General features: G+C 43.8%; 8 protein-coding genes across 11 annotated transcripts in view; 3 read left to right on the top strand and 5 right to left on the bottom strand.

The window, feature by feature from the left end:
• The window catches only part of adka (adenosine kinase a), a 125,683-nt gene extending 115,613 nt beyond the window's left edge, over window positions 1-10,070 (top strand). For 3 of the 4 annotated variants that reach the window (XM_030771606.1, XM_030771603.1, XM_030771605.1), the window contains 2 exons: window positions 7,680-7,766; window positions 9,255-10,070. In XM_030771606.1, the coding sequence (XP_030627466.1) occupies window positions 7,680-7,766; window positions 9,255-9,379 (212 nt within the window). In that variant the 3' untranslated portion in view covers window positions 9,380-10,070. Of the gene's footprint in view, window positions 1-2,914; window positions 2,922-7,679; window positions 7,767-9,254 lie in introns of all 4 variants that reach the window. The other variant, XM_030771604.1, reaches the window with a different exon arrangement.
• Window positions 10,071-14,671: 4,601 nt separating this feature from the next.
• kat6b (K(lysine) acetyltransferase 6B) lies at window positions 14,672-36,111 on the top strand. The gene is made up of 16 exons (XM_030771311.1): window positions 14,672-15,436; window positions 22,504-22,612; window positions 24,062-24,177; window positions 24,456-24,537; window positions 24,880-25,073; window positions 25,363-26,221; window positions 27,099-27,217; window positions 27,441-27,553; window positions 27,761-27,902; window positions 28,457-28,618; window positions 28,821-28,914; window positions 29,591-29,822; window positions 30,170-30,314; window positions 31,161-31,388; window positions 32,816-33,083; window positions 33,230-36,111. Exons 1-16 carry the CDS (start codon window positions 14,816-14,818, stop codon window positions 35,797-35,799), a joined length of 6,054 nt encoding a protein of 2,017 aa, XP_030627171.1. The 5' UTR covers window positions 14,672-14,815; the 3' UTR covers window positions 35,800-36,111.
• Window positions 36,112-37,347: 1,236 nt separating this feature from the next.
• On the bottom strand, window positions 37,348-38,610 carry LOC115810520 (dual specificity phosphatase DUPD1-like). The gene is made up of 3 exons (XM_030772452.1): window positions 38,438-38,610; window positions 38,008-38,231; window positions 37,348-37,595 (listed from the first exon to the last, which is right to left on the bottom strand). Exons 1-3 carry the CDS (start codon window positions 38,608-38,610, stop codon window positions 37,348-37,350), a joined length of 645 nt encoding a protein of 214 aa, XP_030628312.1.
• A 4,175-nt stretch (window positions 38,611-42,785) lies between these two features.
• LOC115810519 (dual specificity protein phosphatase 13-like) lies at window positions 42,786-44,017 on the bottom strand. Its single transcript, XM_030772451.1, has 3 exons — window positions 43,869-44,017; window positions 43,238-43,455; window positions 42,786-43,009 (listed from the first exon to the last, which is right to left on the bottom strand). Exons 1-3 carry the CDS (start codon window positions 44,015-44,017, stop codon window positions 42,786-42,788), a joined length of 591 nt encoding a protein of 196 aa, XP_030628311.1.
• Window positions 44,018-44,920: 903 nt separating this feature from the next.
• On the bottom strand, window positions 44,921-46,137 carry LOC115810743 (dual specificity protein phosphatase 13-like). Its single transcript, XM_030772745.1, has 3 exons — window positions 46,010-46,137; window positions 45,319-45,536; window positions 44,921-45,141 (listed from the first exon to the last, which is right to left on the bottom strand). Exons 1-3 carry the CDS (start codon window positions 46,135-46,137, stop codon window positions 44,921-44,923), a joined length of 567 nt encoding a protein of 188 aa, XP_030628605.1.
• A 7,621-nt stretch (window positions 46,138-53,758) lies between these two features.
• On the bottom strand, window positions 53,759-55,679 carry LOC115810699 (dual specificity protein phosphatase 13). Its single transcript, XM_030772693.1, has 3 exons — window positions 55,555-55,679; window positions 55,060-55,277; window positions 53,759-53,970 (listed from the first exon to the last, which is right to left on the bottom strand). The coding sequence occupies exons 1-3, from the start codon at window positions 55,677-55,679 to the stop codon at window positions 53,759-53,761; spliced, it is 555 nt and encodes a 184-aa protein (XP_030628553.1).
• A 1,329-nt stretch (window positions 55,680-57,008) lies between these two features.
• Window positions 57,009-58,610, bottom strand: LOC115810518 (dual specificity protein phosphatase 13). Its single transcript, XM_030772450.1, has 3 exons — window positions 58,441-58,610; window positions 57,534-57,751; window positions 57,009-57,211 (listed from the first exon to the last, which is right to left on the bottom strand). Exons 1-3 carry the CDS (start codon window positions 58,608-58,610, stop codon window positions 57,009-57,011), a joined length of 591 nt encoding a protein of 196 aa, XP_030628310.1.
• Window positions 58,611-61,325: 2,715 nt separating this feature from the next.
• slka (STE20-like kinase a) overlaps window positions 61,326-68,907 on the top strand; it is a 32,750-nt gene continuing 25,168 nt past the window's right edge. Inside the window, exon 1 of the mRNA XM_030772449.1 lies at window positions 61,326-62,223. Within this exon, the coding sequence (XP_030628309.1) occupies window positions 62,074-62,223 (150 nt within the window). The 5' untranslated portion in view covers window positions 61,326-62,073. The remainder of the gene's footprint in view (window positions 62,224-68,907) is intronic.

Genomic DNA, 68,907 nt, shown 5'->3' with positions numbered 1-68,907 from the left:
TCTGTTTCCCCGTGTCTCTGTTTCCCTGTGTCTCTGTTTCCCTGTGTCCTTGGACATCCTCAGCAAAGGATATTATGCCCTCCTCTCTCTCTCTCTCTCTCTCTCTCTCTCTCTCTCACACACACACACACACTCACACAGAAAGAGAGAGAGGGAGGGAGAGAGCTATTGTGTGTCAGCTTAGTTTATTTTAGTAAGATTTTAAGTGGTGTTTTTCGTGCCATTAGCTTAGCTAAAGCAGAGATGGTAAAACAGTCAAAACAGTCACCGTTAGACATTTAAGATAAGTATGAAATAAAATGTGTCTCATGTCTGAACCATGTAGGATTTATAGCGAAATAGAGCTCTAATAATGAGCAGAGCTTTTCTCTGCCTGTGAGCAGTGACAGGAGCAGTGAGGGAGATTGTGTCTGTGAGCAGTGACAGGGGCAGTGAGGGAGATCGTGTCTGTGAGCAGTGACAGGGGCAGTGAGGGAGATCGTGTCTGTGAGCAGTGACAGGGGCAGTGAGGGAGATCGTGTCTGTGAGCAGTGACAGGGGCAGTGAGGGAGATCGTGTCTGTGAGCAGTGACAGGGGCAGTGAGGGAGATCATGTCTGTGAGCAGTGACAGGGGCAGTGAGGGAGATCGTGTCTGTGAGCAGTGACAGGGGCAGTGAGGGAGATCATGTCTGTGAGCAGTGACAGGGGCAGTGAGGGAGATCGTGTCTGTGAGCAGTGACAGGGGCAGTGAGGGAGATCGTGTCTGTGAGCAGTGACAGGGGCAGTGAGGGAGATCATGTCTGTGAGCAGTGACAGGGGCAGTGAGGGAGATCGTGTCTGTGAGCCGTGACAGGGGCAGTGAGGGAGATCGTGTCTGTGAGCAGTGACAGGGGCAGTGAGGGAGATCGTGTCTGTGAGCAGTGACAGGGGCAGTGAGGGAGATCGTGTCTGTGAGCAGTGACAGGGGCAGTGAGGGAGATCGTGTCTGTATGTGTCCAGTTGGTTTTGAGACAAATGGAGACGTCCATATTCCTGTATTGACTGTGACATCACCACCTCTCCCCCTGGACTAATTAGCATGGCAGTGAGGCAGGAGGCTCTAATCAATGGACACACTTTCAGAAGGCCAGGACTACTTCTGAGAGCGTGCTCAGTGGTGGCGGTGGTCGGTGGATTCTTTGTGCGCGTGGTATGTGGTCTCTCCTCCCGTCTGCGTCATGCGGCTGTTTATTGAATGCTAAATGCGTTTGTTATGGTGAAGATCCTGTGAGTCACTGGAGCGTTGAGATAGTGGATCAGAGAGACGGAAGTGGAGCAGGCTGAGTCTCCTCCGTTTGTTTGCCAAGAGGAGCAATGCTTCTGTTTACCCCTCAGAGCCTTTCTTTGGCTGGAGAGCAGATGAGGAGTGGATTTGGGAAGAATAATTCTCTCTCTCTCTCCCTCTCTCTCTCTCTCTCTCTCTCTCTCTCTCTCTCTCTCTCTCTCTCTCTCTCGCTCCGCTGCACAGTCCTCTGAGATGCACCAGGCCTGGACTCTCTGTTGCTGATTGGGCATGAGTCATGGCTCATTGTGTGGGGATAACTTGTCATTTGGTGGTGCTGATTTTTTTTATATTGAAAGCATTAAACATCTCTGCTCAGCTGAATAACTGAATCATTTTTCATAAGCCTCATCTTAAAATCCCGAAGCTTTGTTCTGCAGTTGTTGGGGATACGTGATGGTAAAATTCATAAGAATATGAGTCATTTGACAGAGAGCTTGTATTGTGCTTACCCCAGAGCAGTGAATGTTTTATCACATTATATGGTACATAACGGTGGATAATAAGGAGCTTGATTGGTGTTGTAAAGGTTATGACGGCCATATCTGCTGTGCACAGTCTATTCTTGGAGGTGAATGGAGCTGGCTGTCCGTGTTTCGTCACTGGTTTATTTTTAGACGGTCCAGCCCGTCTTTTGTAGCACAGCGTCACGGGGAACTCTCGGTTCCTCCTCGTTACCGTGGAGCCACCTCTACCAGATACCGACCGCTGAGGGCCACACCGTGCTCCTAAGCCAAGCTCCAGGAACAAATGGCTTTTTGAGAGCTATTAATAACAACAGGACCGGCGAATAGGTGGGATTGTGTTGACTTTTTCCACTCCTGGATTAAACCACTGTAGGGAAAACATTTTCACTTTTGCATGGGCTTGTAAAGCGAGAAATGGTAAAACCACAGAAGCTGTGGAAGTCCCTCTGAAACGGCCTTAAATGATGTTTATAGGACAGGCCACAAGCCAGTAAAAACAAAGAAAGGTTTTGGCAGCAGCATGTTTAATGGTCGTGCCTTTTAAAAACGTCCTGCCAGTGCACCCTTTTTGTTCAGTATTAATGTGATGCCAGTCTCCAGTCTCTGACTAACCAGTGCCGCATGTGCACGGCCAAGCTCAACACTCTGTGAGTTTTCCTGTTTGAATGAATTAACGGACAGTGTGCAGGGATGTCCGCAGAGGCAGACAGGAGGATGAGACAGTGACTGATGTTTTTATTACAATGTTTTTTATTATAATGTTGTTGTTTTTTTTCAGGGTGGGGGGGGGTGTTGTCTTCATATTTAAGTTACTCTGCCATGAATTTAAGAAATTACTCACATTAACATGGAGCCATCCCAAATACTCTTAACTGAGAAACCATTTCATCTTTACAATATCATTTCCATAACTATTTCATCTTTACAGTATCATTTCCATAACCATTTCATCTTTACAGTACAAGTCAGTTCACCTCCCTCGTGGCAGTAAACTGTTCTTCCTCATCTTAAAAGGACCCAAACAGGAATCAGAATCAGCCTTATTCCCTATGTACATTACCGTACACCAAGAATGTATGGTGTTTTTTTACGTTGGCCATGAGAACATAAAAACAGTAAACGAATTGTGCTTCACAGATCTAGCAGTGAACATGTGACAGCCAGCCTCTGCTGTTGTGACCCACTCTCTGTTTTCACATGTTTGATGAAGATCTTCCTATCTGGTCATCTTCAGCTAGCACTTTCAGCTCTGTTGGCAGTCTGTGAGCACGTGGTCCAGCGGTCACAGAAAGATGCAGAGTAACCAGACGAACTGGAAGCACAAGGCCTTGTGTTAACTCGGGAAGTCAGCTCTCTCAACTGCCATGAGCTCCTTCTTCACACTCTCCTTAGTCTCTTTACCTCAGGGCCCATCTGTGGGTGGCAGAGAGTACCATCCTCCAGTGCATTTCCCTGGCTCCTCTTGTACTGTTGGAATGTGGTCATTTCTGATGTAGAAGTGGACCTCTGTAACAGTACCCTTGACCAGTGAACAGCTGCACCTTTGGTTAGGTGTTGCTCTCAAATGTGCTCAACTAGTTTGGCCTGACGGTTCAGTGTTGTTTAAGAAGCTGTGACTGGCTGCGTGGGGTTTGTGAGGTCATCCATGAAGGCTGTAGATGGAGGTAGGATAGTCCCTCCCTCCAATTCTTCACTGTCAGCACAGGCCATAGACACTCTCAGTATCAGCTCCATTATGAGAACGAACAACAGAGGAGAGATGACTCCGCCCATTACCGGGTCCACCTCCACTGGCTGCCGGGCTGTGACATATTCTTTTGTAGAGAACATGTAACCAGACTTGAAATGCTTCATTAGCAAAGACATCATCTTGCCCAGAACATAGAAGACGTCCAAGGCCGTGGTGACCAGTCTATGCGGCACCAGCACGTGGGCGTTTTTTTACAGAGCAATTCCCATAACACGGATGTTAGACTTCTGGCTTTTAGCAGACTGTATCACGCCCCAGATCATTTGGACATATTTGACGCATCCAGGAAGTCCAGAAATTCCTGTTTTTTGCACAAATGCATCAGTGTGCACATTAGCCATTGTAATACCAGTGTAGTGTTTCCATCTCTGGATCTTAATTGATAGACTACATAAACAGTTCTGTGGAGGAATAACACTCTCTTGAGGCAGTTAGTCATCTGAACACAGAGTCGTTTTTTGTTTCCATTCAAAAGCATTTGCCTCACGTTTCCTTTCCTTCCATCTCCTGCCCTTGTCTGACTGAGAGCTCAGCATGGCGCCCAACAGCCTGAGACACCCTGGCCCTCTCAGAGAGAGAGAGACAACACTGGGCCCTATCAGAGAGAGAGACAACACTGGGCCCTCTCAGAGAGAGAGAGACAACACTGGGCCCTATCAGAGAGAGAGACAACACTGGGCCCTATCAGAGAGAGAGAGACAACACTGGGCCCTATCAGAGAGAGAGAGACAACACTGGGCCCTATCAGAGAGAGAGAGACAACACTGGGCCTTATCAGAGAGAGAGACAACACTGGGCCCTATCAGAGAGAGAGACAACACTGGGCCCTATCAGAGAGAGAGACAACACTGGGCCCTATCAGAGAGAGAGAGACAACACTGGGCCCTCTCAAAGAGAGAGAGACAACACTGGGCCCTATCAGAGAGAGAGAGACAACACTGGGCCCTCTCAGAGAGAGAGAGACAACACTGGGCCCTATCAGAGAGAGAGAGACAACACTGGGCCCTATCAGAGAGAGAGACAACACTGGGCCCTATCAGAGAGAGAGAGACAACACTGGGCCCTATCAGAGAGAGAGAGACAACACTGGGCCCAATCAGAGAGAGAGAGACAACACTGGGCCCTATCAGAGAGAGAGAGACAACACTGGGCCCTATCAGAGAGAGAGAGACAACACTGGGCCCAATCAGAGAGAGAGAGACAACACTGGGCCCTATCAGAGAGAGAGAGACAACACTGGGCCCTCTCAGAGAGAGAGAGACAACACTGGGCCCAATCAGAGAGAGAGACAACACTGGGCCCTGTTGGAGAGAGAGACAACACTGGGCCCTGTTGGAGAGACAACACTGGGCCCTATCAGAGAGAAAGAGACAGTGCTTGTCTATTACAGAGAGAGATAAACAGTGCTTGTCTATATCAGAGAGAGAGAGAGACAGTGCTTGTCTACGTCAGAGAGAGAGAGAGAGAGAGAGACAGTGCTTGTCATTGTCAGAGAGAGATAGCAAGACAGTGCTTGTCTGTGCCTCTGAGAGGGAGACAGTTGTGGGCTATGACAGTGCAATGGTGGACAGTGCAGTGTGAGACAGTGCTTGTCTGTGCCTGTGAGAGGGAGACAGTTATGGGCTATGACAGTGCAGCGGTAGACAGTGCAGTGTTAGACAGTGCAAACTGCCCTTGCGTTTAGCCCCTCTCATTTCGCCTGCTTGACATTATCATATGAATTGATGCAGCTTGTTGGGGACATTGTGAGGTTATGGGAACCACCTAACACACCATGCACCATTAAACCTCTATACAGGCCACACAAACACACCACAGCCCTGTTTGCCTACCAAGAGTGAAGAGCATAGGTTGGTCACTCTTTCACTGTCTTTACCCTGGACCTGGAGGATTGTGGTTACGCTCAGACTCTTCTGGAATTTCGCGCTTTACGTTTAAATCTCAGTTTCAGTTCTTTTTTTTTCCTTCCATTAAGCAGAACAATACCACTCTGTCTACTTATATACATTTCATAGAGTTATAAAACACTGTGTGTGTCTGGTGTGAGAGAGTGTTTGTGTACTGGTGAAGAGGAGGGCTAGAGGCTGACCACTGGGAGGGACCTGATGTTTTGTTCAGATGAATTGGGAACATTTCACGTCTGAACTGGTGAGTCAGTCCTGCACGGCCATCTGGACCCGTCCTGGCATGTCTCCACAATCTGAATCCGGGCCAGCAGGCTCTCAGACGGCTCCAGTACCTGCCGCTAAAGGAGTCCTCCTCAGCCTGGCCAGCTGCATTCTCGGATTTTTAAAGCTTTGTCACAGAGAAGTGGCAGTACCTTACGTGAGACTGTGTGAACAGTCATAGCTTGATTTTCGTTTCTGGTGTCAGTTTCCTCCACACTCGCTATGACCAGGTTTTTTTCTGTCACGTACAGATTTGCTTCTGAGTCATAAGAGGATATAGAATCAGGTCAGACTGACAACTGGAGAAAAAAAGACCAATGATTCAAACACACACCAAAGGTTCAAACACACACCGAAGATTCAAACATAACACCAAAGGTTCAAACACACACCAACGATTCAAACAGAACACCAAAGGTTCAAACGTAACACCAAAGGTTCAAACACACACCAAAGGTTCAAACACACACCAAATGTTCACTTTAGACAGACCTGAGGTTCACTTTAGACAGACCTGTGTGTCTGGTCAGTCTTTTTTTCTCCCTGAAGACCTTATGGAAGTCAGCAGCAGAACACCCTCATCTCTCTCAGACTCTTAGTAATAAATGCCATCAGCCCCCCACCCCCAGACGGAATATGTAAAGAGTATATTACATCTGTAGTTCTGGTGAGGGAGGTTCACATATTATAATAGCAACCCAATTATTTTAATCTTTAATTGTAAAAATAATGAGTTATAATCATAAGTTAGCACTTAATTAATTCACATGTAAGATTCTCCAGTTAATCGTGTGAAGAGGAAGGCGGGTTAACATGCTCCGTCAGCTGCGTTAATGAAGCAAAGTCCTTCTGCTGCTAATTAGCTGATTCTAAAAGGATCTGCTTTTTGTGTAATTAATTATCAAAGACACAATCGACTGGCTCGTTTAGGGAGAAAGGGCTCTTAGAGACTCAGCGGTCGCCTTTCTGCCTTTTATCCTTCATGTGGGTGATGTCATTAGATTTGTTTACAGTCTTTGCCTGGTGGTTTCCTCTCACATTTTTACACATAAAGTGGTGATCTTTGACCCCAAACAGGAATAATTAGCAGGTGTGTCTTGAAAAAGTACAATCAGTTACCTTTTATGAGAAAGATGGCATGGATTTAATGTTGATTTTGACTTTAATGGTTTATTATCATCCATTTCCATCCAAAAGAGACTAGTCTGCTCATCACTAGTCTGCTGGTCCCTAGTCTGCTCGTAGCAATCATAGTTTTGTGTGTGCGTGCGTGCGCACTGTGTTGCTTTTAGAAAGTTGTTTTTGTCTAATGCTTCATACGGACAGGCATCTGAGGAGGAGTATGTGGAACTGAGGGTTGTTGAGGATGAAGGTTTTTTGGGGGGGGGGGGACAGATGCTCATGCCAGAATGACAGCATCTGTAAGAGCAGGGCAGACTTCACATTTTAAATACGGCCTTAGAGAAAACATCCATTTCAATATAAATCTACTGCTGAAAAGAAACCTCCGTCTCTTTCTGAGTACAAGGTCTTTTAGTGAAGTTCTAACTGACTGAGGCCTCGTCAGACGACCACTCTCTGCTTTGTCATGTGATCATTCTGTGATTTTTTCCTCTCTTTTGGTCGTGTCCCTCACACACACCCCTTTCATCTCCATTCTCTCCACTTCGTTTGTTGCAGCTGATGTTAGTCACTTACAGGGAGTCCAAGCTGAAATCTGATAGAGTTTGACAGACATGCGTATGTTTCTCATTTGTCTGGGTTTTTGGAAAATGAAAAATGCTGACGCCTTGAAATAATAGTAAAAATTTGGAAGGTTTTTTCCTGTCACCAGCTGGTGAACCCCCTCTGATAAGATATTGATTTAGAGAAGTTGAGGGAAAATGCATCAGAACCAAAAAACAAAAGATTCTCTGAATATTCGCCGGGAACGTGTCTAGTGTTGGGGGGTGTGTGTTGTTTCAGAACTTTGACTGTAAGCTTTGTGTTGTAGGTGGCAAGGTGGAGACATTCCCTGTGGTGAAGATTGACCAGAGTGAGATTGTGGACACTAATGGAGCCGGGGACGCCTTTGTTGGAGGTACAGTACTCTCTCAGAACATAGCACTGATGTTAACCGTTCACTGTTACGACTGACGAAAATCCCTCCCTACAGCGGACATTTAGTAAGTTACACGTGTGTTTAACTAACCTGAATCTAAAGGGAGAATCCTGTGGCCTCTGTGGTTTCCGCCCTGAGGTGTGTGTTTGAAAGTGCAGTCTAAATAAAGCTAGCTCAGGTATTTATTGGTCAGGCAGGCGTGTGTTTGTGAAAGGCCTGGGTTTATTGACTCCATGATGATGACCATGCAGATGAATGGGGTTTGTGTGTGTTCACAGAGAGTGCTCTTCCCCTTGTTACACACTTTAAATGCAGCTCCACAGCACAGACAGGAGACATGGGGGGGGGGGGGGGGGGGGTTACAGCACAGACAGGAGACATGGGGGGGGGGGGTTTACAGCACCGACAGGAGACATGGGGGGGGGGGGGTGTCTACAGCACAGACAGAAGACCTCGGGCGGGGGGGGGGGGGGGGGGGGCATTTTTATGACGGATTGACTGGAAGTTTGGAGTGTCAAAAACTTTATTCTCTGACCGCGCGAAGCAAAGAACTTCACACTCCAGCAGCTTTTTCTAAAACCCTGTGCAGGCATCTGCTTCAGTGTGAGTAGAGAAGTTACCTGTCAAATGTGTGTTGCATGACACCCAAAAACAGAAATACTGATGTTAATGATGCTGCTTGACCAGACCCCACAGGTCTCCTGCAGTTCACCTTTACACAAGCCCTTTATCAGCAGGCATTCTCCCATCCTCTTCGCTTTTGGAGGACAACAAGCCTGATTGGCTCACATGTCTTCCTGTAGCTCTTCCAGGACAAACCTCATTGGTTCCCGCGTCTCCCTGTAGCTCTTCCAGGACAAACCAGACACTAATAGAGCTGTGAGCTTGTATGTTCAAACATCATATTGATTTTTTTTAAACTCCTTTATCCGTTCCAACAAGAAGTAGGAGGCCAGCGCTGGGTGGTGTTGGAAAATGAATTTGCCAGCTGGAGTAGTGCTGCTGCAGGCGGAGGCGGGGTGGGGGGGGCTGTACGGGAGGATTTCTGTACGGCACATCTCTAAGGGCGTGCTCCTCTCAAACATTTCTCCTCTGATTTCTTTCTTTTTCTCTCAGAGAGGGAAAAGTACATGCAGTAAAATCAATAACAGATCACAGTTGTGTTTGGATGTTTGTGCTCTTCTATATGTGAGTCTGATCACGCCTTGGTGTGGATGTCTGCATTTTTGCTCATCTGACTGGGAGTGCGTGTGCGTGTGCGTGTGTGTGTGTGTACATGCATGTGGTCATATGTGTTTGTAAAGTATGTCAGTGATACTGTATGAACACACTTGTTTTCTGTGTGAGTTAAGGTTGCAATTAAAAGAACTGTTTTCAGGTTCTGTCCACAAAACCAGTCCTGACTTTGTTCCCTTCTCTCTCCGTCTCTCTGTCTGTGTGTCTGTCCCTCTGTCTGTCTGTGTCCAGGGTTCCTGTCTCAGCTGGTGCAGGACAGGCCCCTGGAGCAGTGTATTCGTGCTGGTCACTACGCTGCCAACGTCATCATTCGCAGAGTGGGTTGCACATTCCCTGAGAAGCCTGACTTTCACTAAGAGAGAAGAACCAGCTGAGTGTTCTCCGGGACTGATGCCTTCCTTCTGCTTATAACTGACTTTTTTAATCTTCCTTTGTTCCTGTTTCTTCCATTCACTGCCTGTATTCAGACCTCTGTGCCTCGTCCAGCAGTCCCGCGCCACCAGAGAAGGCAAGAAAGACATTTAATTAAACAAACGTGTGTTTACAAAAACATGAGCCCTGTTGTCTTAGACAGCTGACGACTCAGACAAATGATTTGTCACTATGGCTTTTGTCCTGTCTAATTAAAACTGATGCCTAAGCCAGATGTGTTCATTTTAGCAGTGTTTGTCCGGATAAGGTATTTGGTTGGGAACCACAAAAAGGGCTTGAATGCAGGAGAGCTGATGCAGCTGGTGAACGTGAGGGAATCAGACACTGAGTTAAATAACTGTATTTTATTTTTAAACCTGCAGTACCTCAGTCATTGATATTGCATTGAATAATGTCAACATGCAAAATAAACTTCAGAAGTATTATGAAGGCCAGTCCTGCTGTAAGAAACCAAACTACTAGCTAACACGCACACTTTCAAATGTACACACGTGGATTTGCATGTGGAGGGGGAGCCTGTATGTGTGAAATCTGAACCCGCCTGCATGTGGAGGTTTTTTCCCTTGTCCAGTGTCTGTCAAAAGTGAAAAAATTAAAGTACACAACTTTACCACCTCATTGTCTTTTGTCATTTCTGTGAGTTCATGAAAATCCATTCGTTGTCAGTGAACTGTTGCTTAGTTCAGGTAAATATGGTTAGGTGTTGTCTTTTGTACTGATTAGGTGCAATGAGGAAACAGAACAACTCCTAGTTTATCTGATTAACATTCTGTACTGAGCTGTAGTTAAAGGCTGGCTGTCAGAGGTCACCTTCAGGATCAGTTTCTCTCTCTGTGAGGAGGACAGTGGTGACTGCTATACATTGTCATCAGCAGAGAAAAATAAAATAATCTAAGTTAAAGTATCAAACAACAGACATCTTTTTTTTTTCTCCAGTTTTCAGTGAACAGTTTTCATCACTATAACTGTAGACATTTTTGATGAAAATGATCCTGTGGCCACGCAGTTTGAGGTCAGTACTCTCAGTGCATCTCAGGTGTGTTTTTTCCCTGGTGTAGTTTGATTAAAGCTCTATTCTGTCCCATAAATTAAAACCTCAAATTATCCTACATTTATGGATCATTAAGTCAATACAAGTTTGATCTCTTTTCGGGGGGAAAACACCAAGGTAATTTGTACAATTACCCCTTGTACGGTTTAAAATGGGTATCGCATCACCTGGATCGAGTTTTACTGAATGTCGCGGCCCGCGGGAAATTGCTTCAGCTTTTCGAGTTTTGTTTAGAGCGGCAGTTCCTCGCCTCGCATGCACAGCAACGAGGGGTGCACGCCGGAGTGGTCTGGCTCCAGCTCAATTTGCCCTTAACTACATCAGTTCTTTACCACAGAGCAATCTAATGACCCTTCCTGTTCGAAAGCGAGATGAAAACGGATCCATCAGATCATGGGTGACTTGAAATGTTTTGTACACAGTGTACTGTTGAACTGATTGGTGGTGAAATTTAGCGGATCATCACTCCGTTTTTCATCCCCCACTTTTGCATGGACAACATTATTACTCAGTTTGGTCCCTGGGGTCCCATCTCTGTCGGAGTAAAAGCATGGTCTCACCTCGGCTTGTAATTTACTGTCACATATTGGCTGTGCAGGTAGTTTTTAACAACACAAAAAAGTTTTAGCATTATCCAAACACATTACTCGATTCAGTCCTATCGCGGCAGCGACTCGAGCTTCTTCAAGACATGTCATGCAATCTGAAACAGTATACATTGTTTCCCAGTGAAAGATGTGATGTCACATAGCGGCTACAGCGAGTTAAGTCCTCCTCTGTAGCTGATGGAGTACTGAAAGGGGAGGGTACTTTGTCACAGACTCCTATGCAGATTAACCTTTCAATTAGTTGTTATCAGGTTCGTACTGCCTCAACCCGAGTCGCCGTTAGTGTTCATGCATGGAATCAAATAATGATCCACTGGATTATGACTGACCTCAAAAATATTTTTCGACATTGCATATAAATGTGTCTAAACCCACACGAGGAGATCGCGCGGAGAACGTTAAGGTAATTGCGAAACGATGTTCGCTTGGTAGCACTGTCGGGCATTTTCTTCTTTGATCAGTCTGTGCTAAAGCTAGTCCAGTTTCTACAGTAGCAAGTTGATGCATTTTAATTACCTACGTTTAAGTTTATTTTTCTGGAGACCAGTATATCTTTTTGTGAAGGATATAAGTTTGCGTGGTGGGAACCGAAAGAGTCACATGGAAGTGTATAGCTCTGTGCCCCGCATTAGTGGAATTTTCCAGAGGCTATGTTTTCATTTGCTGAAATATCAGAAGATTTTTGCAGGTTCCGATTTACTAACCGGCTGGCGGATTGCAGCCATCGGTGCAGGCTCGCAATGTACACTGAGGCTTGTACTGTAATTGTTTTGTCCACAATTACTATTTAGAATTGACACTAAGATTTTTACACGTAATTTAATATTCAATAGATATGTAATTTGGTCAATTGTCGCTATTACATGAGTGAGTGCAATTAAAAACAATTCGTGAGCAGGCGGTATTTTTTCCATCACGTCAGATAATTTGTGTTGTGGGCACGAGAAGCTCTTTTTAGTGATATATTGGTGTGTTGTAAAATAAATCATGGATGACTCTGATAGTTAAGCTAATTATTCACCATTATATGAAGCACTGAAATAAATTTTCAAGTCGATCTTAAAATGCCACAAAATCAATGTGTAGTGTAATTCTTCAGAGGAGGAGCATCGGTAAAGGTAGACTAAAATCTTTGCCTTGTTGCCTTTACGGTTGCTGGAATGTTTTGAATCAAATGAATATGATGTTGCCAGTCATAATTGATGTTATACTATGATTTGTGGCACGTGTAGCAGGAATTATAGGTTTCGCTGCTCAATTTCCGATGTTTGACAGCATGCATTGGCTACCTTAAAAGGCGGGTCAAGTGATTATTGGCAGACTTTTAAGCCAATGGGCTCCCCGAAAGGCCGAGGATGTTCTGTGTGACTGACACCTTCTTTATCAAACCAGGGATCGGCATTTGCCCTTTTTAACCAATATTAAAGTTTCTTGGGAGGAACCATCCTTGTAAAGGTAAGGTTTAATGAGACTCCATTGGGTTGTAATCAGTGTCATGTCGGATTCATGTAAACTACAACATTGTAACAAAATGGCGTCTGTTTAGATCGTGACCAGGCAGCAGCGAAGTCACTCGACCTTTCTTCCGCAATCAGCTTTCAGGGGCAAGGTTTGTGATTTGTTTTGGTCATTGTGGTCGAAGGTTAACTGGCGCGTTAGTTGTCATCATAAATTATCAGTAGTCATCTGTCGGAAGTAGTCATAAAACCTAGCCTAATTTAGCTAACTCTTGGCTTGCCCGCATAGCGGTTCAGTTGCTTCTTTTTGCAGCAAACTTTTATGGACTTGAGCTTGCTGTGCTGCCTAGCAGTCATAGCTAGTTGACGATTTAGCAGAATAGAAATCTTGCTGCTTGGAGCACTGCCAGACCACAACAGCAAAGCTAGCTGTTAGCCCTAGCTATTTGGCATAGCCAATGTAGAAGAGTGGATATAAAGCATGGGCATTTGAGCTTTGTCTTCATAGGTAATATTCATGTATGCTATAACAACAACAACTTGATGTTAAGTCTGTGTCGTTTCCTGGGTATATTTAACTAAAAGCAGTACAGACTCTGGATATCTGGGGTTTAGTTATGGTATCCTACTACTTTTGACAGTCACTTGCGCTAGTCGCAAGACAGCGAACCATTACAGAACTGTCAGCTATCTGCTATTCCACAAAGACAAGTTGATACACCATCACATACGTTACCGAGCTAGATATCCTGTTTGGATTGCAGAAGGCACAAAAATGATGTTAGCAATGTAGACTAATGCGATTGCATGGGAATAACTTTTTGCAGTTGCAACCTTTTTTTTTTATCTTGGCCAAGTCTCGGTCGGCGAGAATTGTGGGACTGAGCAAAGTTTGCTCGCCACCTGGCGTGCTATTTGGTCTTTGGTGTGCACATCCTTAAGCCGAAGTTGCACGGTTAAGTTATTCAGTTATTTTTGCCTTCACAGTGCAACCACATAGAGTTCTAGCGGTGTAGGGATTGTGTTTGTAAAAAGAAAAACAAATTTGATTCAGATTTTTCTAATGCACGCAGTTTAGTATTTTTCTCAGTATGTTGTACTTTCTAGCGCGCAAGTTTTGATAGTAACTTAAGACGACAGTCATGGTAGGCAGACGAGGTCCTTTGAAACGTATAACTACATGTCACCTGCTGGCTACTTTCTGCACTGTTATTTCCTTTCCAATGATAAGTGCTTTAACTTATGTTCTGTTATGTACAGTCCGTAACGTTTGGGATGGGTTAATGTTTGGGTGATGACTAGTGAACTTGTCCCTGCGGTTAAAAGTATTAATCCTAATGATTGCATAAAAACGGCCGTCTTGATACTTTAAAGCAACAGTTCATTATTTGGAGGCAAAGGCGTTTAATACTGTATTATTTACTAAACTCCCGTATCCTTTGTATCCAATGTCCATGTACAGTTTCAGCATGTGTGGGTCTTTAACCTTGTAGCACAGGTCCATCTGGTTTAGATCAGAAGGCCAGCCTTTGTTTTCATGTGTTTGGAATGTTTGCAGTTTACTGGGTGTCAGGTTGCATTTGTCCAAATTCACTGGTCACTGGATACTGTTAAATGATTGGCCAAAGTGGGATGGGTATGAGTGACAACCTATAAACCTTCCTCTTGGATATTACAGATGTTGCCTTTGGATTTACATCAAATGAAGGAAATGAATTGTCTCACTTTTTTGCTGGTGTCGGAAAGTTCATACAGTAACGGGCAGTATGGTACTGCGCACTCTTCCACAGGGAAGCAGTTAACAAGCCTATTCAGAGTGACAGTCATTGATTAACAGTGTCTGTCCTGGTCTCAGACGGATGTTTGAGTCATGTCAAAGATGGCAGCTGAATCTGCAAGTACAGATTTCCTCACTACAGTGGACAGTTCAAACATGCATTTCATTTTATTGTTTTTTTTTAACTGACTTTTTCTATTTTCAACTGTTTTTTTAGGTTTCATGAGGAGTCTTCAGCAAGCCCTTCTCTGTTTTTTGGATTAAGCACCAAAGTGGATTTTTCTTTTCCTTTGTAAGGCTGTATGATGAAATAGCGCAGCCTGTTTGGAGTGACGTGGAGAGACATGCATGTTTTACGCGCTGAGCCGTGCCACTGGCTCGCTGTGGTCTGTGGATGTCTATAACGCGCTCCTTATCCAAAGGGATGGATTCATGGATCAGGCCTTGATGAAGCAGATCATTTCACCATGGTGAAACTGGCCAATCCCTTGTACACAGAGTGGATTCTTGAGGCTGTTCAGAAGATCAAGCGGCAGAAGCAGCGACCCTCGGAAGAGCGGATATGCCACGCCGTGTCCACGTCTCACGGACTGGACAAGGACAGTGTTCTGCAGCAGCTGGATCTGGCTGTGAAAGATGGATCCATTCTTAAGGTCACTAGCAAAGGATGTGCTTCGTACAAAGACCCAGATAACCCTGGGCGGATCGCGCCGGTCAGGCCGGGAGGGCTTTTGTCCCCGGGGGCGGGATGTGTGTTGCCGGCCGGAGACCTCCGGCATGTGGACTGGAATAGGGTGCTGAGGCGGGCTATCGAGGGTCTCGCCGTTCCTGCTGGTTCTTCTCTGAGAAACATTGAGCGTTTCCTGAGGCGTCAGAGTGACCTGGTTAACGTTGTAGCGAACCCAAAATTCCAGCAGAGGCTGAGACTGGCAGCCAAACGGGCAGTGAATACCGGAAGGCTGCTGAAGGATGGGCCACTGTACCGGGTCAGTAACGGACAAATGGGAGGAAGGGAGTCCATAAGGAGTGCAGGGCCTTTTACCCTTGACCTTCCACCTGTAACACTTCTCCCACACGAGAAAGATCAGGTATGTCTTTACTCTGTGTTGAATGTGTGATGTCACTGCTTTATCAGCTCACTCTCCTGCTTTCTAACATCAAACACATCACAGCTCCCCCACAGACCACACACACAGTGCGTTCAGGCCACACCCCTATAGTTGTGTTCTCCATCATCTGTCTGTGGCCATGGCTTATTACTGAAATTGTTTTATATTTTGCTTTGAATAGAATGACTTTGTGTTGGAACCATCCTTTGAAGTCAGGTTAGTTTAGAGGGGTAAAAAAAGAGTTTTGCGTGGTGTGTGGGTGTTGAATCTACGTGCTGGGTTGTTGTAGAGTTTCATATTGGGGGAGAGAGATGCGTTAGGTCCAGAACACTGTAAGAATCTTCAGTCTGTTTGAACATGTAAATAACCCTCTCTTTAAACCCCTAGCAGACTCACATGGCTTTGAACGTCTGCGTATATGAACACCAAGTCCTGTGTGGAGTGTTGACTTAAATTAATCAGAGATGACTGAAGACAGGCTGGCATGAATGTGACTTGTTTGTTTAAGAGCTTATTCTCAGCAAAATAAAACACTGAATGCAGGACTTAATGAAATAATCTAGGTTAATGGCGTTAAGGCACTTCCCAGGCCCGTGCTGACACCTGCGTGTTCCGCCTTTCTCAAGTCTGTGGTAAGAGTCTGTGTGTTAGTTGCTGCTGCTTTGATGGAAGCCTAGGATCATTCTAGCCTAATATTAAGCCTTTGTTTATAATATAATCGTCTCTCCTTGACATATCACAGATAGTTTGGCTTGCTCCTTTGGTGAAGATGTGGTGCAGCTGAGAGTTGAGTGGATAAAGTGGTGTTGTTTTGCCTGGGTCATTTCTGCATGTTTGATTTACAGCTGGGGGATCCTTACACTCTGACCGGTACACGTCTGATTGTCCAGAAAAGTCACTGCTGTTCTAAAAGGAAACATGAGATTTGAAGAGTCCCAGTCTGCACTTGCTTTTCAGTGGTCACTTCAGCTCCGTATAGTTTGGCTGTTAGTGCTAACAAAGGCAGGCCATTTGGTAATCAAATCCTGGAGCACATTCCCCTGTCCCCTCTTTATTGAGTTGCTCGTGGAAAAGCAAAAAGCTTTTGGTTTCCAGGCGCGGGGGCTTGACTGTTGCTAAGCGATGCATTTCATTGACACTGGGACGTGGTAGCATGGTGCCAGTCTTTCTCACAGTCAGGGAAAAGCTCCGCCGTCTCGCAGATGGTTGAGGCTGCTCGCCGCGGTGGGCTGGGTGCTGATTAGCTCAATGCGTTAAAAAGAGCCCTTTGTTGTTAATTGTGTGCTTGGGGACTGGTCAGTGTGCAGCTGCTCTTCGCCTCTTTAGCGTATTCTGCTAGAGGTTAGTGCAGGAGAATAGAGAAGGCCAGGCCCCCGGTGCTTTGTCTCTCTCTCTCTCTCTCTCTGGAGATCAGATTTTCATGTGTTAGAGCGCTGAGCCCCGTATCATGGTCAGCTTTCTGCATGCTGCTGTTTTTATATTTAAAGTTAGTATCAGTGTCTGTGGTGGACACACAAAATCAAACATGCTTTACATCTGTTTGTACATTTCATTTCTGCTTAGTTACTTTGGCCAGTCTGGGAAATGCTTGGGAAGAAAATAGGAAAAACCCTAAACATTTGGGCTTTAAACTGTTCTTTTTTTTCCCTAAATGTCTTGAGGAATATTTCATATGGGTACAGTGCTGTAAGGACCTGGCTGTTGCTGACATGAGAACATTGTGTGCTGGTTGAGAAGTGACAAGTTGCTAAAATGTGGCAGCTCTGTTGTTTGTATAGATTTGGCCATCAAACATTGTGACGCCCAGACGTCTCCTCTAGAACAGGACTGATCTGTGTTTGAAGGGCTTCCTAAACATGTTAGGAAATGCTGCCGTATGTACAGACTAAATTCATGGAGGGAAAATGAGTGGAGACTGAAGAGTGGGTAAAGTCAGATGAGCTTTTCTGTTTTGAACAGCCTCAGCTCCTGGGCTGATACACCTAGTGCTCTGTTCTCCTACGGTGTGTTGTGAGAAGCCAGAGGATGCTGTTGTAATTCACCATGTAAAGCATTAATGAGTGGAGTGTGGGGGCTCTGGCCTCTGCTCTCACTGTGTGTTTTAGTTGAGGGGGTGCTGGGCACCTGGAACCACTCCGCAGTTACCTCAACAACTTTACAGCTTTAACCTTTTCCCAAACCCACGATGCAGGCTCTCTGTCTGATGTCCTTATGCCTGACAACGTGGACTGTTACTAATGCCAGTAGCATTGCTTCATATCGTATGTGATTTGTCTTTTTTGATATTTGGATATCTTTCTTGATCTAAGCAACCACTTCCAGTAAGATGAACATGGTTCACTCCTCACTAACATCTGTTCATGTGCCATTTATGGATTCTCCAAACCTTTACAGTTGCCTCCACACGCCATTCCTTCACAGGCTGTCTCATGACCTTTAGCTATGTTTACATGGACCCTAATATTCCAATAATATTTGGAATGATAGCCCAATCAGAATAAAAATGCCTCATGTAACCGTTTCAGTCGGAACAGACTGGCCCAATCCGGCTCGATCAGAGAGAATTTTCAATCGATTTGCGAGGGATGATGTAAACCTTTGATAATCCGTTCAATAGGAAATTATTAGCGCCTAATAACCATGTAAACGCTTAATCCGATCGTTTCTCTCTGGTTGGAATAAAGATATTTTTTCTGTGCATGTATGCCCCACGTGGGAGTAACATTAGGTTATGAATGCATTTCCGGAAGGGACAGAATATGGTGCAGAGCGTGCTGAGGATAAAAACTTTCAATCAAAAGTCATATGCTCATTAAATGCTTTGGGCATGTAAACACACATCAGATCACTTTATTTAGCATCCATGTAAACAGTTAAGTTGGAATCTGTGATCAGAATGATTTCAGACGGGTTGAAGAACTATTGTCCGTGAAACCGTGGCTATTGTCTTGGACATGCATGCTTGCCCATGGAGAGCCCTGTCTTTTTAAAAAATAAAAACTGTTCCTTCTAAAGGGCAAAACCAGATTCATGCATTGGGACAGATAGACCTGAGTGCTGGGAAGAGCCTTTTTGCATTCAGTCATGTGCCGTGATTAATCAGGGCAGAGGCTTAAGACCGGCTGTAAAGCCCTTTTTGCACAGTCAGACTGGGGGAGTCTGTTATTGATGGACTAACTGGATTTCAACTTGTAAACAGGAACAGCTGTCAGTAAATATTATGGTGCAGAATTCTTTCTAATGTCCTCGTTAGATGGAGGTGAGGTTTAGCTATGATGGACTCAGCTGCGAGAAAGGCAGCCTTGCCCTTAAAGAGAAGTAAAATGTGATCCCGTGTTTTCAGGTATTGACTGAAGTTGTCTAATGTGACATGGGCAGTTCAGTGATGAGTGTATGCAGAATGACTAGGGGCCTGGTCGTTCCCAGTACTGGTCTGATGACCAGGAAGTCCAGGGCGGCGTTTGTGTTTTCTTCTAGTACGCTGACTACGCTGCGTCAGATGATCGAGGACTGTAACGATTGGTTTAAGGGCCTTTAAGAATCACCTGAGTCACATGATCAGGGACTTTAACGATTGGTTTAAGGGCCTTTAAGAATCACCTGAGTCCCCGGAGACTGTGCTGTGGTCGCTGTGTGAAAAACTGAACCACCTGTCTGAAGGTATCGGGGGCTTTGACTGATGAAGTTGAAGCTGATGAGTGCTGCAGACTGGAGAGAGGGCGTGATTGGACAGTTCCTCTGCCTGTCTGGCACGGATGCTGGAATGGTAATGCAATAACCTTGCCATCCTCATTAAGTCCTGCGGCTTTGGGAGCCTCAGAGAGCTAATGGAGATGATGGAAAATATAACAGGACAAGTCAGGGGTCAGTGAGAGAGTGGCTCTGTTTCACATTCCTCCCTCACAGTCAACCACAAGCCTTTGCCTGCAAAAGCAAACCCCTATCCTTTCAGCCCATATTCTCTCTCTCTCTCTCTCTCTCTCCTCTCTCTCTCTCTCTCTCTCTCTCTCTCTCTCTCTCTCTCTCTCTCTCTCTCTCTCTCTCTCTTTCTCTCTCTGTCTCTCTCTCTCCTCTGGCATTATGAAGACGTCGATGTGAAGTCCATTGGACCAGAACATGTAGGCATAGCTGGAGGGAACACAAGTGCTTGTCAGTAAATACCACTTGCTGTTGCCTGTATCATGCTGTTTTTGTCTGTCACAAGTGGAAAACAAGACGATGGACATGTCTCCAGAGCGCTGTGACTGCAGGTGTACCTGCCAGAGCTCATAGTCACTGATGTGAAGTTAGATAAGCATGTCATTATAAGCCAGTGTAAAGTATGATAACCGTGTCATTATACGCCAGTGTAAAGTATGATAACCTTGTCGTCATACACCAGTGTAAAGTATGATAACCCTGTCATTATACGCCAGTGTAAAGTATGATAACCGTGTCATTATACACCAGTGTAAAGTATGATAACCGTGTCATTATACACCAGTGTAAAGTATGATAACCGTGCCATTATATGCCAGTGTAAAGTAGGATGAGGACGCTGTCTGTGTTGTAGGATGTAGTCTTGCTGACCTGGGGTTGCTTGGTGCTGGATGTTTTATATGAGAGCAAGAATTAGGGAAATTATACAGACTTGAGATGGGTGATGGTATTAATTTATTTATATAGTGAAAAGAGTAAAGTTCTTCATTTATTTATGTATGTAGACTTCTGCTTTTATCATCTAATAATTAGACGCCAAAGATTTCATACATTTTTCTCAGCGTTCAGCATTGTTTCGCTTCGGCCCTGAATCATCAGATAAAATCATACAATGAGGCAGATGTTGGACTCTACAGTCTGCAACCTGAACAGCCAGCTGGGCACCTCTGTAAAACCCAGAGTATGTTGACTCAAAGCAGGGATGTGTTTTGAAGCTCTTGGCAAATGCTGCTCTAATCATTTTGCTGTAGCCTAATTGATGGATTGTCTTGGTAGTGTCTCTGGTTGTGTGTGGTCATTTGGTAATGTTCCAGAAGGACTGAGATAACGTCTTATTCCCAGAAACGGTCGGATGTGCCAAGTGAGATCATTCAGGCCAAAGACTCTGGCGTAAAGGAATCATTCTTTTTCAGAATACAGTTTCATTTTTGCTCTTTCTCCATGTCTGTGTCTGATTACTGCGCTGAAGTCCTGAGTCTTTCCAAATTGATCATGTTGAGTTAACCTCGAAACAATGCCTTGTCCTTGCCTTAAAATGTCTTTTTAAGCAGAATCCTGTCTGTTAACGTTGAATACGAGACCTCCTGTTGAGTTCTCATCAGATCCAGTGTGTAGATGTTGTCTGTGTGGTGACAGAAGAGTCAAACCAGAGGGCGCCCCCTGAAGTTTTCTGCTGGAAATGAATCAATGACAGTGTTTAGAGTCTCCAAGGCATGAGGAGATTTGGTTTCCAGGGGTTGTGTATTTTTTCAGTGCTCTGCATGCAGACAGATGAATGATTTGGGAGGCGTTTGTGTCCGATGTAACGGGCGGGATTCTTTGTATATTTTGGTAACTCTGGTCCCAGGGGAGGGCTCAGCTATTACAGCACTGAAGACTGATCAATTCCCCACAACCACCTCCCCTTTCACATCAGCGAAAGAGAGACTCCTCATTCAGAGCCCATCGATTCAGTCTCTCAATTGCCACTACAATGAAAACCGTGATGTTTATGAATAACCCTTCTGTGGACTGCTGGTCTGCCAGGATGATTAATGGATCTCAGAGGGGATTGATTGCTTGTTGTATGAAACAGCTAGCGTGAGTCTCAACAGGTCTGTGGTGAAACACGTGTGGCGTGGCAAAGGGTGGGCGGGCGGCAGGAAACCAGGCCGCGCCGTGTCTCCTGAGACGTTTTGTGTCGCAAACCTGTCGAATAATGAGTTTGTCAGCACTCTGATGCCCAATCGGCATCTGATTTCTCCAGTTCCCTGATGTAACATGCTGTCTTCTGCTCCCGAGCTCTGATTTCTGTGAAGTTCTGACACCCCGTCTCAGGGGAGTGTTTTCCCCCTTTTTTCCCCCCTTTGTTCCGCAGCGTTGGAGTGCATGCTCAGTTTGCTCTTGGTCAGAGGCTGATGCACAGGGCTGAGTTGTGGTTGTTCTCGAAACTCAAGGGTGTGGTGGTAACACTATCATTCTGGGTGACACTTCCTGCCCTGCGCTGTTGTGTCTGTTTTAGAGATGGGTTTAATAGACTTTGATCTTAAAAACCAGACTCAGACTTTCTCGCTGTCTTGTGTAAGCATGCCGAACTGCACCGTGCCTTCTCCACATCCCCCTGTGAGACAGCGTCCTACTGCAGGATATATCCTTTTGCATCCCATAGCCTGGGGGGTGGACACTCTCTCTGTTCCTCAGTGGAGTCAGCAGTGCCAGCCTTCTTGTTTAGGGATCAGATGTCATCTTTTGACTGTCTAACCCTCTCCACAAGGCAGAGAGAGGCGTTTGCATCCTCCTAGACGGCGACATGCGGGTGTTTGATCCATACAGTGAAATGAAGGCAGGTTTATTTCTGTCTGTTCTTCCTGAACTCTGAAATGACTCTCTTGTAACCAGTTAAGTTTTAATACCCAGCTTTCTGACGGAGAGAGAAACGCAGCTCCAGTGAGATGCCTGTTGTATTACTGTAAGCACTGTGTAGCTTGGTGCTGGGTTATGATGTGAATGAAGTGGTACCCCTCTGTCAGGAGACACTCATACCTGTGCAGGTGTTGCTTTGTCTCATAGATCTAATGTCTGTTCAGAAACATTATTTGTGTGTGAGAGAGAGCGAGAACTATTCTAAAGTCACTGAGGATGTCTGAGAGAGCAAGCCTTTTACATTTTCCCTGTCACTTCGGTCTGTGCTAGACTGGGGTCTGTGGGTTTTTTTGCAGGGCTGTGTTTGTCCCCCACAGGCTGGGTTTCTCAGACCCACTCATCATCATCCTTTTCCACATGCATGTGTGCTAATTGTCTGACCTCCTAAAACCGTAACCTGTGTTAGTGCTAAGGCGGTCTCCCTCTCTGTGTCTGTCCCTCTCTAGCCGCGTGCTGACCCCATACCAATATGCAGCTTCTGTCTGGGCACGAAGGAATCCAACCGGGACAAGAGGCCAGAGGAGCTGCTGTCCTGCGCAGACTGCGGGAGCAGTGGTGAGTTTTCTGTGTTTTCTCCTGTAGAACATAACATGGTGTTAGAACATGCTCCTGACCAACACAGGTCTAACTGCCAAGTCTGTTCATTATGACTTGATAGATCTTATTGTTAGTATGTAAACTTCAAGTGCCTTCTAGAAATTGAAAATTGGAATAGGATAACCATGTTGAAGTTCATCTCATGTGATGTGAGTCAGCTCTGTGGAGTGGTTGTGAAGTGTTAGTCAGCTGTGAGCTGGGGTTTATCAGATGGCAGCTTGTAAAAGAACCGTGTTTAACTGGGAAAGTGAAGTGTGCTGTCTTTTAACTAAGGAAAGTGAAGTGTTCTGTGTTTTAACTGGGCAAAGTGAAGTTTGCTGAAGATGAACAGGCTGTGCTGAGATTGGGAAAAGTCCGATGAGTTGGATCTTTAGACAGAACACGGGTTTCTCTAACCCAGTTCACTATTAGTCCACATCACAGGAAGTTTTGGCCCATTTTCCTGCTATAACTGTATGTTTAGGGAATTCCTCCGTTTCTCTGTACTGCAACCTAATGACTAACAGCTTGGCTGGAGACCTAACGCATTATAGTACGAGTATTGTTATTTATGGGGGTGGAAGGAACATTTTAACAGTTATGTGAAATCTTAAGCGTAATGGAATAGACATCTCTGCTCTACTGTTAAATTCACGGTTGAATTTACTGCACGGTGCGCACACACACATCTGTGAGCCGTAACGTGTCATTTTTCCTCTCCAACATTGTTTGGCTTTTCAGCCTGTTCCTTTTCCCCAGCTCCCATTAAATTACCTGTCCTAATGTTGTAATTTGTTTTGAACAATTATTTTGTAATGCCGCAAGGAACTGTTGTCCCGGTGACGTTTTTTATTGCAGAGTTTGAGGGAGGAAGCCAGAGATGGCTTTCATTAAGGCCTCAGAGAGCAGAGGAAAAATGTGTTCTCTCTGTAAAACACAGCTGGCCAGCAGTTCACAGACACACGGCAGAGCACGCTCTTACATGACTGTAATGGATTGTCTGCCATTACGCTGTGCGCTCAGACCATTTCTGCCTCGTTAAGATTAAATTATCTTTAATTAGCTGCACACAAGTGTTTGATAATACAATAGTTTTAGACACAGATCTTGGAAAGTTTTCACGTATGACTCTCAGCGTTGTTGATACCATATGTAAATATTTAACTTCTCCTCTGTCACTGGGGCCCTCTGCCTCCCCCCCCCCCCCCCCCCCCCCTCTGAATTTTGATCTTAGTGTGAGAACAATGTGGAGAGTTGTCTGGAAACTGATCTGGTAACAGTCTCTTAACATTTTACTCAGATCCAGCCACACTCCTCTGTCTTTTCCTGCTAAAGTAAGAGATTTTCTCACTTTGAGTGCTCCCTTTAATTGGTGTGGAAGTCAAATATCTAAACTACATGTATTTTTGTTTTATTTTTGTCTTGAAGGCCATCCATCGTGTCTGAAATTCTCTGCTGATTTGACTCTGAATGTCAAAGCTCTTCGATGGCAGTGCATTGAATGCAAAACGTGCAGTTCCTGTCAAATTCAAGGCAAAAATGCTGTAAGGACCTTTTTACCAATGCTGTCTGCTTATTACACATCTGTCTTTATCCCCAAGACTGTTAAAACAAACAAACAAAAAATATGTTTGCTAAAACCAAGAGTACATGAGTTGCACTTTTTTGCCTTAACATTTGTGTGAAGGATCTCAAAGCTTAATGGGAATAAGCGTGTTGATGTGAGGGTGACTGTCTTTCTCTTTCTTTTCTCAAAGCTTAATGGGAATAAGCGTGTTGATGTGAGGGTGACTGTCTTTCTCTTTCTTTTCTGTGTCTGTAGGATGAGATGCTGTTCTGTGACTCGTGTGACCGTGGCTTTCACATGGAGTGTTGTGACCCACCCCTCTCCAGAATGCCAAAAGGTAAGCCACGCCTTCTCTCTGTCACTCACCGTAAACCACACCCTCTCCCTCGCAGTCACAGCTCCCCCCTGTGTCACTGTTACTGTCCATCCCAGTCTCGTGTAGCCCAGTGCAAGGCCCCACGGCCGGAGACCAACGGATTGAACATGTTTAGGGCCCAAAATTGATAAACAAGAACATTGAAATCAACTGTATTTCTCTACAAGAGAGCTGAGGCATAGCGTTTCTCAGTCATTTTCAGAAGCATTGTTCTATCAACTTAATCAACTCGGTATGAACGTCTGTTCTCTCTTTCCACCTGTTTCTGTATTTTTGTCTCTCTCTTCATTGGACCTGTCTCAGGATTGTGGATCTGCCAAGTATGTAGGCCAAAGGAGCAGGGGGAGAAAGTATCGTTACACAGAACAGCAGCCCAGATCAAACAACGCTACGCAAAGCCAGGAAGGCCCAGGAAAACTCTCACACGTCCAGTAATGTACGAAGACTCCTCTGATACACAGGCTTTCCCTCTGAGTCTCAGGGCATTGCCCTGTCATGTCTCCTAAACCTTAACTTGACTGACCACTCTGTCCTATTCACTCTGCACAACATCTTCACAGTCTGAGGGTTTTGTGTTCTTTCATCACAGTAACTAATAGTATTAGTAATGCTACTACAGTCTCTTGCTAGCCTTGGGCATTCTGGGCTATTTTTAACTGTCGCCAGCTCTTGTCTGAAGAACTATCTATTTTGTTTCTGGTTTTGTAAATTGTGAGCAGCACAAATGGCTTGTTTGTTTTGTAACTGTTTGACGTTCCTTGTAGGTATGAAAGCAGTGGAGGAGAGGTACGTGATCAGAGAAGCCCCTCTTCGTCTAACGTGCCCCTCCCAGAAAACAGGAGCCCCGTCGACCCCCTCACCTCTACCCCCACCTCTCTCTCATCCCTCCCCAGGCTGCCCCCCTTCAACAAGAAAACCAAAGGCCTCATTGACGGGCTCTCAAAGTTTTTTACGCCGTCTCCCATTGGCCGGCGGCTCCGTGGTGAATCGTCAGATTCCCCGGAGCAGCGCAGGCCGAGGAAAAGGAAGTACAGGAAACGGATCTGCGACCCTAATCCTGGTTTGGCCACACCGGGTACTGGCCAAAGGCTAACGGCCCCGTCCCGTGCGCTTACGACCTCCTCCCCTTCACCGGGACCCAGCCGCCCTTCGCCGAACCCCAGACTCTCACCATCGCCGCCTTCTGCTCATTCCCCGCAGAGCTCGTCGTCCCAGTCCAGCGTCCGCTCGCTCAGCAGCCTGCCCGGCAGTAACCAGCTGAAGGGCTTGTTTGACGGACTCTCTCACATCTACTCTACTCAGGGACAGTCGCGAATAAAGGGACTCCCCAGCTATGCACCGCCGAGGCGGGCACGACGCGGCCGGGACCCCTCCTTTGCACCCAGAGCACCCCTGCAGCTCCACGGCAATGCCACGGCCAAGGGGTTCAATAGCAAGCTGGTGTCTTTCTCCAGTTCGTCACCATCAGGTTGGGTCCCCAAGAGAGGTCGGCCCTTCAAGACCTCCCACCATTTCAAACGACCTCCCTTCTTGAAAAAGCACAGGTTTCTGGGTAGTTATAAGGTCAAGGTGTCCAACCACAAGGGGAACCCCACACTGGGGAAACACAACTCAGCGCTCGGAGTTGAGCCTGATCAGAAACATGGTAAGCAAAGTCCCTCTGTCTCCACAGTGACAGGCCAAAACCACCTTTCCTTCTCCAATCAAAACTTTGTTTGACTTGGCTCATCTGTACAGTATGTCACTGGTGTAACAGTGACTGATTTTCTTATCGCGCTGTGACAGTTTGGCACTACTGCACTGGAGAGGCTTTCTTACATAGCTGCTGTTGGCTAAATTAAAACTGCCCTACCACTGAGGTGCCCAGTCACTGCCTCCCAATCCTTCACCTAAATGATTTTATTGTTTTGGGTTTTTTTTTACTATAGTGACAAACTGGAAACAAAAAAGTCTCCTTGTTTTTACTCTGTCGACCCACTGACCATGCTTGTAACCGTTGCACTGACAGCTTATTTGTCAGAAAAGAGTTTCCCATTTCCTTCTAGTCCCTGCGAAAACGTGCTTTTAAGGTGTTTGAACTCTGAGAGGAAACAGAAATTAGATTTTTCCCCAATAGACTTTCCTTCTTTCTTAGACTTGTGCTTGATACTTCTCACATGTATTTCATCTAAAAAGCATAAATACAGGCTGACGGAGAACGGTCTGACATGTGACTCTTGAGTCCTCTGACCAAATGGACTCGCTTGTCACTCAGTAGTCTTAAGATACAATAAAGAGGGTCTCTCAGCTAGATGGGCTTTCCTTGACTCTAGGTTTTATTCCCTTGCAGAATTGGAGAAGGCATAGACTCATGAACAGGAGCTGGTTTTGTGGTCGATTCAATGTACTTCTGCATCTATTTCAGATGGAAATATTGAACTGTTTCATTGATCCGTAACTCATATTTGAGGCTGTATTGAAGGAGCAGTAGTACTTTGCCGTTTTACTAATTCTGGAGTCGTCATTCTACCGCTGTCCCGCAGCCTTCAGCACGGCGAAAGGTCCGAAGAGAGAGTGCGAAAAACCTGTGGCTCTAGCTGATGACGTTGTAACAGAAGAAGATATGAAGATCTTCAGACAAGTCCAGGAGCTCTCGATACAGGTAAGGACAAACACAGGAAATGCCAGGGCAGCTTTCTCCCACCACTGGCTCCACTCCTGCAACACTTCACAAATTCTCAGTGTGTGCGTGGTCTGACCCTGTTACTCTCCGATTTCAGCAAAACTGTAACAAGTCTGTCTTCTGAAAGTCTTCCTTATAACTTCTTTTTTTTTTTTTTTTAAATCCTAATTTTACGTGGAAATATTGTTTGTTTGGATGACAGGAAACGGGTGTTGGTGGTGAGGCTGATGGAGGACAGCGCCCTGTAGTGATTGAGTTTGGCAGGTTTGAGATCCAGGCATGGTACTCTTCACCTTACCCTCCAGAGTACTCAAGGTACCATTTACACTCCTAAGCTCACTCATTACCACTGCCCCTCGCTGTGTTCAGTTTGTTTGAATGATGGTGCTCTAGGCTGTGCTGGGTTTGTTTGATGTTATATGGTGTGTTATTTTAAACATTGTTAGCAAGTCTTTTCATTCTGTTTTATAGTGAATTTGGCGAGCATAGTCCCATTACTGCCTTTGTCTCTCTTTCCATCAGGTTGTCGAAGCTTTACCTGTGTGAGTTCTGTCTAAAATATATGAAAACCCGGAACATTCTGCAGAGACACTCGGAGAAATGTGGATGGTTTCACCCCCCGGCTAATGAGATTTACAGAAAAGAAAACCTCTCTGTCTTTGAGGTCAGTTCACTCTCTTTAGACACAGTCTGCAGGTGAAAATGACTAGGTCCACATAGTCGTCTCAACAAGTCAGTACTCGCGGTGATACTGTTCTCCTCTGAAAGCCTCCAAGACCATGAGTGACACATTGGTTTGTGTAAATCCAGTAATTTAGAGATTATGTAACAAGTGTTATGAGTCCATTTCATTAGTGCTCTTCAGAGGCTCATGTGTCTACAGTGAACATGTAAATCACAAACTGCTGTGAGTTTATTCACTGTTTTAAGCACAGCCTGTTTAGTCCGGAGAAGTCGAGTCTTTAACCTGCTCTGTGTAATCCACAAGTCTTTAGTGCATCTTACATAACCCACAAGATGAGTCTTTAATGGCATTAAGTAATATGCACAAGCCGAGTTTTTAACCCACTCTGTGTAACCCACACAAAATGAGTCTTCACAAAACATATTTTCACCTAATTGTCAATATAGCTCATGGAGCACATTCAGAAGTTTACCCAAGTATATGATCCTGGTTTTGCGTGAGGGATTTGAGATCATTTGTCTTGTCATATTCAGGTTGATGGAAATGTAAGTCGAATATACTGCCAAAACCTCTGCTTGCTGGCCAAACTTTTCCTGGACCACAAGACGCTTTACTACGATGTGGAGCCTTTTCTTTTCTACATCCTCACCCAGAATGATGAAAAAGGCTGTCATCTTGTTGGCTACTTCTCAAAGGTAACCAGGCAAACTCAAAAGCACCATCATGAAATAATGATAGTCTGTGAAGTAGCTGTCAGAAGCTTTCATTGAGTGGAGTGTAAACACATGTGAGGTTAGCCGTCTGGCACCCTGAGTGTGTTTTTAAGAGAGAAAGGTGTCGTTTTGTTTAAAACAGGGGCAGTACACTGACTTACTCCCTCTCTCTTCCTGCTTCCAGGAAAAGCTGTGTCAGCAGAAGTACAATGTCTCCTGCATCATGATTATGCCTCAGTACCAAAGGCAAGGATTTGGCCGCTTCCTCATTGATTTCAGTAAGTCTCTCTCTCTGTTCTGAAACAATGTAAACTCAGTGATGAAGCCTTTTTGGTTCAGCCAAAGCTCCTGTCCCATGATCTTCTTATGAGAGTTGTCTCCATGTCCACAGCAACACAGTGCTCTGACCAGACAAGTTGGCTTTGACCTGATTCCTGCTAAGAGCTGAATGCATCTGTGTTCTTTGACTGGTCAGCTGTTTGACAGCAGCATTGTGGGTGGATGTGCTGGTGAACAGAGCAACTTATAGACCTAGGCCTTAGATCACCTGCAAAGTGTTAAGCAGTATGGCCACATGCTATGTGTATTTCCTGTAGTTCAAATTTAAGCTAATAATGTCTAAGAAAAAGAAAAATATTTTGCTACTGACATTCAGAGTCTTATTGTAAAAGAAAGGATGATAGTTATGACAGGCAAGTCTACAGCTTCTAAGTATCTATGACTAAAATAATGTAGATTTAACAAGCCAGCGAGAACATGCTCCGGATTTAGTGCCTGTGGAAAGCGTACAGTTGTGGTGCGGTTTGGTGGGTTTGTGTCTGAGCTGGCCTCCCCTGTGGCCACAGTAATGCAGTTGGAATTGTTTTTTATGGTAGTCTGTAATCTTCAAATGAAAATTGCCACTTCCACACTTACACAAACTTTTTTTTTCCTCTTTTGTGTTATTCCCTCTAGGTTACCTGCTGTCCCGACGGGAGGGCCAGGCTGGCTCCCCAGAGAAGCCGCTGTCAGATCTGGGTCGTCTGTCGTACATTGCTTATTGGAAGAGTGTCATTCTGGAATACCTGCACAGGCACCCGGACAAGACCGTCAGCATCCGCGGCATGAGCCGTGCCACGGGCATGTGTCCACACGACATTGCCACTGCTCTCCAGCAGCTCAGCATGATTGATGTGCAGGACGGCAGGTGAGTCGGGCTTCACAGCTGCCTGTCAGTCATCATTCAGCGCAGAAACACTGACAGATTTACACTGTGTGTTTAACGAAGTCCTGCCACTGTACCACACAAGACCTCTAACAGGACTCCACACATTCATGGCTTTCACTTTTGTGTTGTTTCTCGTTCACTGGCCTTTTGTACCCACACTAAACGCCAAAAACAGACGTGATGGTTTGTGTTTATAGGCAAGATTGGCCGTGTTCCTCAGAATTTCCCTGTGCGATCTGTTATTGACTGATGCCTGTTTTCAGTTCACCAAAAGTATGACTGTTTTAGTATGACCACTCTGTCACTCTCTCTCTCTGTGTCAGTAGGTATCGGATTATACGTAGGAACCAGCTGATCCAGAGACACATGGAGAGGCTGAGAACGAAGCCTCGCCAGTATGAGGTTGACCCAGAGTACCTGCGCTGGTCTCCTGTGCTGCCTGTCTGCACCAGTCAGTCCCATGATACTGAGGTAAGGAAAGTTGTCTTACATCACTTCTACAGAGTGAAATGTTTGAGAGAGGCCATAGAATGCCAGCTGAGCCGTTAGGTCATGGTTATCTGAGTTTATCATGTTTTCAACGCCGTTGCAGGATTCTGACAGTTTTTTCTCAGGGCCCCGTCAAGCCCTCATCGTTTCTGACTGCAGATATTTCAGAGGTTGACATGAAAAATGCATGGCTTATTGAGTTAACAGATATTTAATGATGTTTTTTAGTCTGTGTGTTTGCACACCTGATGTGGTTTGAATATGCTGTTGTCAGATTTCGTTGATTTGAGCTGGAGTGTTTCATGGCGGTTCTGTTGACCTTGTAATTAAATAGAGAAAACTGGTTTTGAGAGAACATGGAGGGGGGGGGGGGGGGGGTGTCACACGTCACAAGTGAATGTTTCCTTATCAGCATAGGTCACTCACTCCTCTGCTGCTCTGCATCGCTAGTTTCCAGATGGTGCTTGTGTAAAAACCTGCTAAATTTATCTCTTCATTTGCCTGGGAGTTCACGCTGAGGTTACTGTGAGAGCTGAGAGCTTCTCGAGCGGTTAGCTGAGCTTCCTGAGTGACCCAAATCAAATCACTGCTTTATTATCAGTACAGAATATCCCATGAAATCCAATCTTCTATGGTTGCTTAAAAAACAAATGATCAAGCGGTAATCGAGATGCAATCTCCGCACGGCAGGAACATCGCTACATCAGTGTCAATATCTGAGAGAAGTCTTTTCTCTGCTTGCTCACCGTGCATTGTCTTCACTCAGTGCATTGTCTTCACTCAGTGCATTGCGCTTCTGCACTCTCATGGTGTCTCTTTAAATTACAGGATAAAGACTGCACTGCCTCATCCAGTAAAGATGAACCTGTGAAGTTGTACACAGAGATGGCCTCTAACAGGAGACCTCCACGAACTAAGAGTCAGACGTATAGCAGGTCTCTCGACCCTTTCCCTCCTGCTGGTGTGGAGCAGAACGTAGATGACAGCGAAGACAGCAGCACTGATGAAGAGGAGGAGGATGACGATTCACTCAAACCCCAGGGACTCAAACGAAAGGTAGAACATGTTGGTGACTGGATTCCACTGGATCTGGGAATTTCTTTTAAAGAATTTCTTAAAAATTGCTCTGAAATGCACGTTCCAGTTAAGGACTTTGTCATCAATGAAAGATTACAGACGTCATTTGAGTCAGTCTGTAGAGTTATGTTCTCACAACTTGTTTGTAAAGTAGTAGCTATTTGACTTTTACAGCATTTTGGAATGTGTTCTGATCCCGTATCAAGCCTCAGGCTAAACGTATTGTGTTAATGAACTCACAGCCTTGTCCTGTTCTCTCAAATCAGCCCAAACCGACCCATCAGACTTATACACCAATGGAAATTCTGCAGCACAAGTGATGCTCATGAGTCACAGACCTAAACAGGCCTGAGCAGAGGGAGTTTACTTGTCTGTGCAAGCAGGGTGATATACATAACACTGGACGTGACCACAGAAACCTCAAAGTTCTGATATATGCATCAGTCTCTCTAATTTTAGTTGACATGGCATTGTCAGCAGTCTTGAGCATATTGGTCATACGTAATATGTGACGATACATAACATTCCACAAGGTGTGAGAGACAGTGAGGCAGTTGGGCTTGGAGAATGACTGAGTTCATGTGATGGATCTCACATGGGTCCCCACACTGTTTTCTCGTGTGCTCACACCCTCTCTGTTTGCGAACATGGCTGTTTGTCTGTTGCCATACGCACTTGATTTGATCCCTACCGAGAAAGAGGTTTTTGTGTGTGAGTTCACATCAATGAGAGACTAAAAACAATGTTTGTTGAAAACAGTCCCCTCTTGTGTTCACAAAGTGTAATTGCAGTATTATGTACATTGTTTTCAAAACAAGTATACAATTAAAAAGACAAAAGGAAGTAAACTGTAAAACAAATGCATTTCTCTCCTTCATGCTGCAAAGTTCTGCATGATACTTACGCATTCCCTGGGATTTCCAAGCCCAGAATGCTGGAGCAGTCCATGAACTCCAGTAGGAAGCCTGTGGTCAGAGTGATCCTGCAGACTCTCATTTTGGGGTTTGGAAAAGGCAAAAATCCCTAAATGACTGGCCTGTGGCTCAGGCCCTGGGCTGGGAATGATGGGCTCATGAAAAAGACCATTCACAATGCGGTCACATCTCCCTTTGTTTAGGCTAGGCTCTGATTGGATCTGCCTCCAGACCACAGAGTCTCTTATTAGAGGGCAACGGGGCCAGTGTGAAATCAGTGCTGCTCTCCCACTAAAACAATTGTTGTGTTTAACAAGCTTTGACATATTTCAACTGTTTCACAAACTTTGTCAATTCAAGGTCATAGTGCACACAGAATGCGTGGGAACTCATCTGATCCAGTAAATATAACAGCAAAACTTCTCATGATGGGCCTCTCACTGCAGCTAAATATTTCTTATAGTAAGACACTGAACTTCTCTGCTTTTCCAGAGAGCGCCTTCCCTACGACGGAAGAGAGCCCGGAGAAGACAACGCATCAACAGCAGCGTAACCACAGAGACAATCTCAGAGAGGACAGAGGTGCTGGATGAACCTTTTGAGAATTCTGATGTTGAGAGCCCTTTGCCACGGGTAGCACGCTCACACAGGATTGTGGACAGTGAGGATGAGGAGATGATGAAGACTCTTGGACAGAAAGAAAAGGGGCATAGAGAAAACAATCAGTCAGATCGTCACAGGGATCAAGAGAGAGCACAAGGTAACTTTTCTGGGCATTTTTTGTGTTTTTAAAACCATTTTAATTTATACACAATGAGTGACCTTTATATGAATTAATGTCACATTGGTCCCCATAATGGAAAAAAATTTTCATCTTTCATTAATTTTTTATCGTTGGTTTTGTAGATGCACTGAAAAAAGACAATCCTCGGCCAGTCAGGCGAAAGAAAGGTTGGCCCAAAGGGGTGAAGCGTGGACCTCCAAAATGGAGACTGAAGAGAGAGAGGAAGCTGGGCTTTAAACTCAATCTCTACACACCACCAGAGACTCCCATGGTCAGTGTAGAGCAGGAGCTAGAAGAGGAGTGTGTTAAGAGCCCTGTCTTGGACCAGGAGGATAGTGAGTCCTCTAAAGAGCGCGAGGCTGCAGATCATGGGCTTGACACTCTGCCCCCTGAGGCCTGTAGCCCTGAGCACTGCATTACACTGGAGGACAAGCCTCCAAACAAACCTGACCATGAAGAAGATTCAAATCCCAGTCAGGAAATGACACCTGATCCCACAGAACACAGCCACGATTCCCCTGAGGGCTCCACCGAACAGCAGAAACCACTGCAGTCAGAGGAGCGAGCATGCAGAGCTGGGATGGTGGAACGGGAGGACGAAGAGGAGGATGAGGAGGAACCTCAGCCTGTGCGTGTGGACGATCATGATGCAGATGATGAAGACGACGGTCATGCGGAATCCTCTGAACAGAAGAAAGAGGATGGTGGATTGGCTCCAGAGAAAGCGCCTCCTGATCCCTCTGAGCAGACAGTAAACCTCAGCAATAATGTGGAGGAGCAGAGTCCTGAGGATGCTCCTCTACACTGCGTTGGAGACACTGGATCAGACAGAGGCCTTGCTAGTGTGGATGTCCATCCTAACACCATGGACTCTGACCATCAGCCTGATTCTGAATCAGATGAGGAGGACAACAATCAGCACTCTGACCAAAAGGACATGGGTCCCTTGACTCCATCCATGAAAGAGGACCATGGGATTTGCCCTGAGATTGATATGGAGACTGCACAGGCAGTTCAGTCCCTCACACAGGAGACTGAGCAGGACAGGCACTTCCAGGACTGTGTGGAGACTCAGGAGGCCTGCCGCAGCCTGCAGAGGTATGTCCAAGTTGACCAAAGTCCTCAAATGACCCCAATGGATGAGTGCCAGCAGTCAGACCACAGCAGCCCACTGTCCTCTGCCCACTCCCACCCAAGCCAGTCTGTGCGGTCTGTCAGTAGTCCTGCCGTCTCCATCCTGGAGAACAGCTACACACAGATCAGCCCGGATCAGGGCGCCATCTCTGTTCACTCACTCCACAACAACATGGAGACCAGTCCCATGATGGATGTTCCCTCGGTCTCTGATCATTCCCAACAGGTGGTGGACAGTGGTTTCAGTGACCTGGGGAGTATTGAAAGCACCACAGAGAACTATGAAAACCCCAGCAGCTATGACTCCACGCTGGGCGGCAGCATTTGCGGCACGGGAGCTGGTGCAGGCACCTCCTCTCAGAGCAGCTGTTCCTATGGCAACATCTCTTCCGGCAGCGGGCACGGGCAGAGCAGCTGTGCGGTGTCCCAGCAGATGGCCGGGCCTGTGGTGAACAGCACTGCCGTCTGCAGCATGCTCCAGCAGAACAGCATGAGTTCCCCACAGGGATGTGGAGTTAAGTCCCCACAAGGCTGTGTCAGTGACAGGCAGGCCAATCATGGACACCACCACAACCATCACCAGCACCACACACATCAACACCAACACCATCAGCACCAGCAGCCACTATCTCACTGCTCCATGTCGGCAAGCTTCCCCCCGTCCATGCAGCTGCCCGACATCCCAGAGTCCAGTAACCCCTCCACCAACCTGGGACTGTATGAGAGAATGGGGCAGGGCGAGTATGGGGGAGGACACTATCCACATTCTTCAGCTACATTTAGCCTAGCCAAGCTCCAACAGCTAACCAACACACTTATGGACCCTCATTCTCTTCCCTTCAGCCACTCTGCGTCTCACCCAATCACATCCTATGCAAGTAACTCTGGCTCACTATCCTCACAGCTTGGTCCTCACAACCCCACTCTGGTGTCTCTGTCCCAACCTCCACATTCAGTCACAGGTGGAGGTCCTCAGACCCAGGCCACCATGACTCCACCGCCTAACATGACTCCTCCACCCGTGATGCTGCAGCGCAACATGGCTACATCAAACATGAGCCTTCCTCCTTCCCAGAGACTACAGACACAACTGGCTCCCAAAAACCACCACCACTCTGTCTCCATGTGCTCCAAATCAGCATCACTGCCTCCTCATCACCACCAGCAGCAGATCTACAGCCGCACAGCCCAGACTGTGGCCATGCAGGGCCCGGCCAGGACGCTGGCCATGCCGACACGCATGAACATGGGTGTAAACCTCATGCCTGCTCCCACCTATAACGTCAACTCTGTGAACATGGCTCCTCTTAACGCCATGAACACATACAGGGTCACGCAGCCCATGATGAACAGCAGTTACCACGGCAACCCTGCTTACATGAACCAGACTCCACAGTACTCTATGCAGATGGGCATGATGGGATCCCAGCCGTATCCACAGCAACCCATGCAGGCTCCTCCCCATGGCAATATGATGTACAGTCCAGCAGGTCACCATGGTTACGTGAACACTGGCATGTCAAAGCAGCCTATCAATGGGCCTTATATGAGACGATGATGCAACGACCCGCAGACTGACACGGTCGAACAACCAACCAGACGACTTGCTCAGTTCCTCTATGGTTTTGTTTGACTTTGTTGTTGATTATAATGCTTTTGTGGATTTGGAGTTTTTTATTTGTTTGTTTTATTTGGGGTGGGGGCCCAGCACTTGGTAAAAAATGCAAAAAACATTTTGTGTTATGGCAAAATTTTAGCCGTTTCCTTTTTTTCCTGTTTAAGGGAAGCCTTACATGATCAGAGCATCTGTAACATATGTGTGTGATTTTCGCTGATGCGTTTTTTTTAGTTTTGCGGAGTGTGCGGTTTTCATCTGGACAGTTGCTTGTGCCTGCGGTGGATGTTTTTCGACATAAGAGCCTTGTTCATGTACCCAATTAGCAATCACAAGGTTATGTCTCCAAGTCTGCACGTATGCCTTCATACTGTTTAAATTATTGTAAATGAACTTTTATATTTTTTTATCTGTAAAGTGACACTTAGCATGCTACAGCGTCTTTGTTTGTGACAGTGCATCAAAGTAGTACTGTATAGTGTTGTGCTTAATAGCAAGCAATTTTATATTAAATGTTTGCCTTGGTTAGATTTCCCTCTTATGGAAGGAAAAATTCAACTATATTTTTGTTAATTCTGACACTGTAAAAAGTTGGAAACTTGTGTCATTTCGGGTATTTAGCTTGAAAAGTTCTATTGCTAACTGTGTACAATTTGTTACTTTTTAACAAGTTTCTTTACCTGAGGCAGCTTTCCGTTTTTATATAAATGCAAAGCAATTTCTGTCAAACTAAAACAAGTGTCAGTATTTGTATGTGTACTATTATAAAAAAAAAAAAAGTGAGAGAGAATCATTTCACCAGGCAGAGTTCCAAAATTATAACGAATACCAATTTTCTCCAAAGTCTGTCTTTTATGAAAATGCCTTTTAACGCAACATTTTCATTCCGTCTCTAGATTTTTTAAATCTTTATAAAACATCTGATTTATATTTTACTGATATGTAGAACAGTAGCCTTGTTAATAGAAAAAGCAGCGGGCATGTATAAAAGAAGAGGAGAACTGTATTTGTGTGTTTGTATAGCTAATTTTGTAGCCTTTGTACTTGTACAGAATGGCAGTTTGATGCGAGACGGCGATTCAGACTGTAGCATTTAACAGCAAAACAGTCCTGTATTTATGACTTACCCTTTTAGTCACTCACTTAAATGCTGTACATTTTAGCAGAAAAATAAATTATGATGAGCCACTGACAGAAAAAAAAAAAAAAGTGTGGGTTTTGTTTGGATTGTTGTCATGCACTCTTGACCTCTGACCCTTTTTTCCTTGACCTTTGACATTGATGCTGGGTACTCCAGGTGGTGGTCCTCATGGTCGTCAGACTCATGAATCTAAGCTCAGGCTCTGTTCTCGTTCATGTGTTTCGCTCTGCCGTTTCTGAATCTGTTCCGCACTAATCGACTGTAGACACAAAACATACATTAAAATCAAATCAAAAATGATCAGTCAAACATTTCACGATGTTGACAAGTATTGCAGACACCTGACAAAACTATGTGGACTCCCGTGTTTGTTCACTGAGGGCCTTCTCTTCAGGTCTGGCTGTGAGCCGCTGTTCCTGCAGCTGGATGTCCAGGCTCCTCAGCTGTTTCAAAAACCCTCTGTTTGGAAGAATGCATCTCTGGGCCTTCACATGTTCTATGGCATCAACAACAGTCATTTTCTCATAAATCATTAAATAAGCCAGAAACAGAGTCGCAGATCGGCTTCGCCCCATGACACAGTGCACCAAGAGTTTGTCTGGGGAAAAAAAAAAAAATCAAATCAGAAAATGTTTATTTTATTTTGTTCTGGAAACAAACTAGCAGGTTTTTCTGATTCGAAAATAGAAACCAACAGGAACAGAATTGTTAATGAACAGAAATTAAATAGAAAATGACTGTTTATACAGCATTGCTCACTAATTAAATCAGGTGAGCTTAGATTCTGTGAGACGCTGGGGTGATGACAACCTGAACAGGGGCAGTATAACAAAGCAGAGACTTCACTAAGAATTGGGTAAGAGGTGAACGAACCAACTGCTCCCAGTTCATCTGTTTGCTGCTGTCACACTGGAATGATGGGGAATGCTTTTCTCCTGACACAGTCGCTCAGAGTTGTTGCCTGGCTCTTGTTTAGAGACTGAACCTGCTGTGTTTTTTTCTCTACTCACTCTCTGGTTTGCTGAGTGCTTGGTCAATAAACTGAGCTGTCGGGTAGAAAAACTCTGAGAGGTTGAAGGTAGGAACATCCTCTGCCTCTACTCCATAGTAAACAATGTTCATGTCCCGGTAATAATCCGGCCCCGTGGCAACGCTGTTCCATTTTCCCTCCGCAGCGTTTAGAATGTGCGTCACTCCCATCTTCTCCAGGTTGTGGCGCTCCAGGGCTGCCTTCCTGTGTGACATGTGACATATAAACTTTGTAAGACAGATCTTTTCTTTATTTTCTGGATTGCAGAGATCCAGATCCTGTGTGAAGATGTTGCTCTTTGTGCTGTTGCTGACACGGAAATATTGACTGTTTTTCTTTGTAATCATATCTCTGTTTTCATTGTACTGAATGTAGACTGTAAGGTAAACTTACTACGTTCTCAAACTTACTCATCTCCAATGAGGACCCTTGGCCACACTTCATTAACATGTGTGTACTGTGCTCCCGCGCCCGTCCAGAAGAGCTTTTCGAGGTCAAACGCCCCAGGTGTGACATAATCACTGTTTGGGTCACTCTGAACTGGAGTGTAAGCATTTTTAATGTTTGTCTTACTTGATTTCATTTTTCTCTTCAATGCTGTCCACTTCTCCCAGTTTGGTCAGCTTCCCCTTTAAACAGAAACCCGGGGGAGAAGGAGCGTAACTGCCGAGGTGCGAGTTCACGGAGGCATTTTATCGAAACACTTTGAAATGTCAGAGCTGACAAACAGTTACACTTTTCAAATTTTATTTATTCATTCATTTATTTACTAACTTGTTTAATAAATGTGTCAGTAATTTCAGGTCACCCAACAACTGCTGTTTAAGTTCAAACATTCTCTTTGTCCTATTACAGGATTACCCAAGGTTCAGGTTTTCCACTACTGACACTCACTTCTGTCATCCTAAACCCACAGGCACAAATGTATAGTTAATCATGTGCAGTCAGGCACTTAATGTCTCCACAAAAACTTTATAAACTTTTTTTTCCTTAGAAATTCCACTTGGGTCGTTTGTATAAGTACATTCAAAACCCCAAGCTGACGGAGCAGCTCAGTTTATAAATATATTCCCAAAAATGTCAAGCTAAATATCTCATAAACTGAACTTTCTATCCTTACAGTGTATGACTGTCCTCGTAATAGTGCAGTAAAACTGAAACTGAATTCTTACCTGCTGCGGTGGTCGCTCTGAGTGTGTTTCTTTACTCAAGTTGTCTGGCTACTCCATAAGAGGCACTGGATTTCTAAGGATATTTTTAGTTCATTGATCTTTGTGTCTTGACCTTAGCAGAAGCAGCAGGGTCTATGGGGACAGATGAACATGTGCTACTCTCAGCTGTCAATTCGGACACCGTCTGTAACAGCAAATACACGCCCCATGCTTAGAAACACAGTCCTACTACAGACAATCCACTTCCTACAGCACACAGAACATAAAGAGCTTTCAGTCTCACTTTTACTACGCATGCGTAACTCACTAGGGTGAGTACGTATGTAGGCCCAACCAAAGAAATGGAACAAACACCACTATTCTGAAAGCAAAGTGTTGTTTTGTTTAACTGGCTAAAAAAAGTTGCCGTTATGTAATAAGATTGTTCTCCAATTATTAACTATAAGCCAGTCATATTATGAATTTGAATGGAGAAAATTTGGTTATAAAAGTTAATGTTCAACTCCAGTGAAAATTTGGCAAAAGCCAATCACCTTCAGGTAGGGCTAATGCCATACCCCCTTCACAGAAATCTCCTCAGTCAAGATCGAGGACAAGCTCGTCGCTCATTCCGTTGTTCATTTTTAGGCCTTGTTTTAACCGAATGTGACGCGAAATTAACAAGCGACTGAAATGCATGAAATGTCAGTGGCAGGAGGCCAATGGGCGGAGTTAATCGCTCCGAAACTGTGAACAACCCGAAACGGCGAAATAAGCGTTGCTTATAAAAAATGTTCAACTTAGCGAAAATTTCGCCTGGCGAAATCCAATCACCTTTAAGTAGGCTAGATGCCACGCCCTCTTCCCAGAAAACTCTTCAGTCATGTGCAATCTGATTGGTGTAATCAAAAATGCTTCCTGTGAACTAGCGCGGATTTCGGTTGTTCATTTTTCAAGGCAAGGGATCAAACCAGCGCAAGGAAAGCGAAGCAAAATATCATGTTGCGTTCGGTTAAAACGCAGCCTACCGAAGGCGACGCGAAATTTGCATGCGACGTGTATGCATGAAAAGGCAATGGCAGGAAGCGAATGGGCGGTGTTAATCGCGCGAAACTACGAGCGACGCGAAATGGACGAAATGAACGTTCGCTTGAGTTATAAAAAAATGTTCACTAACAGTGTCTAACATGCAATTAGCCTACTTAAAATTGACACCTATACTTTGTCCTGTAGTCGATTCCACAGCACACCAGATGGGCCATCATCATCATTCGCAATTATACAACTATACAGAATAGAAGAAAACGAAAGTAATCCACAACACGAACACGAAAAAATAAATTCACATATAGAATCGATATACATCAAATAGTCAGAATTACTAGGACCTTTAGATAACCACTGGACTTTTAGATTAACCGACAGCTGATTCTCGGGGGGGGGGGGTTCCCTTTTTATATATAAATAACGTCACATACCGTCAACCCCGGTGAAACGTCAGGAAGGTATGAAAAAACAGTCACCGCCCAAGCCTATTTACCACTGTGCAGTAAAAGGCAGCAAAGTTAGCTATCCATATATGTATATAGAATGCCTTTCCCTTTCCCTCTTCAGTAGAAGGCTTTCTAGGTAAACATTTAATGATGCATATTAAAACGTGTGGTGCGAACCATCAACGTAAAATGATAAAACAAAAATAATCAGAAATACGAAATAAGGACTTCTGAAGCACATAGGCTACTCACTAAAGGTACGGGTGTACGAAGAACCTGGAACCTCGTTGCTTCCATGATTAACAGGAACATACTAGAAATGATCATGTCGCTAACAAGACCAGAGCGTATCTTTTATCAATTCTAACGTTTACCAACACAAAACGGTATAAACATAAAGTAACAATCCGCATTTGATTTATGAACATTCGACATCGATGAAACTCAGAATAATTAAGTTTAAGTTAATCACTAGTCCGTTAAAAAAAAAAAAAAAAAAAAAAAAAGCTAATATTGAAACACAACACATAACCTAATTGGCTTAGCGAAGGCTAATTAGCATGACTCGAGGTTAACGTTACTCACCAAGGCAATATCAGCGTCAATTTCTCCACTGTATCTGTCCAAGACTTGTTCCAGAGTATTCTAATGGCAAAACGATAACTAACTGTCCATTTATCTGTAATTTGTCGGATTTTTCACTCTTCGTTTCATGAACCGTCTCGTGAGAATTAAGTAGCGCGTTTTGACCCATTTTGTCAATCAAGGCGGGATTTAACTGTCACGGCCGATATTAGCCAATAATAGTATGGCAGCAATTCATTTCAACAAGGTTCCATAGAAACCATTAAAAGAAATGCGTCACGTTAAATGTTAATGAACTATATAAATAATACTCTGAACATAGGCCTACTACTTGTGGTACACTTATGTAATGGGTCAGAAATGCAGTTCTACTCTCCAAAATCCTCGTTCTCTGTATAGCCAACAAAATACATTTGGCCACTAAAACAACATAACATGACTCATTACATTCTTAAAAGTAAAATACTCCTAATTATCTATGTTTTCCATATTGTTGCCCCCCCCTCCTTACGGCACTCCTGACCATGCACTGCATTCACATGGTCATTACGTATTAAGTATGTTTGTCTGTTTGGAGCTTTGAATGAGACGTGTCGGTTTTTGGCAGCGGACGGTCAAACTGGAGGCAACAGAGGTGCCAAAGCTCTGACAGGCCTGTCTGTTTTCCCACAGGAGAAGGTTCAGTCTGGGCCTATTATACCCAGCAAACGCTGCCTGCTGTGGGCCGTCCTTGCAGGCAGCTGCCCTCTCACGCGGCCAGCCACTAAAGAAGACCAGTCTGACAGAAATAGGAAATCTCAATAGTGCAGGCCTTGTAATTTAATCCAAAAGGTGTTTCTTTTTCCAGCTGAGTTTAACAGTCTCTGTAATGCGAGCTTGGCTGCTGTAAATGGGATAGTAATTGCTTTTCGCTTCGAAGATATGTGAAGAGGACACATGAATCATCTCTGGAGAGGTAGAGTTTTCAAAACCATCAGTGCTGCGTATTTATTCTCTTTCACATCCAGTGTCTAGGCCATCACTCAGCCTGACAGGAAAGTCATTAAATTGGTCATGTAGGATTCCTATTACTGTTTTGTAAGGTCCGCTTATTGCCTCAACCTTGAAATCATCTTCTTTTTTAACAAAGCAGCTCTATTACTTTAGCTCAGTGAGAACTTAATTTTTATAAACCCAGAATCATTCTGGTGAAGCTCTGCTCCATTAGCCTTAATGATTTCTGCAAGGCTTTGAAGTCAGTGTATTATAAATGTAAGTAGTGTCAGAAGAGGAACTGAGGAATGTATGGAATATTGATAGAGACCTGTGGGCACGGCTGTGTATTACATTTTATCTGTGCCACATGTAGTTCACTGGGCTGCTCCAGCATTAAGCAGACCGTTGGACATCTGCATGAAGAGCTCTGGACTCAGAGATGCTGCTAATTAGACAGTAGACAGTTGAGATCAAGTTATTCGATAGTTTAGGAGAAACTGATGAAAATACGCACTGGCAAATTAGCAGTTTTATTTTACACATCCACACTCCTCTCAATCATTAGCTTCTGATTCTGTGTTGACTCTTCTCTGCTCACATAAACTCAGGTCCAGTTGTCTGAGCTGCTCCAGAAAGCCTGAGTTTGGACAGATGTCCCTGTTCAGCCGCACAGCAATGACAGCCTCACTCAGGGTCAGAACCTCGCAGATCATGAGATATGCCAAGACCAGGGCTCCTGAACGACTCACACCCATCGCGCAGTGCACTAACACTTTACCTGCAATAAACAAATCACCACACAAACCCAGCACATCACTAATTCTGCAGACATACCTTAATTTGTTTCATTGCATTTTTTCCCTCATCAGAGTGGTCATTAATGGCCCATTATAGCATGTTACATGCAGGTTAAGAACTTGATGCGGCTCTATTCTCATGAAGCAGGGCGCTTTCATAGCACACTGTAATCACCGCTGGTCTACAGACGCTTTACCGTCATACTTGCCATCTTGTGAGAGTGCTGCTTTAATGAAGGAAGCAGTGGAGCTAAAATATTGGCTCAAGTCAAACTCGGGGTGATCCGCGGCCTCCACTCCATAATAATCCAATTTCATGTCTGAGTAGAACTGGGCTCCAGTGTTGATACGGTTTGGCCCATGAGCCGAGTTAACAAGATGTGTGATTTTCAGAGAGGAGAGAAGACCTTTATCACGAGCCGTGGACCTAAACGAGAGGAGCTGCCTCTAAATGAGGAGATTATCAAACAGCACATGTTTAAGCCCAGCACTCTGCACTGCCTTCCACAAGATACAGCGCAGCTAGAAACCAGTCCACCATGAGTTCAGTAAAAAGAAAGTATATGTTGGAGCTGTTGCCTCCAAGTCTGTTACGTGACCATTAAACACACAAACTTAAAACAGTAGTGTGTCACAAATACATCTCTCCTAATGCTAACATAATTGTCTTCGAATGTAGCCTGGCATGATTTACTCCAGTGCAATGTATTGTAAGGAATGACTAAATTAATCTGTGTAATGCACTGACAGAAGATATATTAGGACCGGGCTTTTGCCAGGTGTATTAGTCTGTGTTTCCCTGCACTGTGGATAGTGGGGACAGTCAGGTTCAGTACTCACTCATCTCCTACATACAGACCGGGCCAGACCTGACTGACGGGTCCCGCAGGCCGTCTGTCAGCCCACAGTAGACGTCTCAGCTCACACAGAGACGGTGTCCCATACTGGGTCCTGTTTGTGGGATCTGAAGATTTCTCTTTGAGAGACATTCTGTCGAGAAGAAAAGTGTCACTGTGAAATTTATTCACATGGAACTCACATTTAGAGAAATGTATGTACATATGTAGTGTGTGCTGTTGTAAATGTATTGTAACGTGTTGTTGCAGCACTGAGTCAACACACACTTCCTGTGACGCATACATACAGTCACATATATGTATGTCATCATTACAGATCATTAAAATGAACATCATACATTCTCAGAACTGATACTGTTTCTTGAATGTGTAAATTATTATTGTTCACAAATCAGCGTTTCTTTGTAGAAATCTTTCAGATATCCCATTGTCTCTGGAATGAAAGTTTTATTCATTGTTCCTTCTTTTTTTCTCTCCCTCTGTAGCTTTACACACCTTTTGTTGTTGATACTGCTGTTGTTTTTCTTTGTGATTTGTTGCTTTTAAAGTATTTAACTGCTCAGTTTTAGTTTGATATTAAACTCTCTTTTTATTGCCACATATAATCTTAGATAAAATTCATGGAACTGAAGAGGGTATAACAACAAACTCTAGCAGCATTAGGGACTTAATGCTCTCTGTGCATTAAAACACAATGTTACAAATGCTCCTTCTGCTTCACCTGTATCTGATAATGAACATGTCATGGCCGTTAGAAAAACACAGCCTTACTGGCTCCTTTTAGAGAATAGTTCAAAGGATATGACATCTGGACAGAATTAAAAATGGCCGTTTCTTTTTTCCAGCCCTGTTGCCCTTTGGAAGTTAATAAGTATTTATGGGGAAAGTCCTCAGCTCTGTCTCTCTGATATCCGCTTTGCTACTGTCATGGAGGGAATATGAGTGGATGACACGTTGCCCCCTGGGTCCAGACCAGAGTGGGAGGGGAAAGAGACCCTCAGAGAAAATGCTTTGTCCTGTTGTTGCAGTTTTCATTTACAATTTGTAAGCCTCTTGTTTCCTCCTCCTTTCGCGGGCTAAGCCCATGTCGAGGTGTCTGAGCTGGTTCAGGAAGCCAGGGTTAGGGCAGATGTCCCTGTGCTGACGAACTGTTTGAGCGGCTTCCATTAACGTCAGTCCCTCACAGATCATCAGAAAGGCCAAGACCAGGGTGGCTGAGCGACTGACCCCCATTAGACAGTGGACCAACACCTTCCCTAAAATTTAAAAAAACAATTACGTCATGTAGTCATCTCAGTACTAAAAACTCTGAAAGTAACAGCGTCTGTGTTTGTATGAAAGGGGTATTGGGGAACTGATATAGAGTAATTTTAATGAAAGAACACCCGTTAAAACAAAACGCTCATGGCACGTGTGTTTGCAGCAGCTCTTGCCTTTCCTCGACAGTGCAGCGCGGATGAACCTTGCGGTCGGGTAGAAGTGCAGGCTTATGAGGAACTCTGAGGAATCGTCAGCTTCCACCCCATAATAATCTATGGCCATATCTCTGTAGAAACGAGGCCCGGTGTTGACATGGGGAGGGCCACTGGCAGCATTCACTATATGTGTAATCCCCATATGGAAGAGCATTGGTTTGTCACGCGCCGCTACCCTGTAAACAGACAGTCAAGCGTTAGTCCTCTGGCTGGATTCTATAATAGAATGATCAAAACACAACAAAATGTCCTCATTTAATTAGCCTGCCACCACGACCACAAACGTGTTGCGTGTGGTGCTGGACGATTGATTTGGTCTAATGGGAGAACAGATTATTTGAAGTGGCAAAACATTAACTAATTAATTGACTGGTTAGCAGCCCTGGATGACAAACATTACAGTCAGATGAAGGTCAAGAGGGATGATAATCATGAACGTTCCTGTCAACATGCCAGCTGAGATCTGCCTCTCACTGTCATCAGCACCACAGAGCTGACGTGAGAATAGATCTCTATAGAGATTTGGCTGTGTCTCTCCGCTGTCTGCTGGAGAATCCTGCTGCCTAATGCCTCCGTATGATACTGGTATACTGATCCGCACACTGGACCTGTGTAGCTGTGTATTCAGCCAATGCGGCCTAGTACCTACTCGTTTCCAATGTAAACACTGGGCCACACTTGGTTGATGTGTCCGGTGGGGCGTCTGTCCGCCAGCAGGAAGTCCTGCAGCTCCCCCACAGATGGTGTTTCATATGCAGACTTCTCCTGGAGCGCCATCCTTAATGGAGGAAAGATAACGAAACGCTTAACTGTACAACCGTTACACGTTTCCCACAGGAATGTTTTCCTTTCATTTTTTTAAAATCATATAAGGCTTTTAAACGGGACAGAGGGAGGGTGAAAGGGATGTGTTAATTTTTGAAGCGTCAGTCTAATAACATCTTCTTGCCAAAAAAGACAGTGTTTTCATAAGGGCCCATTTGCTGTGTGTTATCATATCAACATGCCCGTTATGCCACAGAGACACATTCTCCCTCCCTCTTCATTTCAAAGCAGCCATCAAACCAATTAGGCCCACCTGAGGCTCCGGCTCGTAAAATCTGTCTGTTGCTAAGAGCCTGAGAGAACACCGACACTCGACTTGGTGCAGCTCTCGACATACATCAGAGTGAATAGAGAGCTTTTTATGGAAGCTCCCTCCACTTGGGATTCATTGGCTGTTACGGCAAACGATCGTCGCGGAATGTGTTTACCGCGCCGAGAGCCGAGGAGAGGAGAACGTCGAGTATAATGTCAGAATTAAGAGCAATCCACACAGGTCAGCCCCCCCCCCCCCCCCCCCCCCCCGAAAAGGCTCTTCCCACAGAGAACTTACATTAACAGTCTCTGTCTCTTCTCTCTCCCTCCTCTCAGACTGTCTGCTCTTCTCTCCTCAGTCAGGGGCTTTGTCGATGTTCACAGACACGTCTCTGCAGACTGTTTCTTTTTTAAGTGGCGTATAATTATAAACCTCCCTGGTTACACAAAACCTCTTCCAGGTCCTAGAGAGCGGCCAGGTTTTCTCTTCATGAGCTGTAGCAGAAAAGATTGTCATTTATTAGACCCTGTGCTCATACTAAGCTTAGTGCATTTCTGAGCGTAAAGTATGTTTGCGCATTGAATTTCAATGCATACTGTTATGAATTTCAGCAAGCTTTGGGTGTCTGTCTGAACGTGTGTTTGCCTGGATCATAACAGTCTCTTTGTCTGTTAGCTGTTAGCGTGACTACTTGTCTTTGTAAAATTTATGCATTATCCAAACAGTTGTGGAATGACTATGCACACACTTGTGTTCGTCCAATTAATTTGTATAACCAGGGCATATCTATGGCGGGAGCAGACAGCTGTTGAGATAAACGCCCCCCATGTCCAGATGTGCTTCTCACCAACCTGTGAGACCATAACAGGGTGGAAATTCCCTTACTGAGAATTCCTCTCTCTCTGCCAGTTGGAAAGGCTTGGAGGCGCGTAGTAATTACAGCTTTATGAAGCTAATAAAACAGAATTAACGGTTTGGGCGCAAGAGCCGCATACACCTGTTCCTCTTTTTTTTAAACAAAAAGGCCAAAAGCATTAACATTTTGTTAATCTCACTGTCTTTCATTTCCCTCTCTTTCTGCTTATTAAATGGTCTTAATCTTAATCTCCAAATTCAAATTACACCGCGGGCAGATCTGTTTGACAGTCTACATGAATGGATCATCAAAGGCATTTAAAAGCTCAGAATTACTGCATTACCACACATGGATTCAGACCTCAGAGCTGCCTCAGACTTTGAGGAAGTTATCAGTTTTATGCAATGGGTTCATGACAAATGGTATCATGGTTTAAATGCATCTCCTCGTGTTACTGTGTGGATTTAATCGATTCAGTAAAGATGTAGAAGTACAAAGCAGGCCCACAAATTAAGAATTTAATGGTGCAGATTATGTGTAATGACATGTGTGTGTTTTCTGTGAGATATTTATGTATATATATATATACATTGTCTTATGTAAATTGAAAATAAATTTCTGTTATTACTTGATAAATGTTGGTTCAGTTCAGCAGATACATGCCCAGTCTGATTCAGGGGAGTTCTTATATTGAATCAGGGGTGCGTCCAATCCAAACATGGGGTGTGCTCAAACTGAATCTAGGATGTGATTCAAATCTCAAATCTGAATCTTTGTTTACAAAATTAATTCGAAGGATAACAGAGTTGTCAAAGGCTCACTGGATCCTGGAGTAACAGCTGGAAAAATAAAAACACTGTAATTATATACAAATCCATTTACTGACTGCTGTCCATATTGTGTATTAATGAACTAATTAATATCAGTGTTTACCTCCTTTTATCTTCCGTTGCCATGGCATTAAGTCACGCTGCTGCCGCCCGTGTCCCGTGATGAATGTGCTTGGCCAAGTTTAAAACATCTGTTCGTAACCGTCCCTTTGCTCAGCCGTTTCTCAGCTGTGCCAGCGATTACCATCATGCTGCCTGTGTCGAGCAGATCCTTAGGAAATGAAACCGGGTCTTAATCGAATGTTCTCTAAAGGTGATGTGTATCTGGGGAGTTGTGTGTCTCTGGCTTGCTCTGATTCAGCAGCTGCTGGTCTAACTGACCTCGGGAAAAAAAGAGTTTATGTCTCCTGGCAGAGGACACAGCCCCAGACTCCTGTTCTTCTCCATTAACAGAACTGGGTCAAACACACCACAATCACATGCTTCTCTGTTCAGCAGACTATTGTCACGTTTAACCTCTCTGTAGGGTGGCATAGAAACATAAGCAGTTTGGAGTCTCAGAGGACTGGATTGGTTTGGAGTACATTAGCAGTTTTTTGTGCAAACAAATCGGTATAAAGAGAAGTCTGGCACTGTCGTAGACAGGATCAAATTTCCAGTCTGTCTTTAAGTCAACACTACGGGGTTTCCACTCTTCACTAAGCCTCACTACTTTAGGATAACTGAGTCTAATGTATTTACACACTCTATGTATGTATGTATCTATCTATCTGTCTGTCTGTCTGTCTGTCTGTCTGTCTGTCTGTCTATCTATCTATCTATCTATCTATCTATCTATCTATCTATCTATCTATCTATCTATTCCACGGTTAATTTCTGTGACACATGTGGCCAAACAAATAAGTCCTATTTCTGAAAAAACAGTTGTAGTCTGTCACAGCGGTAAATGCAGATTGAAAAACAGTTGTAGTCTGTCACAGAGGTAAGTGCAGATTGAAAAGCAGTTGTAGTCTGTCACAGAGGTAAATGCAGATTGAAAAACAGTTGTAGTCTGTCACAGAGGTAAGTGCAGATTGAAAAACAGTTGTAGTCTGTCACAGAGGTAAGTGCAGATTGAAAAACAGTTGTAGTCTGTCACAGAGGTAAATGCAGATTGAAAAACAGTTGTAGTCTGTCACAGAGGTAAGTGCAGATTGAAAAACAGTTGTAGTCTGTCACAGAGGTAAGTGCAGATTGAAAAACAGTTGTAGTCTGTCACAGAGGTAAGTGCAGATTGAAAAACAGTTGTAGTCTGTCACAGAGGTAAATGCAGATTGAAAAACAGTTGTAGTCTGTCACAGAGGTAAGTGCAGATTGAAAAACAGTTGTAGTCTGTCACAGAGGTAAGTGCAGATTGAAAAACAGTTGTAGTCTGTCACAGAGGTAAGTGCAGATTGAAAAACAGTTGTAGTCTGTCACAGAGGTAAGTGCAGATTGAAAAACAGTTGTAGTCTGTCACAGAGGTAAGTGCAGATTGAAAAACAGTTGTAGTCTGTCACAGAGGTAAATGCAGATTGAAAAACAGTTGTAGTCTGTCACAGAGGTAAGTGCAGATTGAAAAACAGTTGTAGTCTGTCACAGAGGTAAGTGCAGATTGAAAAACAGTTGTAGTCTGTCACAGAGGTAAATGCAGATTGAAAAACAGTTGTAGTCTGTCACAGAGGTAAATGCAGATTGAAAAACAGTTGTAGTCTGTCACAGAGGTAAGTGCAGATTGAAAAACAGTTGTAGTCTGTCACAGAGGTAAGTGCAGATTGAAAAACAGTTGTAGTCTGTCACAGAGGTAAATGCAGATTGAAAAACAGTTGTAGTCTGTCACAGAGGTAAATGCAGATTGAAAAACAGTTGTAGTCTGTCACAGAGGTAAGTGCAGATTGAAAAACAGTTGTAGTCTGTCACAGAGGTAAGTGCAGATTGAAAAACAGTTGTAGTCTGTCACAGAGGTAAATGCAGATTGAAAAACAGTTGTAGTCTGTCACAGAGGTAAGTGCAGATTGAAAAACAGTTGTAGTCTGTCACAGAGGTAAGTGCAGATTGAAAAACAGTTGTAGTCTGTCACAGAGGTAAATGCAGATTGAAAAACAGTTGTAGTCTGTCACAGAGGTAAGTGCAGATTGAAAAACAGTTGTAGTCTGTCACAGAGGTAAGTGCAGATTGAAAAACAGTTGTAGTCTGTCACAGAGGTAAATGCAGATTGAAAAACAGTTGTAGTCTGTCACAGAGGTAAGTGCAGATTGAAAAACAGTTGTAGTCTGTCACAGAGGTAAATGCAGATTGAAAAACAGTTGTAGTCTGTCACAGAGGTAAGTGCAGATTGAAAAACAGTTGTAGTCTGTCACAGAGGTAAGTGCAGATTGAAAAACAGTTGTAGTCTGTCACAGAGGTAAGTGCAGATTGAAAAACAGTTGTAGTCTGTCACAGAGGTAAGTGCAGATTGAAAAACAGTTGTAGTCTGTCACAGAGGTAAGTGCAGATTGAAAAACAGTTGTAGTCTGTCACAGAGGTAAGTGCAGATTGAAAAGCAGTTGTAGTCTGTCACAGAGGTAAGTGCAGATTGAAAAACAGTTGTAGTCTGTCACAGAGGTAAGTGCAGATTGAAAAACAGTTGTAGTCTGTCACAGAGGTAAATGCAGATTGAAAAACAGTTGTAGTCTGTCACAGAGGTAAGTGCAGATTGAAAAACAGTTGTAGTCTGTCACAGAGGTAAGTGCAGATTGAAAAACAGTTGTAGTCTGTCACAGAGGTAAGTGCAGATTGAAAAGCAGTTGTAGTCTGTCACAGAGGTAAATGCAGATTGAAAAACAGTTGTAGTCTGTCACAGAGGTAAGTGCAGATTGAAAAGCAGTTGTAGTCTGTCACAGAGGTAAGTGCAGATTGAAAAACAGTTGTAGTCTGTCACAGAGGTAAGTGCAGATTGAAAAGCAGTTGTAGTCTGTCACAGAGGTAAGTGCAGATTGAAAAACAGTTGTAGTCTGTCACAGAGGTAAATGGAGACTGTAAGGTGGAGCCTGAAGTGTCAGGGTTTCTCCCTGGGGAAAGTCATTCTTCTCATGTAATGTATTTGTCAGTTGATGATGAGATGCCTCCGTGAAACATTTCACCTACTACAGAGGAACAGAGAGACTGACATGAATAGTCTCAGAGGATGCAAAGGCTTGACTCTCAGTCTTCACATTTTAATGGAATGCTGCCCCCTGGAGGTGTGGAATTATAACACACCAAATGATGTTATAGGCTTGAGTCGCGTCTAATTTTGTCATATTTCGTAGTCAGTGTCGTTACCTTTGACTGAGTTATTGCTTTAATCAAAGACCAGAAATGATACATAATCTGTAATGTTTGTCATCGGGAAACTGTTTGTGTAGGTGTAGTACTTGATGTACTGTTGTTGTTTAGCTAAACTGTGCCAAGTACAGACTCGCTCAGATATAAATATCCATGCGGGTATGAAATGAGCTGGCGAATAACCAGACATTCCTCTCATTCAAATGCACCAAACTGGATTTCTATACAACAGCATGAGCATGAGGAAGTGAATTCTGACTATTCAATACGTAGCTTCAGCCATAAACTATGAAATCTGTGGAAACAAATGAATCTTATCAAATTTTGTAAAGCTCATGAAGAAAAGGGGGATTTTTTCATTTGTGTTGCTTTGATGAGAATTCTATGTGAGATCATAAAGTTAAAAGGGATATGACAGGAAACCCTGGGCTGATCATTAAACATCTATTTGCTGTGATACACCTCACTGCTTTGTGTCTCGTCGCTCATTCACGTGTTTAAATCATGGGCGTAAAGACTTGTAATAGATATTTGTTATTTTGGGTTATTTATTTATTTATTTGTGAACAAGTCTACAGTGCTGGATTCATGAAGTCTCATCTCACTGAAGGATTAGAGGCCTCTGGGGGGAGGATAATAAAAACTCATTAAGAAATATATTTCTACCAGGGGATTACTGCAGACACAGCCATACATGTCCTAAAGGGAGGGTCTTACCTTCAACAGGAGAAACTTGTTTAATCGTCAGCCATGTTTAAAATAGGCTTTATGAGAGAACTGGAGAGCAACTACAAAATTATCGAGCCCCCCCAGCCCCACCCCGCCTCACTCCTAAGACATGAGCACATCAGCGTTATCCATAACTCTTTCTGAGTCCCCTTAAATCTGTTTCAAGGACGTTCATCCTTTGTGGTTTATGATCAGGACAAAGAGCGAGGTGTTGTGTATCCTTAGAAAAACTTTAAATAGCCTCTTACTGTCGGTGGCTTATGAAATCGTCCACACAAAAGTAGTCTGACATCCCATGTTTTACAGGGACTTTTCTGTGGCCAAACTCTTTAGGAACACAAGCTGACATTATGCTTTGCTCCGGAGTTGACAGTTTTGGCAGGAATCTCGGAAAGTCAGTTCCACAATGTCAGTCAGACAGAATATCACGGTTGAAAATGAATTCTGTGGCAGAGGAATTTCTCCACACCAATAGCAGCATGGCAGACAAGAGGGAAGCAAATGCTTCCACAGTGTGTGAGTGAGAGCAGCGTCACATCACAGCCCTGTTCTCGTCCTATAACAGACCTATGAAACTAAACCTTGCCGTTCTCTGTGCCGTACTTACAGTGACCTTTGCGCTGTGCCATGGTGCCTGATGGAGAAGTCCCACTGGGAAAAAGGGCACTGGGAATGTCTTTGTCCGTGTCGCCTCTGCCGCCGGTCCGTGACGTCACCCAGCGGCAGGGCTGGGACTTTACTGTTGTGTAATATTATCAGAGATGAGTCAGTAATGCTGCCTCTGGGAGTGACATAATATCTTCCCAACTGGAATGTCTGTGTTCTCAGAGCGGCACCAGAACACACAGCCAACGCATTTCATTTCTATGACAATCTGAATGTGACAGCTAAAGTCATTTTTTTTCTCTGACATTCACATGAACAGATAATTGACATGAATATTTGAGTTCAGTTTTTGGTGCAGTAATAATCCACAGGTTGGTCTGGGCCACACGTGCAGACATGACAGTGAAAACACATGGGCGAGAATCTGTCAAACCATAAAACTCACAATCTCACAACGATCTCCAAAAATATATTCATGTTTTTCGTTTTTATATGCAATCTATTTATAAACTATTCTACTATTGCACTATGATGATATTATTCTGAATACACAAATTCATAAGAAAAAAAAGCGTGATAGCCTTGTAAACAATAGGCTATAAAAATATACTCACCCCAGTTTCAAGTTCAAATTCTAAGTCTGAGTTTGAACTGAATGAAATAAAACAAAGCCTATGTTAGTGAGACAAGAGCTGTCAAATTAAGTGTCTCACAGAGAGCGAAACCGACACATGTCCTGACAGCAGGATGGACATGTCCTGACAGCAGGATGGACATGTCCTGACAGCAGGATGGACATGTCCACATAACAAACAGCTCTATGAGTGTATTATATTATTGTCTTCTAAACCAGCTCTATAATTAATTATTTCCTTAATTATAACAAACTGCAGTTACTGAAATACATTCATTAAATGTAATTTGTTTTTCCTATTTACAAAGATCCCAGAAAAAAAAAAAAAAACAGGAATATGGTCAGAGAATTGGACAGATTCTGCGTTTTCTCCATAAATCCCTGTCCAGGTCTAGGAGCTGGGACAGGAAGTTCCGGTTGGGGTAGATTGCCCTTTGTAGAATGACCTTTTGGATAGCATTCTTGAGAGTAAGGCGGTGTTGCAACATGAGGTATGCCAGGACCAGTGTCGCAGATCGACTCATTCCCATGATGCAGTGCACCAGCACCTTCCCTGTTGGTGAAAAAGTGAACTTAAATATTGTGAGTGTCTAATGAGCTTTGTTCTACACAACCCTCTAATGTCAGTTATATACGTACAGAGCTCTCTACTGTCAGTTATATACATACCAGAGCTCTCTACTGTCAGTTATATACATACCAGAGCTCTCTAAACTCAGTTATATACGTACCAGAGCCCTCTAATGTCAGTTATATACATACCAGAGCCCTCTAATGTCAGTTATATACATACCAGAGCCCTCTAATGTCAGTTATATACGTACCAGAGCTCTCTAATGTCAGTTATATACATACCAGAGCCCTCTAATGTCAGTTATATACATACCAGAGCTCTCTAATGTCAGTTATATACATACCAGAGCCCTCTAATGTCAGTTATATACGTACCAGAGCCCTCTAATGTAAGTTATATAGTACCAGAGCTCTCTAATGTCAGTTATATACGTACCAGAGCTCTCTAATGTCAGTTATATACATACCAGAGCTCTCGAACATCAGTCATAACTCTACAACAGCTCTCTAATGTCAGTATACCTACCACAGCTCTCTAATGTCCGTTATAAACCTACAAAAGCTCTCTAATGTCCGTTATAAACCTACCACAGCTCTCTAACATCAGATATAAATCTACAACAGCTCTCTGATGTCAGTTACAAATCTACAACAGCTCTCTAATTTCAGTTATAAATCTACAACAGCTCTCTAATGTTAGGTATAAATCTACAATAGCTCTCTAATGTCAGGTATAAATCTACAACAGCTCTCTAATGTCAGGTATAAATCTACACCAGCTCTCTAACTTGAGTTTTAAATCTACTGCTTCCTAAAATGAGGACCAATAGGTCCATAGACAGATAGACAGATAGACACATTCCAGGGCAGGTTTTGGTATTGCTCTAATGTCACACATAAACAAGCTGAGAGACTATTAAGTGCTGCTTTTTGCTTTATTTCATTATATATTTTATAGTCGTTTATTTCATAACACGTTTGTTTTCTATATGTATGAAGAAATGTGGGGGAAAACACCGTGCAGAGGGTCTGTTTTGCTCTCTGTAGGAGGAAAAGTTTCACCCCTTACCGTTCTTTTTTTTCAGGGCTTTGTGGATAAAGTCGGAGGCAGGTCTGAAGTAAACACTCATGTCAAACTTCGAGGTGTCCTCTGCCGGGATGCCGTAATACACACACGCGCTGCCATAGAATTCCTGGTCACCCAGACTGCCCTGTTTGGAGTGGGCAGCGTTTAGGATGTGAGTGATGCCCATCTTTTTCAACGCGGTCCTGTTCTGAGCAATTGCTCTGAGGAATAACACACACGTTTAAATTCGTTTGATAATGATCATAAGCATCAAATGTCCAAACTCCTAAACCGCTCCCTTCACTATTAAGCCTACTGTTTTACTGTAAACTATTGCTGGTCAGCGATGAACTTTAAACACCACTAGACTACTGGAATTTTAATGTCAGTTAACTTTTATTAAAAAGTAACAACTATTTACCTGACGGTCAAAAAATGAATCTTTTTCAGGCTGATATTACAGAATAGCGTACCGCTGCATTATTACGCAACACTCACACGTTTCCGATGTACAAGTTCGGCCACACTTCATCGACTGGAGTAAGATCAAGTTTGCATGTGTCCAAAATATTTTCCAGTTCTTTAATAGCAATGAGTCCGTGTTTATACTGTGGAGAAGTCATTGTGGTTTTTAAATTTGCCAACTACTCCTGAGACGATATTTTCTGAACAGTCTGTCTCTGAACTTAACATCCCCGGGAAAGCGCGTCATGATCCGCTCGAACAGGTGCTCTTTATACGGCTTTTCGGTCATCCGACACCGCCGCGGGGCAGACTGGCATGCCTCCGCCATGGGACATCTGATGGAAGAATATTATGCTGTGTGCTACAAGTGACGAGAGAGATGATTCAGCCGATGCGGCAAGATAGCAACAGGGTTTCAGCCGCGGGAAAAGTTACGGCTGGGTCATTTGTTTCCGATGTCGAGATTAGAAAGACAATGAGCTGTTACAACGCTGAAGATGGTTGCCTGCTTTAGCTGTTACAACAGTCGACTAACCAACATATCGTAAATACACCAAATATAACGGTATAAATAACGTTCAAAAAATCCCTTTTTGGCACTGATGTGATTGACTGGACCCGGGGTACAGACTACATTTTACCTCACAGGAGAGTTACTTGTGAGGTAAATGTAATGTTACACCACACCCACAAAACAAGTTGAATATTCTGTTTCAAATATCGTTTCCCATTACTCTTTCTTATTCTTAGCAGTGATTCAGAAAAACATCAATTTTACTTGTAAGTTCTCTGTACTGTTTAACAGCTGCCATCCATACATAGGATTCAGAGTATCTCACGTATCATGCCCTCTCCATTCTCAGGGCTAAATGACGACATTGCTGTTCCACTGCAAAATATTCTCTCTCTCTCTCTCTCTCTCTCTCTCTCTCTCTCCCTCTCGGACTCACCGCTCTGTTATGTGTAGTGCTCTGTCCATACTGAACTGTATGTGACCCAGACCGGAGTCACTGTTGGTCAGACACGTTTAACATGTTCTCTCTGCAAATAGTCACATTAATTGGAACATAACCTTTTCAAACGTGACTTAGGGGTTGATAAAATGATCATCATAGAAAGATATGTGTGTCTGTGAATATAAGACTTTGCTACATCCCATGGGGTCTTGTAGACGGCTGTCAGGAACAGGGTAAAGATTACACAGACAAGGAGATTTTTTGTGGATGAAGTTGTGTGTTCACCAGTAGAGAGTGGTTGAAGTGGGAGCAGCTTAGAGGTTTATGAAATATGTCAACAGATCATGTTTTTTGAACTTCTTTTTTTGACAGTGGGTGGTGCCATACTATGAATGTAATGCTTTAGATTTTATTAGCACACAGTGAGGGTTTTTTACATATGATCAGATCTTTCTAATGTCATTTATATAAATGATACATGATCAATGAATGTCGTGGTTCAGTGATAACTGACGCGGGTGAGTGTCTGGATTATTCCAGTGGGGAGTCTCTCTTTAAACTGGCATCCAGTATCTGCAGTTGCCTGAGGAATCCTCTGTTTGGGAAAATCCAGCGTTTCTCTTTGACCTTCAGGATAGCGTTCAGGAGAGTGTAATTGTGATAGATCATTAAGTATGCCAGGACCAGAGCTGCAGAGCGGCTGACTCCTACAGCACAGTGCACAAACACTTTGGCTGGGGAGAGACATGGAAAGAAATACAGTATTATAAATAAATCAATATCAGAAATAAAGCAATATCATATCAATATTATAGTTACTATAGTACCTGGTTTTGTTAAAGACAAGTCACACACAGTCTGGTTTAAAATGACTGACTAAAATTGTTTCATATGGCCTTTTAAAATGACTCACTTGGTTGTAAACTCAAAAAAAAAAATCCTGAAGTTTCTTAGGCACTTTGAGTAAAAGCCAACGCCTTGGTAAGGTGATCCATGGTTAATAGTTAACACAGATGTGTTTTGGTCATAAATCTGAGAGGTGATGAGGAGTCATACCTCCGGGAACGCTGAGAGCCTGATGGATGAACTGTGCCGAGGGGTAGAAGAAAGGTGAAATGTCAAACGTAGGCAAGTCATTGGCTGGGACACCATAGTAACGCACAGTTGTGCCATAGAAATCATCACTTCCTTTGCAACATGTTTTCCCATGGGCGGCATTCAGGACGTGGGTAACGCCCAGACTCCACAGGCTATATCTGTCATGGGACATATACCTGTGTGACGCAAGACAACAGCTAACACTGTGAGATTAATACAGTCAAGACAGAACCCTGAAAACCATTTAAACATCTCTCTTTTACATTCATGTCATGGGACAGAACCTCAAAAACCATTTAAACATCTCTCTTTTACATTCATGTCATGGGACAGAACCTCAAAAACCATTTAAACATCTCTCTTTTACATTCATGTCATGGGACAGAACCCTGAAAACCATTTAAACATCTCTCTTTTACATTCATGTCATGGGACAGAACCCCAAAAACCATTTAAACATCTCTCTTTTACATTCATGTCATGGGACAGAACCCTGAAAACCATTTAAACATCTCTCTTTTACATTCATGTCATGGGACAGAACCTCAAAAACCATTTAAACATCTCTCTTTTACATTCATGTCATGGGACAGAACCCTGAAAACCATTTAAACATCTCTCTTTTACATTCATGTCATGGGACAGAACCCCAAAAACCATTTAAACATCTCTCTTTTACATTCATGTCATGGGACAGAACCCCAAAATCCATTTAAACATCTCTCTTTTACATTCATGTCATGGGACAGAACCCCAAAACCATTTAAACATCTCTCTTTTACATTCATGTCATGGGACAGAACCCCAAAACCCATTTAAACATCTCTCTTTTACATTCATGTCATTTATGAGGACACTCACTCACATGTCTCCTAGGAACAGATTGGGCCAGACTTCGTCTACATGGCTACACGACAGGTTACCTCCATGCAGTATGTCCTCTAGCTGCTCAATAGAAGGAGTTTCGGAAACAACACTTTTGTCCTCTTTGTCGGGCAGAGGGGCATCATTCGAACTTGATCCCTCACCGTCCATTTTAATTAGACTGTGATTTGTGTGTGTTTTTGGTCCTGACGGCGTGAAGAGCATTACTGTTAGGGAGCTGGACTGACAAGGCCAGGTGTCACACGGTAACTCTCTCCTACATTTACACTTTTTGTCCAGCAGATGGCACTCCTTGATCGCCTACATGGGCTTGCATGTCACGACACAGAGGAAGACACGTCAATAACGATACATTTTCCTGATAATTGAAATGCTGTGACTAGGCGTTGTCTTGAGACAGAAAAGAACAGCGAGAGGCTTGTCTGGTTACTTAAGGGAAACTGGCATGACTGTGGCATATAACTCAAACTCATGATGGTCCAGCCCGTCTGCCCACAAAAGACTGGAGTCACTGGCCGATCATGTTCTGAGAGAGAGCATTGACATTGCCTTGTACTAGGGTTGTCTTTTATGATGTCAAGCAAATATGAATATCTTCTGCTTGATTAATACAGAACATTTACATATAATTACTCTACACCTTCACGCACTGGAACAGATCCTGTTTTGACAAAAAATTTTGAAGATATATTTCATACTCTTTTCACTAATGCACCAACTATTAGTCTCTAAGCAGATGTCACTAGGCACCTGCTGAAGAAAGCAAAATCAGCTGCCATGTTTTAACCTCATCTTAATCTCTCTTTTCATGTAAAGTGTTTTAAAAATGTCAGTTTTATTTATTATTAAATGTCATTTATTATTTGTGAGAAATGGGTTAATGTTTTTTTCTCTCACCACAGTACCAGTGCTGCTCTAATCAAATTCATAAAGATTCTGCTCAGTAGAGATACTGGCACCCCAGACCTGACTGTTAAACTGTTACACATGTGTCAGGGTTTTAGGAGAACCAGTCACTGACGGTCATGTCAACACAGGAGTCTGAGAGAAATACAGCTTCACCCAAGAAAAGCAAAAACTGATGCGTAACTGGAGTAGGTGACTTTAAATATCAGGGTAGGATGTGATGAGAGATTTTCATGGAGAACAGTCCATTAGGAACTTCACAGATACGGTTACCATGGTTGGGCTTCAGTGCACAAACACATACACACAAGTTGCTCACAGAATACAAGCAGTCATCTACTGAGCTGTGGGAAGAAGTCACAGTGACGTGAGTCATCCTTTTCTCTGCTCTTCATAGATGGACGCGGTACAAGTGCACATGGGGCCAACGGCAGGACGGGTTCGTTTCCCTATGGTGAAGTGTTTAGGCAATTCTAAGGTCAATTTTACTGTTACTCTTTATGTCATCCCTACCCCTCAAACGACAAGATAAAGTCCAGCAAGTACAAAGTCATACAAAACCATTTCCTTCATTCAGTGATGAAATGTCTCTGTCCTGATGGGTGTGGCCTCCTCCAATGTATCACTGCCCCGATTATTAGCATTAAAACTACTTTTATCTTCTAAACCAATTTTTAGATTAGTGTTACAGTACATGTGTCCATCGTTATCTCGTTTTAATATCTATGAAACACTCTCAGTGAATAAACGTGTTAAGGCACTTACCTTGTCCAAGATCAGAGACAAGAACAGGAGGAAATTACATGTCATTAGTTCTCTTGGTTGTATTTTAGTGCATTTACAAACTGATTTAAAGATTTCATTGTTCATGCCCAAACTTGGGTTACGATTTGATTACGGAAGTGAGATGCTTATTCTCTATGAGTGTGCAGCAAAATTGTAGGTACGACCTTGAATGATTTAACTGATCTGTACAAGGTCAGGACTTTGAAGAAGGCCCAGTCAATTCTGGCTGATCCTAGCCACCCCCTGTTCAAGGAGTTCAGATTCCTCTGGCTGCAGATACAAATTGCTGACATGCAGGACAAACAGATTTAACAACTCATTTGTCCCAATCGCCATAGGTCTTTTAAATAATTCAGTGTGATTTTTAAGTTGCAGTCGTCGACTTTTACTGTAAGACAGTGCGATTTTTGTGTTGATTTTTATGTTGTATTTATTGTTTATTTATCATTGTTCGTCTGATGTTGTGTGGTTACTGCTGACTGTACAACAAATTGCAACAAATTGGGGATAATAAAGATATCCTTGAACCTTGAGTTGAGTTCTGCTCTCAGCCAGCAGCTGGTATTTTCTGTTCCTCACCGGCACCCTTATAAACAAACGGCTGTCAGCTTTGCGCTACAAACCTGGAGGATATATCTCCACGGTATGTCACATTTGAAAACCTATGGAGTATGGAGCCTATGGAGCGGAGTTTCCTCCGCTTTTTTTTAACGTGACTGTGAATGTACCGATGATCCATTTTCTCTCATCCATTAATGTGATATGAATGTACAAATGTACACTATACCTGTTCTTTGCTCCGTAAACTGTGAATGTCAATGTACAAATATACATGAATGCCTTTCCTCTCTTCCATAAACAGCATTTTCATCTTTGTAAAACATTTTGGATCACATTGTGGTATCATCAGTAAGACATCCAGTGAATGACAAACGAGATCCCTGTCACAACACAAAAATCAGAAAGGGGGAGAAATAATTTCGGTAAAGAGATGTATAGCTTTAATTTTGTTAATGTCACCCAATTGATTCCATTATTTTAAAACTGAGACTCCACGAAGGAGATTCAACTGCGCTTGCGTAGTATGTCTGATTACCGGGCACGCGCTTCCTACATAAAACACGCTCACATCATCCAGATGAAGTTAGTGTTACGCTATGTGTAAGGGTCCGCTGCTAGGGGAAAACGCATGAAATCAATGAAATCTATGAAAAAATGACGTCGAGTTTCGGAATTTATGAACTAACAGTTTGAAAACAAACCTTGAATATCTCGTTTTTTGTGATTACATTCTCAAGAACATAATTAAAGGGGCTTGCACGGCAGGGCCGGAGCCGAATACCCGATCGAGAGGATATCTTTCCTTGGAGTTCAGGATCAGCATCCGCTATTTTCACTTTGTCTACTCGATGGATCTGCTCCTTTGGATGACTCTGGATTTTATCCCTTGTATATTTGTGAAACGTTGCTGGTAGATTAAGGATATAAGAGAAAACACTAGCAAGCCCGTAATCTCTCACGAGAAGCTATTATTCAGAGAATCAAAGTCGCATGTAGGCACTGAATTGTCATTCAGCAAGCTAACTAATAAAGTAGACTGTTACTTCGTCTCTCTCACTCTATGTGAAGTTCGTTGGATGCTCCATTGCTGCAGTTACGTATAGGTTATATGTGACTTGGACTAACGAGTACTGTCAGCAGGCTAACTGCGCCTAAATAAGCTAGCGGTGACTATAGACAAGTTTTGGGGGACTACTGGAATTAAATGTGTATCACGAGCTAGCTGTCCATTAGTAATTTAGGGCTAGCTAGTTAGCTGACTTGCTAACTGGCCTCGGAATAGCTTTTTTACATTGTCAGTCTAACGCACACCTCGCCTTGAATAGCCATTGGAAACGCAACATTTCACTGAACTTTTAAGATGTCATTTTTCAATTTTCGTAAAATATTTAAGTTGGGGGCAGAGAAGAAGAAGAAACAATATGAACACGTTCACAGGGACGTGAATCCGGAGGAAGTCTGGGAAATTGTTGGAGAACTTGGAGATGGAGCGTTTGGAAAAGTGTACAAGGTAACGAAAAACATAACAAATGCTTGTATACATGGAAAGTTTGTGTCTTTACTAATCCAGTTAGTCAACCACTTACGTGAAGTGAATCTAGCTTGTCTCAATTTCTAAATGACTTGTACACATCATTATACATCTCGGCCTTGTAAGTGTGCTACGTCTCCCTGTCGTACATTTTTTGTTTTTGTTCAACTGCTTCGTCTTATTAATGGGTGACTCATCTAATGTCACTCATTAATAATAATGTCCTAATGCCACAGCTTTTTCTTTTGAAAAAACTTGCAGTCTAAACTAATAATTCAGTGTAATTGAACCGATTTGCTCTCTGATGTCTGTAAGGCCTAAACATCTTTCATTACAGCATCAGACACAAATGTTAGTAACGGAGTCGTTGGGCTCTTGAATGCTTTGGTTTTATGATGGACGTTTGCGTTGAGGTTGCATGTCTCCTGGGGTTGTAGAAAATTACTAACTCAGTGGCGGATGAGGACACAGTATTATCCCTTTTCTGTAGAAATAACAGCAGGATTATAATGACTGATGTGAAAGAGAAGATTTCTTTTTCTCGGTCTCATATATTCAGTAATGATAAACCACGCGGATGAGAACTGTCAGAAGTTCCGCTGCGTGCCCATAAACTTTTGTAGTTATGACACAGGGACAGGTTGGAATATTATTAATCCAATTTCAAGAATCAGAATGTTTTTTGAAAACCTGCCTCGACTCTCTTTCTCATCTTCATTGCTAAATTTAGAAAACTTAGGGAAGACTGCCCCTCCAAAAATAATTTGGTGTGTCATCCATTGTTTGAGCCTGTGTAGTTTTCTGGGAGTTGACGAAGTGTGCCTGGGGTAGAGGAAGAATGAGATCACCTGAAGCCATGCCTTCCTTAACTACACCCTGTTTCAGAGTGTATTAGGTATTTGCCATGGATGTGATGATGTGTTTGCCAAATCATTCCTCTGCATAATTTCCCTTCCCTTTGATAACGGGGAGTTGGTATGTGGTCTCTGCACAGCTGTTGTATTTCTTGAATGTGAATATACTACTTCTTAGCACTGTTAGGTCTGAGAGATTGTGAATGTGTTTATGCTAGCATAACGCAGGTATTAGTGTTATCAATTGCATGGCAGGTGAGAGGCAGAAAGTGACAGATATCTGTCCTGGTGTTCTGCACTCCCTGAAGTGTTTCTCTGTAGGAGACGTCTCCTGGAGTCATGCCTAACATGATTACCGTGTTCTTTGTGAAGTCTGTTAAGTCTGTCCAAATATCTTGTCAAGCAATTTCACACTTAATCCAGGTTTCCTAACGAACCTCAGTCAGGTGGTTCAAAGCATGAACCCTGGAGTGGATTTAATTACACGTGGATCTGTCTGTGTGAGAGCATCTGTCACACAGTCCCATGTAACCACACGCAGTGTGTGTGTGTGTGTGTGTGTGCGCGCGCCTGTGTGTGTGTAGACTTTGTAACACTGAGGTGTAGGGACGTAGAGGGAATGAATCAGCAGATCGGCCTGCATTGGATACTCTCCCTCTCCAGTGTAGAGGCAGGCAGGCCTGGGTGTGCGGAGGAGAGGGGGCAGGCCAGGCCTGGGTGTGCAGAGGGGAGGGGGCAGGCCAGGCCTGGGTGTGCGGAGGGGAGGGGGCAGGCCAGGCCTGGGTGTGCGGAGGGGAGGGGGCAGGCCAGGCCTGGGTGTGCGGAGGGGAGGGGGCAGGCCTTGGTGTGCGGAGGGGGCAGGCCTGGGTGTGCAGAGGAGAGGGGGCAGGCCTGGGTGTGCAGAGGAGAGGGGGCAGGCCTGGGTGTGTGGAGGGGAGGGGGCAGGCCTGGGTGTGTGGAGGGGAGGGGGCAGGCCTGGGTGTGTGGAGGAGAGGGGGCAGGCCTGGGTGTGTGGAGGAGAGGGGGCAGGCCTGGGTGTGTGGAGGGGGCAGGCCTGGGTGTGCGGAGGGGAGGGGGCAGGCCTGGGTGTGCGGAGGGGAGGGGGCAGGCCTGGGTGTGCGGAGGGGAGGGGCCAGGCCTGGGTGTGCGGAGGGGGCAGGCCAGGCTTGGGTGTGTGGAGGGGAGGGGGCAGGCCTGGGTGTGCGGAGGAGAGGGGGCAGGCCTGGGTGTGCGGAGGAGAGGGGGCAGGCCTGGGTGTGCGGAGGAGAGGGGGCAGGGCCTGGGTGTGCGGAGGGATAAGCAAAGTGAATGTGGGAGATCTTACACCACAGCGTCTGTACTGTGCTACAGTGGGTGTGGATATATCGACTTATTCTTATTAATAAGTACTATGTTTGTCGTTCTGAATGAGTCTCTCACACAAAGAGTGTCACATCAATACATGACCAGCCCTTTAGAGGTGGTATGTTGTATTTCAGGCCTCGCTGTTATTGAGACTTTAACTCTGTAACCGCCCTGTGTGCCTGCCATGCCAAAGCAAGAGTTCTGCATTCAGCTCGTTGGTTTTTAGTGAAATACGCCCACACCCACTAAGAGAAGGACTCTGTCTTTGTCCCCTGTGGAGTTTATCTGTGTGTTCTGGGCTGCTGAATATTAGTAGGCTAATAATAATTAATTATAGGATGTGAGCACAATGTCACTATAGCAGAAATGAGATGTTCTTCTTTTGAATGTCAGGTGATTGGTCTGTTTTTGTTCTGAAGTTTGTGTCAATGAAGTAATCAGATGTTTGTCCTTGACGTGTCTTTATATGTTCTCCTGTGTACTGTGACAAAACTGCCTTCAGCCAAATGTTTACCCACAGAAAACAGGCTGCACTCTGAGATTTGCCCCGTGTGTGTAAATGTGCTCTAATCAACAGGTTTGTTCGCACACATACACGCAACAATCCTCTAACTGAGCACTTCTGCACTTAACACTTTTCTGCTTCAACTGACTTGTGAAACTTCTTGTGAAAGTGTGTTACTAGTGGCTGTTGAGTAAAAGCTGTATCCGTTTCAAAGTTGACTACGCCTGAAATAGGCGTTGGCCAGTACAAAGAGAACGAGACAGAGAGAGAGAGAGAGAGAGAGAGCGAGAGAGCATGACGTAAAGCCTTGTGTAAATATAAAGTCTGACACACTCTCTCACTCACACACACACTGACAGAACACCTAACTCTTTCCTTTATCTCTGCTGGCCTGTGTGTTGGGTATCCATAAACATTAAGCCTAAAGCAGAGCCAAAAATAGCACTTGGCGTTCCCAGTTGTGGCTGGAAAGAGGAGAATGGAATAATGTGTCACTCCTCCCATGTGTAACTTCCACTTTAACTCCTGACAGAGCACTCAGGACCAAACGGTGCTGTAGTCAAAGCTGTTAGATAACTGCACTCAGAGCTGTAACGTGACTGTAGTTAGAGCTGTAACATGACTGTAGTTAATGTGACTGTAGTTAGAGCTGTAATGTGGCTGTAGTTAATGTGACTGTAGTTAAAGCTGTAATGTGACTGTAGTTAGAGCTGTAATGTGACTGTAGTTAGAGCTGTAACGTGACTGTAGTTAATGTGACTATAGTTAATGTGACTGTAGTTAGAGCTGTAACGTGACTGTAGTTAGCGCTGTAACGTGGCTGTAGTTAATGTGACTGTAGTTAGCGCTGTAACGTGGCTGTAGTTAATGTGACTGTAGTTAGAGCTGTAACGTGACTGTAGTTAAAGCTGTAATGTGACTGTAGTTAAAGCTGTAATGTGACTGTAGTTAAAGCTGTAACGTGACTGTAGTTAATGTGACTGTAGTTAATGTGACTGTAGTTAGAGCTGTAACGTGACTGTAGTTAGCGCTGTAACGTGGCTGTAGTTAATGTGACTGTAGTTAGCGCTGTAACGTGACTGTAGTTAAAGCTGTAACGTGACTGTAGTTAAAGCTGTAATGTGACTGTAGTTAAAGCTGTAACGTGACTGTAGTTAATGTGACTGTAGTTAATGTGACTGTAGTTAATGTGACTGTAGTTAGAGCTGTAACGTGACTGTAGTTAGCGCTGTAACGTGACTGTAGTTAGAGCTGTAACATGACTGTAGTTAATGTGACTCTAGTTAGAGCTGTAATGTGGCTGTAGTTAATGTGACTGTAGTTAGAGCTGTAATGTGACTGTAGTTAGAGCTGTAATGTGACTGTAGTTAGAGCTGTAATGTGACTGTAGTTAAAGCTGTAACGTGACTGTAGTTAATGTGACTGTAGTTAATGTGACTGTAGTTAGAGCTGTAACGTGACTGTAGTTAGAGCTGTAACGTGACTGTAGTTAGAGCTGTAACGTGACTGTAGTTAATGTGACTGTAGTTAGAGCTGTAACGTGACTGTAGTTAGAGCTGTAACGTGACTGTAGTTAATGTGACTGTAGTTAATGTGACTGTAGTTAGAGCTGTAATGTGACTGTAGTTAGAGCTGTAACGTGACTGTAGTTAGAGCTGTAACGTGACTGTAGTTAAAGCTGTAACGTGACTGTAGTTAATGTGACTGTAGTTAATGTGACTGTAGTTAATGTGACTGTAGTTAAAGCTGTAATGTGACTGTAGTTAAAGCTGTAACGTGACTGTAGTTAATGTGACTGTAGTTAATGTGACTGTAGTTAATGTGACTGTAGTTAGAGCAGTAACGTGACTGTAGTTAGCGCTGTAACGTGACTGTAGTTAGAGCTGTAACGTGACTGTAGTTAATGTGACTGTAGTTAATGTGACTGTAGTTAATGTGACTGTAGTTAAAGCTGTAATGTGACTGTAGTTAAAGCTGTAACGTGACTGTAGTTAATGTGACTGTAGTTAATGTGACTGTAGTTAGAGCTGTAACGTGACTGTAGTTAGCGCTGTAACGTGACTGTAGTTAATGTGACTGTAGTTAGAGCTGTAACGTGACTGTAGTTAGAGCTGTAACGTGACTGTAGTTAGAGCTGTAACGTGACTGTAGTTAAAGCTGTAACGTGGCTGTAGTTAATGTGACTGTAGTTAGAGCTGTAACGTGACTGTAGTTAATGTGACTGTAGTTAGAGCTGTAACGTGACTGTAGTTAGAGCTGTAACGTGACTGTAGTTAGAGCTGTAACGTGACTGTAGTTAAAGCTGTAACGTGACTGTAGTTAGAGCTGTAATGTGACTGTAGTTAATGTGACTGTAGTTAATGTGACTGTAGTTAATGTGACTGTAGTTAGAGCTGTAACGTGACTGTAGTTAGAGCTGTAATGTGACTGTAGTTAGAGCTGTAACGTGACTGTAGTTAGAGCTGTAATGTGACTGTAGTTAATGTGACTGTAGTTAGAGCTGTAACGTGGCTGTAGTTAATGTGACTGTAGTTAGAGCTGTAACGTGACTGTAGTTAGAGCTGTAACGTGACTGTAGTTAAAGCTGTAACGTGGCTGTAGTTAATGTGACTATAGTTAAAGCTGTAACGTGACTGTGATGAGGGCGCTGGTGATGATCAGTCTTCATTAGAGTGCAGTGCTGATGTTGGTGTTTCCTCAAACGGCTCATAGTTCCTAATGAGGTAATCATGTCTTGGTTCCTCTTTTTTCTCCTTTCTATTTTTAGATTAGTGGCCATTAGAGAGGATGACAGTTATGCAGAAAAATGGAACTTAGTGGCAGACATAATTATTTTAATATGAGGTTAAACACTTCACCCTCCTGGTCATCTCTTAACTTTTATCTCTTTTATTTATGGTCTGTCCAGGTTTCCTTTATGACTCTATCTTTGTTGAGGTTATGTTTTGAAACTATAGGTGGGCGAAAATATCGATACAGTCTAGTATTGCGATATTTTTGGGCACAATGTTATATTGATACAACAGCACCATGTATCAATATTTATTTATTTAATGTTGCATAATTTTTCAAATTTATTTAATACACTTTTATTTTAGTACATACGTCTACTCTGATAACATTGCTTCTGAAGTCCACAAGATGGTGCAAGACCTCGTTCTCATCTTGCGTCACAGCAGAAAGGAAGTCAAAGTCGCCAAGATGGCTGCAGCGACTCCTATACATAATGCGCCGTCTGCTTTCAAGTCGAGAGTGCGGCTTCATTTCGGCCTCCAGACTACAGCAAACAATAAGCTTGACGTGCAGCATGCCGTTTGCAAACAGTGCCACATGAAAATCAATTTCATGTGTGTGTTCAGTGAAGGACGTAGTTGGTATTTTGAAAACAACAAGGTTTATTTAAAGTCTGAAAGGGCTTTACATGACCACATCAAACAAAAGAGGACGGCACCCCCAACTTAATCGAAAAACTCATAGTGGGCGACTCCCCCCGCCCCCCAAAAAAAAACCCATAGGTGTAATATTGTACTATTCACAAAAAGTTCAGCAGATAATTTTGTTCACAGAATTAAATGGGAAGATTCAAGTGAGATGAATTGAGCCGTGTGTTATTTTCCCTATGACTTATGATAATGCATTTTAATAATATATGCGAGAAAGAAATCGCAGTGTATCGCAGAATCGAAATGCAGTACTTGCTGTGTCGTAAAATCAAAGAATCGCAATAATATTGTATCATGGCCCAAATATGGTGATAGTATCGTATCGTTGCCTCTGTGGCAATTCCCACCCCTATTTGAAACTAGCTGAACTAAGTATCTTGCAGTTTTACTCATCCGTTTAAGAACACTGCTTTGTTGTGCTGCTGTGATGCTGTTGTGGTGCTGTTGTCACGCTGTTCTGGTGCTGTTGTTGCACTGTTGTAATGCTGTTAGGAGTTGGTTATGGTGGTGTGTGTTA

This window comes from Chanos chanos, chromosome 4, assembly GCF_902362185.1.
Source record: "Chanos chanos chromosome 4, fChaCha1.1, whole genome shotgun sequence".
NCBI classification, from domain to species: domain Eukaryota; kingdom Metazoa; phylum Chordata; class Actinopteri; order Gonorynchiformes; family Chanidae; genus Chanos; species Chanos chanos.
This window is presented reverse-complemented; position numbering and strand designations above follow the sequence as displayed.

Excerpts from the sequence above, each read along its gene's own strand:
- kat6b (XM_030771311.1), top strand. The coding sequence starts at position 14,816 with ATGGTGAAACTGGCCAATCCCTTGTACACAGAGTGGATTCTTGAGGCT. Across the intron at positions 25,074-25,362 it reads TCAGGGCATTGCCCTGTCAT|GTACGTGATCAGAGAAGCCC; the intron begins GTCTCCTAAACC and ends AGTGGAGGAGAG. Across the intron at positions 27,218-27,440 it reads TCCAGGAGCTCTCGATACAG|GAAACGGGTGTTGGTGGTGA; the intron begins GTAAGGACAAAC and ends TTTGGATGACAG.
- LOC115810520 (XM_030772452.1), bottom strand. The coding sequence starts at position 38,610 with ATGAAATCAAGTAAGACAAACATTAAAAATGCTTACACTCCAGTTCAG. Across the intron at positions 38,232-38,437 it reads AGGGTCCTCATTGGAGATGA|GAAGGCAGCCCTGGAGCGCC; the intron begins GTAAGTTTGAGA and ends CATGTCACACAG. Across the intron at positions 37,596-38,007 it reads AGCACTCAGCAAACCAGAGA|ACAAACTCTTGGTGCACTGT; the intron begins GTGAGTAGAGAA and ends TTTTTTCCCCAG.
- LOC115810519 (XM_030772451.1), bottom strand. The coding sequence starts at position 44,017 with ATGTCTCTCAAAGAGAAATCTTCAGATCCCACAAACAGGACCCAGTAT. Across the intron at positions 43,456-43,868 it reads GGTCTGTATGTAGGAGATGA|GTCCACGGCTCGTGATAAAG; the intron begins GTGAGTACTGAA and ends CCTCTCGTTTAG. Across the intron at positions 43,010-43,237 it reads AGCAGCACTCTCACAAGATG|GTAAAGTGTTAGTGCACTGC; the intron begins GCAAGTATGACG and ends TGTTTATTGCAG.
- LOC115810743 (XM_030772745.1), bottom strand. The coding sequence starts at position 46,137 with ATGGCGCTCCAGGAGAAGTCTGCATATGAAACACCATCTGTGGGGGAG. Across the intron at positions 45,537-46,009 it reads AGTGTTTACATTGGAAACGA|GGTAGCGGCGCGTGACAAAC; the intron begins GTAGGTACTAGG and ends GTCTGTTTACAG. Across the intron at positions 45,142-45,318 it reads CGCTGCACTGTCGAGGAAAG|GGAAGGTGTTGGTCCACTGT; the intron begins GCAAGAGCTGCT and ends TTTAAATTTTAG.
- LOC115810699 (XM_030772693.1), bottom strand. The coding sequence starts at position 55,679 with ATGACTTCTCCACAGTATAAACACGGACTCATTGCTATTAAAGAACTG. Across the intron at positions 55,278-55,554 it reads AACTTGTACATCGGAAACGT|AGCAATTGCTCAGAACAGGA; the intron begins GTGAGTGTTGCG and ends GTTATTCCTCAG. Across the intron at positions 53,971-55,059 it reads AGCCCTGAAAAAAAAGAACG|GGAAGGTGCTGGTGCACTGC; the intron begins GTAAGGGGTGAA and ends TTTCACCAACAG.
- LOC115810518 (XM_030772450.1), bottom strand. The coding sequence starts at position 58,610 with ATGGACGGTGAGGGATCAAGTTCGAATGATGCCCCTCTGCCCGACAAA. Across the intron at positions 57,752-58,440 it reads AATCTGTTCCTAGGAGACAT|GTATATGTCCCATGACAGAT; the intron begins GTGAGTGAGTGT and ends TGCGTCACACAG. Across the intron at positions 57,212-57,533 it reads GGCTCTCAGCGTTCCCGGAG|CCAAAGTGTTTGTGCACTGT; the intron begins GTATGACTCCTC and ends GTCTCTCCCCAG.